General features: G+C 33.8%; 1 protein-coding gene and 3 pseudogenes across 1 annotated transcript; 3 read left to right on the top strand and 1 right to left on the bottom strand.

Moving 5' to 3' along the window:
* Positions 1-17,380: 17,380 nt before the first annotated feature.
* On the top strand, positions 17,381-27,499 carry LOC120194498 (annotated as a pseudogene).
* Positions 27,500-30,845: 3,346 nt separating this feature from the next.
* LOC120194100 lies at positions 30,846-32,794 on the top strand (annotated as a pseudogene).
* A 12,371-nt stretch (positions 32,795-45,165) lies between these two features.
* Positions 45,166-48,830, top strand: LOC120194497 (annotated as a pseudogene).
* Positions 48,831-51,105: 2,275 nt separating this feature from the next.
* LOC120193880 (E3 ubiquitin-protein ligase WAV3-like) lies at positions 51,106-53,952 on the bottom strand. Its single transcript, XM_039196304.1, has 2 exons — positions 53,183-53,952; positions 51,106-53,071 (listed from the first exon to the last, which is right to left on the bottom strand). The coding sequence occupies exons 1-2, from the start codon at positions 53,567-53,569 to the stop codon at positions 51,197-51,199; spliced, it is 2,262 nt and encodes a 753-aa protein (XP_039052235.1). The 5' UTR covers positions 53,570-53,952; the 3' UTR covers positions 51,106-51,196.
* Positions 53,953-72,089: the final 18,137 nt, after the last annotated feature.

Genomic DNA, 72,089 nt, shown 5'->3' with positions numbered 1-72,089 from the left:
AAACAAAGGATGCCAAATGCAAATTCAACCCTTATCGATTAGAGGATAGTGATGGCAAAGAATTTTTTTTAATGCAGCCTAATTTTAATAACAATAATAATTTATATTATTAATAATTTATTATCATAAGGTAAACGATGTCGGTAAAGTTGACTGCAAAATCACACTGTTAGCATTGACTGGAAATAAATAAATAAAAATAAATATTTGATCAACCGAAATCGTGTCGTGGTAAAAACCACTGCCTTAGAAACGAATTCACCCCGATGTGTGTAATCGCTCCAACAGGCAGATCGTTCCTCGAGGTTAACACGGTTGCTCCAAATTTCGTACACCTGGAATCGAAGTGGACTGCTAGTGGTACTGCTCCTTTGATCGCCGGAAAGACTCAGAAGCTTAGAAAGCTTTGAGAGAGTTGAGAGATATTTGAGTGAATTGTGTGATGATTTGAGAAGCCAAATGAGCTCTCTATTTATATGCTAGATATATGAACATTTTCGTCCAACACAAATCAAAAATAAATATAATTTTATTTTTCGAAATTAACTCTGCGTAATTGCTATCTTTAAACAAATAAAATTGTTGAATTAAACAGATGAATCTGGCTCTCAAAGCGTTTAGATACATTGTATAACTCACAGATATTTGTAACTCTTATAGATTAATTTTAGAAAAATGTCATCAATTAAACAACTATTACTCTCTGAAAATATAAAATACTAAACAAATTCTTTTACCATGTATTGCCACGAGCCTCGACCACGGCCACGACCACGACCATGAGCTGAGCTGAGATGAGACGAGACGGATGGGTGGCGGCTGCGACGGCGGTGCACGAAAAGCCTCTCTTATTCTCTATCACTCAACAAGGGACTGGATAATGAAAACCTTAAATACCCAATCCCAATGTATTTCTCACTCTATGTGAGATTGAGCATTACTAACATTCCCCCAATAATGCGAAAGAATTCTTCTGAAACTCAAAAACAATCTTTCCAGAAGAGCAATAGAGAGATTAGTTGCTTGAGCACTAGTAAACGTATCTTGAACTAGTACATAGTGATAATGAGCAATCATTCTCTTAGACAAGTGAAAATACTCTTGAACTTTCTAAGATAAGGGTAAACTCATAACACGCAACTAACCCCTTCATCCACCTGAGTCCTCGATGTGTAAGATATATATATACAAAAGTATATATTTGGCAATCTTAACTCAAGATTCTAGTAAGTGTGCTAGAAAAATGACCCAACGTTTTTCATAGAAGGTGGCTAAACTTTCTCACTTACGTAGGTTATTTCATCAGGTTTATCTCGATATAAACCACCCCTAACGAAGCTATGAAATAAGTAAGAGATTATACAACAACTCAACCTCACATAGGGTATGGTGACTTTATTCAAGTTCATTATAAATGAACTACCCAAACTCTGGGATAAAAAGTCATTAAGAATAAATATTCAACCTTTTTAGTCGATGAAGTCAATATGTCCTTCTCACTAGGACCATCCAAACTTTGGATTTGAATTCATTAAGAGTTTTTCATAAAACTCAACCTTTTCTAGGGGTAAGTTCATCTTGTCATTCTCAATTAGGACTACCCACTCGACTCTGGGTTATGAACTTATTAAGAATATATATTCAACCAAAATCGATAAATTCATCAAATCTTTCTCACTATGACCACCCAAAGCATGGGTTATGAATTTATTAAGAGAAATTAAGCTCAACCTAGGTATGTATATTATTCATCATAGGGATAGATTGATAAATGTACACTATGAGTCTTTCTGTGGTTTTGTTTGACCACATTGAACTTAGATAACTAAGTTGGGTATCCACAACGAATTCCTCAACCAATTGGCTTTAGACCCATCCCCATCGACGAATCTAGGACCAACTTCCGGCTTAACCTTTTGGTAAGTGGATCTGCTCGGTTCCTTTCCAACTTTACATACGCTAATGAGAGTACTTAATTCCTTATAAAGTGTCTAACAGATTCATGCCTTATGCGAATGTGTCTTTTCTTACCATTGTAAGCTTGGTTATTCACCACATATATCGTAGCTTGTGAATCATACAATAAGGAAACAATATGATTTGGTCTTCACCACAACGAAATTTCAGCCTGAGCCACTCGACTTCTTGCACAGCTAAGTCATGAGTTATAAACTCTGACTCCATAGTGGAACGAGCAATACAAGTTTGCTTTGCAGATTTCTATGAGATTGTTGGTCCACCCAAAGTAAAAATGTAAAATCCTCAATATCGGGTTAGTGATTAAAGTGTAAGATTTTAAATTTCAGTGACCAAATTAAATAAATTGAAAAGTTCAAGAATTAATTGAAAGATGTTGGTGTAAGATGGTTTAGTAAATGAAGGAAGAGTCAAAGGGCAAATGAGTTATTGAACAAGGAAAATAATTAAATAATAATTCTTGGGTATTATAATACCCATGTAGAGCATGTTTTGAGGAGATAAGTTTCCAGACTTATCTTCTTCATCTTCTCCAACGTGAAGCCCCAAAATAAGGTGAGTTTAATTTCTTTTGGTTAATTCTTAAAATTAAAGTATGGATTTGGTTAAGGAAGACTTAGAAAGTATGATGGAGATGAAAAGGGTCATAGAAACTTAAAGATTTGTAAGTTATGAAGGATTAAATATAAGAAATGGATAAGTGAAATTTTGAATAATGATGTATAAATGGATTTAGAAGCTGAAATTGACTTGTCATAGGTGTGAATAAGAAGTTGTAAATGTTAAATCAAAGTTTGAATAACATGGGAAATTTGGTATGATTCTTAATTTTAAGAATTTGGATGAACTATAGGAGATTATAAGGTGTTGGAATGCTAGAAATTAGTTATGGTGGTTATAGATGAGTTTGATAGCATTATAAGGATTTTATACATGAAAATTTGGGTGAAGTATGGATGTATTTCGGGTGAAAGTAACCTATTATGGGCATGTGAATTGGTACACTATGAATAGGTATCGATGCACTCAGACCAAATTTTGAAGAACATCTTTAAGGTGCATCGATACACACCGGCATGCATCGATGCATGAAAATTTCAAAGCTATTTTAGGTACCGATGCACTATGAGTGCATCGGTACAATCCTAAAGGAAAAATTAAATATTGATTCATTAAATTCGTTTAAGCTATTAGTATCAAGTTATATGGTTTAGGCTTTTGATAATCGTCTCAGAAATTATATTTATGTAGATATCGAGCCTAAACGAGTTCCGGAACAAGTGACAAGTAAGATTGATCGAGAGAAAGACAGTGAGACATAGGTGAGTGCATATGCATAGCATGAATATAGTAGTATATTCAGTTCTAGACTTGTGATAAGTCTAGATTTAATATCTTGATACATGATTATATTCCATATTATAATACATGACATAAATTCATATTATATGCATTATGTGACGTGAATATGCAGGAAGAGTTATATGAGCTATGTGATAAAGGTATGAAAATGATATGTCTACGAGATATAAATTATGTGAATTGTGAAAGCCCATGTTATGTAGATGATAACTATAGGTATAGTTTGCATGCCAAGAGTAGAGGGTATACGCGGTCCTTCGGAACAATTCTATGTGGTCCTTCGGGACATATATTTATTCTTTGGAACATGTATGAGGTCTTTTGAGACACCTACTTGATCCTTGGTAAATGTATATGATTCTTAAGGAATTTATATATGGTCCTTATGGACAAATCTTATATGGCACTAATGTACAATTCTACGCGGCACTTTGGTGCAAATTTCTACGCGATCATTCGAGACAAAATTCTACGTGGCACTTCGGTGCAAATTTATATGAGTTGTGGTGACAACATAGTGCACAACCTCACAGTACTCACATACCTCAGGTTCTCAGTATTGTATCATGGGCTATTAAATTTATTGATATGAATTTATGAGGGATAATTTAATAAGATCATGGGTAAGATACATGGTTATGTGGCTTACATGGATTGAATATATGATTTCATGATATTGTATTTCATTATGACATTTTCATTATATTTTATTGTCATTATTATTATGCCTCACTAAGTCTATGACTTAGCGTGTAAGCATTTTACACGTAGGTACCGAAAAATAGAAAGATCCATTATAAGCTCAGCAGAACAAAATATCTTCATTTGAAGATCATATCAGAAGTAAATTATACAATATGTATTTTTATGTGATAAATAGGTTGGCATGTAAACAAAGTCTTTAAATTATGTGTGCTCTGATCAAGTTTTGGAATGTTTTAAACGTATTTATGTAAATGGTAAATGTATAATGATGAAAGTTTAATTTTTATGAGTTTTATATAATTTGAGCTGAAGTTACTGTAGCAGTGCATCAATACACTGTAGTAGTGTATCAATACACAATTTATATTCGATATTTTTGTGCATCGGTACACTGTAGCACTATTCATGACATTGTTCATTAATGTTCACAGTACGGTTCATACCGTTTATTATTGTTCATAAAAACGTTTTTGCCTTAAATTTTTATAATGAAACATAATTTAATAGTATATTATTGTATTTTCTTAATATAAGTCAAAACGTTTTGTTATTTTGTAAGAATATTGTTTTAAAAAGTCAATGTGACATCACAGACTCGTATCCGGGTCGGGTACGGGTTGGGGGTGTTACAAAAGACATACATGCTCATATAGCTTACCTCGTCATTGTCAGAAACGCAGTTGGCGTCACAATATCCTTCCAGTACCGTAGGATAGCCAACAAACTCAAGTTTCCAATCCATTGTACCATTAAGATACTTGAGTAAGCGTCTGAGTGCAAACCAATGCTCATTACTTGGATTATGGGTATATCTACTAAGTTTGCTCATAATATAGGCAATATCAGGTCGAGTATAGTTCATTAAGAATATTAGGGTCCCAATCACTTTAGCTTATTCAGTTTGAGAAACACTATTTCATTTATTCTTAAAGGTGTATCCTATGGTCATAAGGAGTTCGAACAGGGAGGATGTAACATCCTAAATCAGGGTCAGTGACTAAATTGCAAATTTTAAAAACTATGTGCTCGATTTTGAAATAAGTTAAAAGTTTATGGATTTAATTGAAGAAAGTTGATGTTGGATTTAATGGTAAAGTTTGGAAATAACAAGGGTATTATGGTCTTTTCTAAGAGAATATTTTTTTTATTCTCTTTTAAGGGATATAAAAACGTGGGAAAGGAGATAATTTCTCCAGAGTCTTCTTCTTTCTCCTCTCCACCGTGAAGCCTTGTATAAGGTAAGTGGGTCTTCAGTTGGTTAATTCTTTCGTTTTAAAGCTTGTTTTGATTCTTGGGATGTTAAGAAAGATTAAGGAAAGCTTTAGGTGGCTTAAAACTCAAAGATTAGCAAGTTATAAGAAATTAAGAAAAATGAGTTTTTAAGTGAATTTTTAAAATAGAAGGAGTTAATAGATTTTGAAGTTTAATTTGACTTGTCAAGGGTTAAATTAAGAGATATGAAGTGATAGAATGAGTTTTAGAACATGTTGGAAATTTAGTGTGATTCTTGAATGCCATGTAAATGATAGAATTTTGAGTTTAAAGAAGTGATTATGGAGTAGAAATAAGTTTAAGTATGTGTATGAAAATTAGGAATATTAAAGGGAGTGAAGTATGAAGTGTTGAGCTGAAAATGAAGTGATTTTCGAGCCAAAAATATGATTTCTGGGCAAGGGGAATCGGTACCCATTCAAGGGGAACCGATACCCCTTCAAACGAACAAAAATTTCCATAATGTCATGAGGGAATCGATACCCCCTCAGTAGGGAACCGATTCCCCTAAAGGAAAAATGTGAATATTGGTTTAATAAGTTTGTTTAAGTTGCTAGTATCCAATTACAAGGTGTAGGTATCTAATGATTGCCTCAAAATGTACATTTATGTAGATTCTGCGCGTAAAGCAATTTCGGAACATTTGGCAAGTAAGATCGATCAAGGGAAAGATAAGAGATTGGAATTGACTAGTGAGGCCAAGGTGAGTGCATACTAGTGATATGTAGTGTTTAATGGAAATAAGACTTGCGATGAGTCTATTTCCTAGAGTAATATGCATGAAGTCATGGATATGATTATGTGTTGTTATAATTATATGTGATTATCTGTATTACATTGATTGTATGTATGCATGACTAAAGATAATGATATGCTTTGTATATGTTATGTGATTTTGAATAGGTAGAAAGGAAACAAATGATGATATAAGAATCTATTATAAGATATATGATATGAAAATATGATAGTGAGCTATGTGAAAGAACTATGAGATATATGAGTTATATAGAAAATATATACGAACAAGATATGACATCTATGTTTATATGAAACAATGCAATGTGATATGAGCTATGTGAGATATGAATATAAAATCATATGAGAAGTGAAAAGAATTACATGAAAATAGACTAAGTGATTACATGTATATGTGAAAGAAGCTATGAGCTTATATGAACATGTGATATGATATGGAATACATGGTTACACATACATGTGGTATGTGACAGAAGAGAAAGAATATGAATAAGTAATGTGAACTGTTATAAATGATAATGCCCATGTTATGTGATATGAGAGCTAGGGGTATAGTGGCATGCCAAGGTTCGAGGGTTTACCTATGTTCTTCGGGACATATGGACTGTTTACCTATGTTCTTCGGGACATATGGACTGTTTACCTATATTCTTCGGGACATACGGACTGTTTACCTATGTTCTTCGGGACATATAGACTGTTTACCTATGTTCTTCGGGACATATGGACTGTTTACCTATGTTCTTCGGGACATATGGACTGATTACCTAGGTTCTTCGGAATCTATGGACTGGTCCTTCGGGACATTGATCGAGCTGTGGTGACAGCATATGTGTGCACAACCTCAATGTACTCACATACCTTAAGTTCTCACTAGTGTACATGGGCTAATAAAGTGATTAAACAAGCATACTGAATGTGATATGTATACGATGAGTTTATAAATGGTTATCATTGATAAGTGGTTTGAAATGTGTTACATGAACCATATGATGTTATGTGCGTTTCTTAATGATAATGATAGAGATTATGATAATGATGGTATATGTTTATGTATGCTTTATGTTTTATGAAATATTATATGTTTTATATGTCTCACTAAGTCATCGACTTAGCGTGTGATTGTTTCACACGTAGGTTTGGAAAGCGAAAAGAAAAGTAAAGAGGAACAAGGCAGGTCAGTTACTTCTTACCGAAGATCAGATCAGAAAAGATCTCTTGAATTAGATGTATTCTGTACATTGAAAATAGTTGGCATGTAATTAATGTTTTTGAATTGTATATGCTCTGATCGGTTTTGTCAAAAATATTTAAGCTCTGAATAGTTCTGGAAATATTCTGAATAAGTTACATGTACAAAAGTTTTAAATTACTCACTATTTTATACGAATAAATTTTTCAAAAGTCAATGTGACACTTCGGACTCGTATCCTGGTCGGATACGGGTTGGGGGTGTTACAGACGACATCAAAACTGTCAAATTTCTTCAACACTTTTTCAATATAGTGTGCTTTGACTCAAAGAAAATCCCTTTTTAGTTTTGGTAACTTTGACTCCTAAGATTACATCGACTTCGCTCAAATCTTTCATCTCAAACTTAGTGGACAAAAAATCTTTTGTTTTGTTAATGGACTCAATATTATTACTGAAAATCAACATTTCATCAACATATAAACTTATGATGATGCAATCAGCACCAAACATCCTCGAATACACCCATGCATCCGAACTATTCACAAAAAAACCAAAACTAAGAATAGTTCTGTTAAATTTCTCATATCATTGTTTAGGAGTTTGCTTGATGCCATAAAGCAACTTTTTAAGTCTTGCATACTTTGTCTTTCATGCCAGCGCCTCGAAACCAGGATATTGCTCTATATAGATATCCTTATTTAAGTCTCCGTTCAGAAATACAATCTTTATATATATTTGATGTACTTGCAACTTGTGAATGGAAGCTAAAGCAAATAATGGTCGAATCGTTGAGATTTTTGTTACGGTAGAGTAGGTATCAAAAAAGTTTATACTGAATTTTTGAGTGAACCATTTGACAACTAGCCTTGCCTTGTACCTCTGAATAGAACCATCTGGCTCCAGTTACTTCCAGAAGACCCATTTGTTTCTGATAGTTCTAAATCCCCTAGGCAAGTCAACTAATTCTCAAGTATGATTAGACATTATCGATTCTATTTCATCATTAATAGTGCTTTTCTAGAAACTAGCATTGATAGATCGTATAGCTTCCTCATAACTCTTAGGATCCTTATTTAACATAAATATTTAAGCTATAAGATTAGAAAGAGAGTTTAAATAATTTATCTCAAAAATAAAGAAGTTATAAAATATGGTCCAAAAGAGATTTCAGTTCTTTATCTTTTAATTTTTCTAGATTTGAATTCAATTTCTTGAGTAGACCTAGCAGGTACACTAGAAGAAGTAGATGGAATATTTTTTTTTTTATTTCTTCATTCAATTTAGGTTTCTTTAAGGGAAAAGAATTTTCCAAGAAAATGATATCTCTCAACTCACAAATTAGTTTTCTTTCTTTTAAGATGGGTCGATATCTCAACATGATATTAAAGCACTTCTAGTTCATGAGAGATTGTTATTATTTTTTTCTTATCCTTTTTTGTTTCAAGGTAATTAAAAAACAATTTTTTATTTATAAAGTAATTTACATCCCTTTTGTTTTATGTCAACAAAAATTTAAAAGTAATAGTAAACTATTGGGATTGCACTTAGCAAAATATAGTGACAATAGTAGATTTACTTTCTACTAATAATGACGTGGTGGAGCAGCTGGACTGGATTTTTGTCAAGCAGCCAAAGTTGACTTGCTCGGGGGAAATATTTTAATAATGCTGGTGCGCCTAAAAAACAACATGGGTGATATTTGGTTGGGGAATTCTGAAACGCTCCTTTTGGTGCGCGTGGGTAAACATCTCCATTTGACCCTTATCAATCTTCATAGTATCAAATGAGAAAGGTCGCTGTTTCGAAGGGGATTGATACATTGAACCTCTCATTATTATAGTCTATAGAAGGCAATATTTTATCTTTTACACGTGCCTTTTTTCCATAAAAACAAAATATAAATAAAAACACTTATAATTTTATAAATTCTTAACTTATTAAAATATAACTCTATCATTCCATGAATTTTTAATTTATAATTTTAAAACAAGTAAATCACAATTTTATTATTTGAAGGGAGGAAAATGTAAATTTATCCTACATATTATCTTATAATTTTTAAGAGACTTGCACATAGTTTTACTATCTTAAGGAGTTTCATATCTGCTGCTCAGTTTGAGGTAAGTCGGTGGCATGGATGATCTCTCAATGGAGCAAAACCACGTAAAAGTTTGTTTCTTTGTAAACCACTCGAGATTTTGAGCGTGCATTTCACAAATATTAACAAAATAACAAGCCCTAAAAAGAGCAGCCGACAGTCAAAATACAAGGTTTTAGGGGATTGATTGTTTTCAACACGAGAGTATTTAGTATTATGTCATCATATGATTAGTTGTTCTTTACATGTAATGTGATCTAAATTTAATAAAATTAACTTTTTAAAATATCGTTTAATTTTTAATTTTTTGGTTGTTTGTAAAATGTAATATGGCAATTGTAATTGACGATAATAATTTTTTTTTAGTTTTGTCAGTATTTTTTTCAGTGTTTGATATAGCAATATAGCATATCATATTAAATTTTTTTAATGTGATAGCTGTAGGTCCTGATTTATGTACCGAGAGGGACAAAATCTAATGATAGATCTTTGGCCTAACATTTTATATTGGACTATACAAGTTTCGTTTTGCTTTTATATAATTAAAGTATCAAGTATGGTATTTTTTTAGATTTTTTTAAAAAAATATAATCTTTGCTTTGTGTTAAATCTAGGGTGCTCTTCTTAAACTTAATACTACTTTATGGGTAAAGTACATGAATGATCTCCTTACTGTAGTATACTACTTTATTAAGTACCTCGCTTATTAAAAGTTACAAAAATGGTCACTAACTATTCATTATGTTCTAAACTCATCATTTTCTGTTAAAAATTGACAGTATTTTGAGCTTAACGTTAACTTGATGACTGTGATATGATAAAATATGATCCAAGAATCTCAAACGACTATCACTTCTCAGTCTTCATGTTAACGTCCAACTTAAACAACCGCCAATTTTTTAACATAAAAGGACGAGATTGGAACATAATAAATAGTCGTGTGACCATTTTGTAACTTTTGATAGTCGAGGAACTCAACAAAGCAACACTATATAGTCGGAGGACTATTTGTAACTTTTAATAGTACATAGACTTAATAAAGTATTACCCTATAATTGGGGGACCATTTGTGTACTTTATGCTTTATTTATTTGAGTTGAGAGGCTTAAAATTATTGATGAAAATAAAATGATTTTGTCGATCATTACCAATTCATCTTTGATTTGGATGGAGAGCCACAGTATGTAGAAGAACAACTATTGACTAATATTTTTGTATTGTAGAGATGGTCATGAGGAAGAAAAAGAAAAGTGGTTGTAAAAGATTTAAACTTTTATTTCAATCGTATTAAGAGATAATTATAGCGGTATTAATGTGTTAGTTAGGCGTATGATCATTATGATTATCTATAGGTTAACATACTAGATAGATCTCATAATCATATTTTAAATTTTGTTCTAACGTAACACATGAGTCTATTAAAGGTATTGTAAGTTTACATTTATAGCATGTAGTCTAGTTAAGGACTTTAATGGCTGCACTTTAATCGATGAAAAAAAAATTGAAATCATTTTCGAACATATAATAGAAATAAAATTTTAAATAAATAAATTTCTAAAAAAATTAAGCTTATATCCTCGTCTGATGTGGTTGAACTCACTACGACTTTATATAATAATTTACTGATTATCAATTTAGTCCATTTAATCAAATATTATAATATGGGTTTGGAAGAAGACTTTATTATATAGGTTGAGGATTTATTAATCTCAAAAATTGCTGTTCAAAGATTTCATATAATATAATAGGGTCATCATCCTGATCTATCTATTCTTACGGCAGATAGTGGATCGATCATGGTGGTCGAGTCCCCAAAACGACGAGTATAAATAGATATAATATGTGTAACACCCTCAACCCGTATCCGACCCAAATAAGAGTTTGGGGTGTCACATTGACTTTTCAAACTAAAATTCAAAGAAAATTTAAGGCTTTCATTAAATAAAACTATTTATTTACATAAATTGACCAAAATAACTAAGTTCGATCAGAGCATATTCAGCTCAATTAATTAGTACATGCCAACTATGATCCAAAATCAATTCTATTGCTTCTAACTTCTTAATTAAACCCTTGACAAGTCAAATTCATCATTGAAACTTCAAAACCTTTTATAATAAAAGTTCATTATAAACCATTAATAGAAATTCATTTCTAATTCTCTCTTTGGTGTTTTAAACTTATATAAGCTTTCCTTAAGCTTATATAACCCCCAAAGACTCAAATCCAACTTAAAACTTTCAAGAAATCAACAGCTAAATCAAATTTACCTTTGCTCTTGGCTTCCACGTGAAGAAGAAGAAGGAAGGAGAAGAGAACTCTGGAGAATTCTCTCCCTTTCCACGTGTATTTATCCTTACCAATCCCATTTTTAATTCATTTCTTGGTCAATTGACCCTTTTGCCCTTTATTTCCTTTAATAATTACTAAATAACCTTCATTATATATATCCAATAATCATTGAACTATTTCATTCTTCTACTTTAGTCACCAAATTCTGAAACTTTACAATTTGGTCACTAACCCGGTATTGCGGATGTTACAATTCTCCCCTCCTTTTTAAGAAAATTCGTCCTTGAATTTTCACTGGACATCTTGATAGAAACATATCTTCTAAAGTTCTCATGTTGCTTCATTTAATTAATCTTTCTTGTCATCATCAGAAACTTACTTTTCAATCCTTTAGCTTTTCAACTTACTTTTTCCTTTATAAATACTGGTCACTAACTCGTATCCGACCCGAATATGAGTTTGGGGTGTCACATTGACTTTTCAAACTTTGACTCTTGACAAAATTCAAAGAAAATTTAAGGCTTTCATTAAAATAAAAACTGTTTATTTACATAAATTGACCAAAATAACCAATTCGATCAGAGCATATTCAGCTCAATTAATTAGTACATGTCAACTATGATCAGATTAACCAAAAACACGACCTTAAATCTTCTTTAAATATGATTCAACATACACTTTTAAAGAATCTATTCACATCACCTTGCACACTTTTCTTACTTCTATATCAAAATTATCATCTACATTCAATATACCCTTTATCGTATCTGATCCTTTAACTCAATCCCTTTCATTTCTTTATTCCATTCTTCCTTTATTTATTCCTTATACACAAATCATATATTTCCTTTCATGTTCACATACTCTTGTCTTATCACCTATACTCATCTCTATGTAACAATCTTCATTGCATCCTCCTAACTTTGATAACCCATTTACTTATATAAAACTTCATTCTTTATCATTTCTTATACTTGTATTTCTTCTTTAAAGTCACTTTTTAAAACATACCAATGTTTATCTCTTTGCCTACATCATATGTATGATCAAAATACATAACCACATCCAGATTCATATCATATTTGATTAACTCAACTTTATCTTTCCTCCAATCTTATAACTCTAGAACCTTTACTCTGACAGCTAGATAATAATTTTTGTTCAATCTAGGGCACAAGCCCTATTCTACCAATCATATACATCCTTTCCAATCGAAATTATCTCAAAATTCACTTACTCAACTTATCAATTTCACCTCTATTCCCATACATCCTGAAATTTCTTTTGCTCAAACTCAACATTCTGACTTCTTGTGTCTTATAATCTGATCATCGATATACACATTCTCAAACTCTTCTTATCAATCCTCAGCTTTACACAAATATCCAAATCCTTATTTCCTTTACTATAACACATTATCATGTTCTAAATATATAATTGTATCCAAATCCATTTCATATTTGGTTATCATATCCTGACAATATCTTATAATCTTATAATTCTAGTACATTTTTATCACGTACTCTGGTTAGCCAACACTAACTCTTTCCATCTTAACTGCAAACTCTTATCATAAACATACTCTTGTTTATGCTCAATACTATCACTTCGTTTCAACTCATAAGCTCTGACTTTATACATCTTATACACTTGTCACTAATGCACTTATCCTTGAGTTCTTCTATAAGTACTCACCACGTCATTCGATCTTTTTAACGTTTTTATGGTGACACTTGTTCACCATATTCTATCTTATCCACATACTAACAAAACTAATCCTTATCGTTTTTCCGATTCAAAACAATAATGATCTTCTTTCACTATTCTAATATGATTTCAACTTTATGAAATCAACCTTTGATCTTATGAGGCACTTCTTGAGGTGTCCGCTCTTCCTCCTGCCTGGCCAGGGCAGGTGAATTGTTACAACCATCAGATTCACCCCCTCGCTTTCTTTGAAATTCTCATAATCAGATTTCTACTATATTAAACTAATCTTATTCTATTAGCAAGACAACATACTCCTTACACTATCAGATCAGATATTTTTTTTACTCTGTGTTGGAATGTATACATTTTATGACACTTTGGACTGTAGTTTATGTCGAGAATCGACTAAACCGTAGCTCTGATACCATTAAATGTAACACCCTCAACCCGTATTCGACCCGAATACGAGTTTGGGGTGTCACATTGACTTTTCAAACTTTGACTCTTGACAAAATTCAAAGAAAATTTAAGGCTTTCATTAAAATAAAAACTGTTTATTTACATAAATTGACCAAAATAACCAATTTCGATTAGAGCATATTCAGCTCAATTAATTAGTACATGCCAACTATGTTCCAAAATCAATTCTATTGCTTCTAACTTCTTAATTAAACCCTTGACAAGTCAAATTCATCCTTGAAACTTCAAAAACCTTTTTATAATAAAAGTTCATTTATAAACCATTAATAGAAATTCCTTTCTAATTCTCTCTCTTTGGTGTTTTAAACTTATATAAGCTTTCCTTAAGCTTATATAACCCCCAAAGACTCAAATCCAACTTAAAACTTTCAAGAAATCAACAACTAAATCAAATTTACCTTTGCTCTTGGCTTCCACGTGAAGAAGAAGAAGAAATGAGAAGAGAACTCTGGAAAATTCTCTCCCTTTCCACGTGTATTTATCCTTACCAATCCATTTTAATTCATTTCTTGGTCAATTGACCCTTTTGCCATTTATTTCCTTTAATAATTACTAAATAACCTTCATCATATATCCAATAATCATTGAATTATTTCATTCTTCTACTTTAGTCACCAAATTCTGAAACTTTATAATTTGGTCACTGGCCCGGTATTGCGGATGTTACAATATTTAACATCTCAACAGGAATATATGCAGAAAATTATATTAGGGATGTAATTTAGAAGTTGTGTTTAAAATTTTATGGGGTACAAAATTATAAAATTTTAGAGAGTGCGAAATAAGAATTAATTTTCGAGAAAACTAAAAGTAAAATTAAATTCTAATTTAGTCTGTCTTTTCTATTTTTTGCTTAGAGTTATAATGGCCGGATAGATAGTTGTTCATATATTTTTTCATGATAAACAATGCCAGCTATTAATTGGCCATGCAATGTTTCCACACGTAGACCTTGATTTGATTTTGGTGGTGGTTCTCACTTCTCTAGACGTCATCCATCCAACTCTGATCTGAAGTACCTTTATTTTCAGTAACCTTTCATATCCCTTCCAAGTTCCATGGTAACATTGTCATCTATCTGTGCATGCAATGTTTTTCACACGTGTTTGTTATTTACGTTGTAAAAAATTATTGTTTAATATCAATAGTTAATATAAAATAAAATAGAAATAAATATTTAAAAAATAAAAGTATTTATATTCATTAGTTTACACTTATACTAAAGTCGATATTACCAACAACCAGTTAGTCTAGTGAGATGAGACACTAGATCCCTTAAGCAAGGTCAGGAGTTCAAACATTGTCGTTTACGAATGAAACAAACTAGATTGGGAGAGTCGCCCTCGCTTCTGTTGTACCCGATCTGGATTAATCGGTCAATAAATCAAATATCAATAATTAATTCAAAAAAGCTGGCATTAACTAGTAATGTAGGGGCATAATCAGGATTGAACTATGAGGGAACAAGTTATTTAACTTCAAAATATATAGTGTCTTTAAAAGTAATTAAACATAAAAAATAAGAGTATTAAAGGTTTAATTTCATTAATTTTATAATTCAAAGGTCTTAAAATATTTAAATCATACAAATTTGGGATTATAGCTTAATTCCATTAATTTTAAAAATAATAATGTCCCAAAAAGTAATTATATCGTAAAACTTTGGAAGGTATAAAGATTTAATTGCAAGGGTTTTAAAACTATTAGTGGCTTAAAAGGATTAGAGCATCAAAGTTGGAGGGGGCAATTGTTCCTCCCACCTATAACATGGATCTCCTTGTACCAATGAGATACAAAAATGGAAGTACAAAAGAAGAGCATGATTTTTTTTTTCTTATGGGGCGTTGAAAAAAATTATTGGTTCATATAAGATTTCATCGAAATTATTTTTTGAAATGAGGTGAACACTACAATATCAAAGAAGACGTCTGTAACACACTGGGTCTTATTGATGGTCCTTCTTAGCATTGGCAATCTAAATTTTTCATTTTTTTTTCCAAACATTCTCTAATTTATATGTTCGCACTTCACAGTAAAATAAAATCATTTATTGGTGGTCCAAAATTTGCCGGTATATATATATATTGAAAAAAAAATTCAGATCCGTCTGGTACACATTAAAACCAAATTAAATAATATTTTTTATTTAAATTATAGAAGTATTCCTTTATTTAAATAAATATGAATACCGAAATTATTTTCAGATTCGAAAATATTATTTATATGATCCAATAACATATAGTGAGTGAAGTATATTTAAAAAAAAATCTTTAGCTGCAAGTTGGTGTCAAAACTCTTTTACTAGTTTGAATCTCCTTCAAAGAGACCTCCGATTTGGCTTTCTGGTTATTGGAAAATGATGACTGATACTCTGACTCTCGAAGTAGCAACAAAGCAAGAAAACGAACGTTTTGATTTTGGATCCCATCCGATAACAGTTGGAGTTAATGAGAAAAAAATTGAAAGTGAAAAAGCACAAATTTCCAAGATGATCATTCAGTATATAATAAATCTTTTGTCCTTTTAAAGCTAAACACCGTTCACCAATTATTACAACTCAAAAATGAGAGTGAGTGGCAAAAGAGATTCATTTCGATTCCTTTTCACTCTTTGCCCTCTCAGACTCACTTCAGCCCATCATTTATTCATATGCCATATAATTTTGGGTAAATTTCAAGTTTAGTATCTAAACTATTAGTTTTGATCTGTTTTGTTACTAAAACTTTTATTTTTTAAAAATCATACCTGAAGTTTAACTGTTGCTTTATTTTTGTTTAATACCCATTTAACGTTTTGAAAAAAAAAAAAGTTTAGGCACTAAAACGAACCAAAACTGATAGTTTATGTACTAAACGCGTTAAATTTTTAATGACGAGTACTAAAATGAAATGAAAATTAAACGTTGGGTATAGTTTTAAAAAATTGAAAGTTTGGGTACAAAAATGGACTAAAATTGTTGGCTTAGGTATTAAATGTGTGGTTTTCCCTATAATTTTTATAATTACCTATATTCTCGACCATTTAAAAATGAATGCTCAATCATCCTACTACAACCGTTGTGCTCGGACCCGTGACCTCTAGGAACAATAATGATTCCTTTAATTATTGGGATAAGTTAGTGTGTGCATAATTACCTATATTCAATCTATTAATTATTTAGTTCGGTCGGGTACTGCGAAAACAAAGATAACTTTCTTAATCATAGTTGGTGTGTCCTTTTATTATAGTTTGATGATCATTTGTAATTTTGCTCTATTTTTAATTTAGTTTGTGGTTCTATGTGTCATTTGAATGATACGTGTTTCGATATATGTTATTCCTTGTGGAATTTTCTAAATGAAATACGATATTAAATTTTAAATATTTTAAAAACAATTAGTTTTGTAATAAGAAACAAACCTATACAAATGAGGTAAGGATTCAATTTTAGTTGTATAGAATAATGAAGAAAATTTACTAAGCCTAAAATAAGAAAAAAGAATTAAATTTTGAATATGGATGAGTCGGAAAGGACTGTGACCGAATTAGTGAGTCATGGACAAAGGCAAAGATGAAAGACGTAAAGAAGAGAAGGCTAATATCATGTTGCCAACGGTATTATATATCAACGGAGAGGTAAAAAAATCATGAAAAGAATGACACGATGCTGATGAAACGACAATCCAAATAGAAATAAATTGAAGCGATCCTTCAAGTAATATTTTTGATTAAACTAAAATAATTATAAAATAATATATCTTCTAAATATTTTTGATCATTTGATAAAAATTTAATTATCTTACTATAATTGTTGATATTCAAACTTGTAACTTTTAAAAATAATAATGATTCATTTAATTATTTACTTGGTGCATCCTTCGAGTAATACTTGGTACTTAAGCATATGCTCTTTTTAACAATCCTAAAGCTAATTAATCCTTGGTCATTGAAAATTGTTTCGTTTTCCCTAAACTAACCATCTGGTTTTGTATTTTTCAAGGCTACTTTCGTCATTTGAAGTTACGTACTAGAATTTCGAAACGGAAATCTTTAGAAATAAAAAGAAAAGTCTTATCAATTTTAAGGGTGTGTTTGATTTACGGAATGTAAGATTATAAGTGGGAATATAAGATTACTGAGAATATTATATTTTGTGTTTGATTGACTTAGCAGGAATATAAGAATACCGTGTTTGGTTAAAGGAAAAAAGATTATTGGAATGTATATTTGACCAAATTGTCTTTATTATATATTTGTTTTTTTAATAAGTTAGAAAATATTTATATATTTTCTTTAAAAAAATTAAATTTATAAAATTTATATATTTTTTTTACAAAATTGAAAATATAAAAGGTTTAATGAAAGGATAAAATTTTATTTTAACCCCTGAACTTCATATAAAATTTTATTTTAACATCTGAATTTCATATAAAATTTTAATTATAATTTTTTTTAAATCTAAAATAGTTTAAGGATAAATTTATAATTTAACATTCGTAAAATTTTTATTATTTAATGACAGAAGAAATATATTTTTTAAAGCAAAAATATTTAATGGCATTTTAGTCTAAAACGTTGGTAATTCAATAATGCCTAAGTAAAGGGGTAATGAAATTCTCGATAATATATCCCAAAAAATCTACTATTGGTAATATTATATTATTGGAAATGAGATTCCCGGACTAACCAAACGAAAAATATAGATTTCATTCCCATGAAAATCTCACATTCTACGTCCAAACAACTACTAAAGGTTATTTCTATTTTTTCTTGTTCTCTTTTTGACACTGTAAACCCGCCAGCCTTAACTGTACACTCTTTTAACTAGAACCGCCACTTCTCTGTATTCAGCAAGGGAATCTCAAAATTTCAACGGCAGCAGAACCCGAAAATCCGGTTTTAGAGAGAGAAACAGAGGCGGTTATAGAGAGACAACGAAATAAGGGGAAAGAGATCCCGAAATTCAAAGGATAGGGATGGACACCCCCGAAGTAAACCGCCAACGACCTGGAGGGAGACCTCCTGGTCCGAGCTAGAATTCGGCTCCGGCAGCTGTTCCGAGTCGCTTCCGTGGCGTGCGGGATACAATTCGGGTGGGCTTTACAGCTCTCGCTCTTGACACCTTACGTTCAAGAGCTAGGCATACCTCACCAGTGGGCCAGCATAATATGGCTTTGCGGGCAGCTTTCGGGCCTCGTGGTACAACCTCTGGTGGGCCACATGAGCGACTGATTCAACAGCCCGTTCAATCGTCGCCGACCTTTTATCGTGGCTGGTGCTGTTTCTATTATCGTTGCCGTTTTGATCATCGGTCACTCTGCTGATGTTGGATGGTTGTGCAGTGATACCGGCGATTCTTGGCCGACAGCTATCGCGGCGTTTGTTTTTTTTGGTTTTGGATTCTTGATGTTGCTAATAACTTGACTAAAGGTCCTTGTAGGGCTCTCCTTGCTGACCTTACTGGTTAGTTACTTTTCCTTTAATTTTTCTGGCTTAGGTGTTTAAATGGGTTAGACGACATTTTTTTCAAGGAATAAGTGAACCTCATCAAAGAATATAAATTATTTTACATTTGGTAATTGGTATTACTGTATCCTTTTATGATCGTGCCTGTAGTGTTTGTCGAAATTTAGTCTTTCACAACAAAACCTTGGTGGGCGGTTGCGCCCCTCCGTATTCTGATACAAATACAATTTTGGCAGTGGTTGTAATAAATATATGGAAGTATGTTTTTTCCTGTCTTAATTTTTTTTGTTCCGAACAGTTAGTTGACTATTTGATTGCTCCAGTTGACTTCAGTTAGTTTCAAAATACAATGCTATTTGTTAGTGATAGGGAAGCGGTCGCGGATTGATGAATGTTGCTCTTGTTGAAGAACCAAACCTAGAAAAGATCTAATACTCGATGAAGAACAATAAGGGATGAATGGGGAAGGTGGCGGCAATAGATAGAGTTCTTTATGGTTTCTTTTTGGTGCTGGAAACAAGATAAGAAATAAGATTAAAACAAAATAAAGAAAAGATAAAGGAATTGCAAATAAAATAAGATAACCAAGAAATCAAAAGATCTCCCTTATGAAGGTGAACGGTAAAGATGATTGATGACGTGGATGGATATGTGGAAAATCGATGGATAATGTCCTATCGAGCCCTCCTAGTCGCAATGAAAAGGCAAACACGATAATATGGCTCTAACCAACCCTCCTAGTCGCGATGAAAAGGCAAATTGGAGTGTGAAGATTAATCTCCCTCACAAGAACTTGAAAGAACTCAAGGAGAATAAGCTTCGAAGGCACAAGGCAATCAGCACTTGCAAAAACGAACTCTCGTTGTATTATTAATCAAAGAAATCTTGAATCACAAAGTTTAATGAAGCCTCCTTTATATAGGGGCTGAGTTCTAAAGGTCCTAAATAACTAATGAATAAAATAATAATAAACTAAACATATCTTAACTCTAATTCCTAATAAAATAATAATAACTAAAGATAATATTTTTAACCCAACCTTAATTCCTAATAAAATAATAAATATAATACTAAAAGATAATACATCATCCTATATTAAGTTATATTACAAATAATCAATAAAAATATTGAAAATTCGTAATATTTACAAAATCCCGTATTAATCCCATATAGGATTTTCTGCATGCATCGTCTTCAGTAAAGTAGCCATATCTTGAGTTCCCGATATCGGATTGATACGATTCAAGAACCGTTGGAAAGATAAGAGACATACGGTCGTATCTCCAAAAGACATCTTGACTAAATAAGATCAGGATCTCATTCAAAAAGTCATAGTAAGTCTGTTTCTGTTCTGATCTTCTTTTCCAATGCTTGGACGAGTGGATCATTTGGAAGAGTTATTACTTCTTCCTTTGATGTGAGCCTTGTGATGCATGTATCATCCTCCCTTTCTTCAAAAAGATTCGACCTCGAATCTGAAACATTAAAGGGAGCAACATTAGAATCGTTTAATGATTCATTCACATTATACTTACCGAATAGATATGCTTTGAATCTTCGAGACTTTGTTCTTCTAATAGGTTCGAGTAGAAACATTAGTCCAAAGAAGCATGTATTATGGACTCTGGCGCATGTATCATTCCCCCACTCCTCAAAAGGATTCGTCCTCGAATCTTTGGACTCCCGTAAATCGTGACTCTTCATTGATATGGCATAGTGATCATGGCTTTCAGGTGGTAACCCGTCATGAGGGTCACCTAATATTATTCGACAACTCTTGGCTATGGAAGATGGTGTGGGCCAGTCTCGTGTTGCTTTTACTATTTCATCATTTACATGGATTTCCTGTGCACGAACTATAAAGCCTGTAGTGTTGTTCAAATCATGTTTCGCCATTAAGATGGCGTCACAACTAAGGCTTTCCTGGATGTAGACTTTTTGTAACAAATCCAACTCTTTGGTTTCTTCGAGATTGTATGTTTGACGAGGTATGATGGAACCTTGAATTAGATTGGTTTGGCATTGATTTCCTCTTTTCAGTGGTATTTCGTTAGATAGATCACCTAACACTTCTCGAAAATCCTGTAAAAGAGATGAAAACACACTAGGCAAATCCTTGTTAATGTTAGAAATCGAAACAATTGATTCCCTAAAGCGAACAAGGATGAAAGGTTGTTTGTAAAGAAGGTTCTCTCTCAATTCTTTTTTGCTCACACATAGATTTTGAGTCACTCTTTTCTTCTCACATTTAGATTCACTCACCTCCTATGGGTCATTATTCTTTTGGATTTTATAACTAGTGACCTCTTTTGCTTTTGCCTCTTTCTCAACTTTTTCTTTTTTTGCTTTCCCTACCTCCTCACAAATTATCATTTGATCTTTAGGGACTGGAAGTATGTCATTCTTTGCTGGTCGTTCTTTCACCTTGTCAGGTTTGTCATCTCTTGGCTTTTTCAGAGAAGATGGAGTAGAAGATGAGAAAGGATTTGAAGGATTACCTTGGTAAGAGGTTGAAGTACCTTGGTAATGTTCACTAAATCGAGATCTCCTTGGATTTGTGCTTCGATTGTCATTGCTTTCTTTAGTGTATCTTCAAGGTTTTCGTACCCTTGTAAATCAAGAAGATCCGTGATGTTTGAGTTTAAGCCGACGACGAATCTTGACACGATGACTTCTTCTTTTTCGGTTATGTTAGCCCTATTGAGTAAAAACTGCATCTCCTTATAGTAATCTTCAACTGAACTTCTACCTTGTCGAAGTCGGTGTAGTCGTTGTTTAACTTCTCGTGTATAATGTGTTGGTAGGAATTGGTTCCTCATGGTTTGTTTGAGGTCGGTCCAAGAAGTGATTGTTTGAATTTGGAAGTTCTGGATCTTTTTCCTTGTTTCCATCTACCAAGTTCGAGCATATCCTTCGACTTGTGTGGTGATGAGATGAACTTGTTTAGCTTGGGGCCAGTCATGGTATGCGAACATGATATCAACTTTTCCTTCCCATTCGATGTACCTGTCTGGATCAGTGTCTCCTTTGAAAGACGGGATCGTGAACTTTGGTTTTGCAAAGAGTTCGGGTGCTTGAAAACGTGGTTGTTCTCGCCCGGGTACCAAAAGTTCAGCATTGTTAGGTCTTGGATTCTGGTTTGGTAGATCCAGTTGTGGTTTTTGTCGTTCTCTCACGATTTCATCAAATCTTTCAAATTGAGTCGTGAGTCGGGTAAGTGTGGCTAAGATAGCCGTAAGTGTCTTGTTGTTATTGTCGCCTATCCTGAAATCATAACACTCAAAAGAAAATTTTAAAGTAAAATAAAAATAAAAGGAATAAAATTCAACAAAGCAAGAAACCTCACAAGTCACTCCAAGAAAGTAACACAACGAGAGGCAAGTAAGCCGATCTTGTACTCTTTAAAACTCACTTTACCAAGTAGTATTCCACAGTTCGTATCGGAGTTTGATTACTAGCAAAGGCGATAAGAAAAAACTTAAAAGTTCTAAGAGGCCAAACAAGGGTTAGACTCCAAGAGAACGAGAATGCAAAGAAGGAAGAAGTATGAAAACTCTTTAGTCCTACTAACACAAGAAAGATAATGTGTTAGATAATGCACAAGAACAATAAAAAGAAAAAAACAAAAGAACTTAAAGCACTAAGAGTCAAAGAAAAAAAAAAGAACCAACCCAGAAACCTAGAAAACGCTGGATCAACTTGAGCAACTTTTTTGAGGGGTTACCGGTGTCCAAAAATTTTGGGGAAATTCTTGAATGTCTTTCGATGCGTCAAGAAAGCACCTGTAAAATTTCAGAACCAAATACCTTCAGTAGTATCCAGTGGACTCTGTTGAACGGTGAGTCCTCAAACAATCTATTTTTCTTGATCGCTTTGTTTGAAGGTGTTCTTGATCTCCAAATATTCTGGTTTTTTGTGAAAATGATCTTCAATATATTAATTTGTAATCTGGAAATTTTCACCACAAAATTACTCCTGTAGAATTTTCAAGAAATTCGACAAGATCCTAGATCGAATCTGCCGATGAAACTTGAAGAATGTATTTGAAGGCTCTAATGAACTCTGATTTAGGTGAATTTTGGACTGGAGATTTATATTAGGATGAATATGATATCTGGAGAAAATCAACCCTAAATACCTTCATTTGCAAATTTTTGAAATTTTGTTTTTTTTTTGCCTTTTTTTGTTTTTTTGTTTTTTGTTTTTGAAAAAAATAGCAAATTAACAAGAATGATTTGAATCTAAATTAAAATTAAATAAAAAGAACCTGAAACGATGAATCTTTTCTAGACTAGCTCCGTTGGGATACCTTGACGGTTTTGTGTGCAAGAACAAGCAAGATTGCTTGCTTCTTTCCAAGAATCGGCCCAAATCTGATACCAATTGATAGGGAAGCGGTGGTGGATTGATGAACGTTGCTCTTGTTGAAGAATCAAACCTAGAAAAGATCTAATACTCGATGAAGAACAATAAGGGATGAATGGGGAAGGTGGCGGCAATAGATAGGGTTCTTTAGGGTTTCTTTTTTATGCTGGAAACAAGATAAGAAATAAGATTAAAACAAGATAAAGAAAAGATAAAGGAATTACAAATAAAAAAAGATAACCAAGAAATCAAAAGATCTCCCTTATGAAGGTGAACGGTAAAGATGATTGATGATGTGGATGAATATGTGGAAAATCGATGGATAATGTCCTATCGAGCCCTCCTAGTCGCAATGAAAAGGCAAACACGATAATATGGCTCTAACCAACCCTCCTTGTCGCGATGAAAAGGCAAATTGGAGTGTGAAGATTAATCTCCCTCACAAGAACTTGAAAGAACTCAAGGAGAATAAGCTTCGAAGGCACAAGGCAATCAGCACTTGCAAAAACGAAATCTCGTTGTATTATTAATCAAAGAAATATTGAATCACAAAGTTTAATGAAGCCTCCTTTATATAGGGGTTGAGTTCTAAAGGTCCTAAATAACTAATGAATAAAATAATAATAAACTAAACATATCTTAACTTTAATTCTTAATAAAATAATAATAACTAAAGATAATATTTTTAACCCAACCTTAATTCCTAATAAAATAATAAATCTAATCCTAAAAGATAATGCATCATCCTATATTAAGTTATATTACAAATAATCAATAAAAATATTGAAAATTCGTAATATTTACAAAATCCCGTATTAATCCCGTATAGGATTTTCTGCATGCACCATCTTCAGTAAAATAGCCATATCTTGAGTTCCCGATATCAGATTGATACTATTCAAGAACCGTTGGAAAGATAAGAGACAGACGGTCGTATCTCTAGAAGACATCTTGACTAAATAAGATCAGGATCCTATTCAAAAAGTCGTCGTAAGTCTGTTTCTGTTCTGATCTTCTTTTCCAATGCTTGGATGAGTGGATCATTTGGAAGAGTTATTACTTCTTCCTTTGATGTGAGCCTTGTGATGCATGTATCAGTTAGTATCGAAATGTTACTGATTTAGGGTTTTGTCAATGGACTTGTTTGTTTCATTTAACTTCAGTTCATTTCCCTCTAGAATGAATAATCTTAAACTTTGATGGGGAAAAAAAAGAAATAAACTTCCGAGCTTGTTCAACAAATGACCATTGTAGGAGATATAACCTCATGTTTATAATTTCTACTGGGATAATCCTTAGAATGTATTTTGTGTGCATGGAGCCAATCTTCTCTGGCAACGAGTTTTCTATAACTTATCCTTCTCACACAACATTTCATGAGAATAATACCTAGAGTTCCGTCATATGGAATGAATAAAAGAAACCTGGTAGTTGTTGCCAATTCACAATTCTAACTGTAAAACCAATGAAGATACTTCCATGTTTACATTTTTGCCATGGGAATTGTAACAAATTAAAATTACAATCATGTTTCCGACTGTTAAATGTATAAATATAAAAACAATGAAACCATCTACAAATTGACATTGTCTTCTGTTTTTCTTATGTCAGAAAATGATCATAGAAGAACCCGAGTGGAAAATGCATACTTCTCATTATTCATGTCCGTTGGCAATATTCTTGGCAATGCAACTGGATCTTACAGTAGTTGATTTAATATTTTTCCATTAACCCGGACAGCTGCCTGTAATGTTGACTGTGCAAATCTCAAATGTGCTTTCTATCTAGACGTTATTTTCATTGCCATAACAACATATTTGAGTGTTTTAGCTTCTAATGAAGTGCATCTAGGTTCAGTTGAGATATCTACAGCCTTTAATGAAGAGGTCCCTGAACACTCAGGTGGCAATGCTGAAGAAGCTTTTCTTTGGGAATTATTTGGAACCTTTAGATATTTCTCAGGGACTATATGGATAATCTTAACTGTTACTGCACTGAATTGGATTGGATGGTTCCCTTTTCTTCTCTTTGATACTGACTGGATGGGTTGAGAGATATATGGTGGTAAGCCAAATGGAGGGTCAAATTATGCTGCTGGAGTCAGAATGGGTGCATTTGGATTGATGTTGAATTCCGTTGTTCTGGGAATTACGTCAGTGCTTTTGGAGAAGCTTTGTAGCAAAAGAGGAGCTGGTTTTGTCTGTGGAGTTTCAAGCATTCTCATGGCCCTGTGCTTTCTCTCAATGCTCATACGATAAAATGCTCATTCAATCGTATGTGACAAATCATATGGGTTATATTGGCCGTGATCTACCCCCGGCTGGCATTGTGATTGCTGCACTACTGATTTTTCTGTTCTGGGCTTTCCATTGGCGGTAAGCTGCTCTCTTTCCTACAGAAAATCATTTGAAGTTTTAATTGAATTTGCAAAGAATAAAGGTATCTTGATTGTAGTTGTTTTCTTCACATGGACTATGTAACCTTTGAGAAAATTATAGTTTAGTCAATCTGAACTTGATCTTCTTGGTTCAAAGCATAAAACATCAACTTGTGGCTGTCCTATTTAGTGTAACTTAATGGTCAATATAATTACCATGAAAGTTGGATCTTAAAATTGGTCCAAACTATTGACTGGACCTGAGGTTAACTTTGTTCTACCAAATGCCCAGTTGATCTTCTTTAAAAATGAAAGAAAAAGTTGGGAGCTTTTGGTATGTGCATTTAACTGATGCATCGTTATTCTATTGCAGATTACTTACAGTGTTCCATATGCCTTGATATCCACACGTATTGAGTCTTTGGGACTTGGTCGAGGTAGTCGATATTTTTATTTTTGTTTCTAATATGTTGCTCTTTTCATACCTTCTGGAAAAGTGGTTAAGGTGCTATTCTCTGTGTTGTTTTTTACAGGATTGTCGATGGGTGTCCTAAATCTTGCTATTGTTATTCCACAGGTATTGCTTGGCACCTGAACTCATTTTATCACATTTTACTTTCTTCCCCCTTTCTTTGGGTTTTTGTGGATGGGTCAAACTTGATTGGTACACTGTTTGACAACATGATCATTTTTGAAAAATTGAAGCTTACTGGATTTTCAGCTTCTCTTAGAAATTTCATTTACGAGGTTTAAACAATTCATTGTTCTTGATGCCATTAAATATTAGGCTGTCTTATGTATTTTGAAATGATCATCTCATTCATTAGTTCGCCCCTTTAAAAATTGAAGTTGACTGGATTTGAGCCTTTCGCGTAACATGGGTTTAAACAGATCATTGTTATTTCACGTTCTCGCAAAGGGTTTATTGGAAAGAACTCTCTCTCTCATGGACACGCACATGCATACTGATGGTCAACCTTTTAGATACTACCAAGCATTCCACTCCGATAATTTAATGGAAGAAGATTCGTTATTTTTTTCACTTTTGTTTAGTTTTGTAAAGCATCCAACCTATAACCAATTGGTAAAAAATGGAGGGGCTCAATTTGAATTTAAGACCCTTGGAAATTCAATATTTAATAGATGATGGATCGATACTTAATTCTTCCCTCTTGCGTAGTTCAAGAAGGGCAGACATGTAGATCTATTAGTCCAATTTTCACTATTTGGTGGTGGAAACTCACCAGCTTTTGCTGTAGCTGCTGTTGCGTCCCTCGTGAGTGGACTGATGGCAATCTTAGCTGTACCTCAAAGTACACCACAGAAGACCAGGGCCCTCCCATGAGGTATTTTGTTGTACCTTATTTTTGTATGCCATCAACATAAATATTAAATTGTTCAGACATCAAGAATTTGTATATAGGCTATTATTACTTTATTGATAAATACAATCTGAGGCTTTGTTTGCCACTACAGAATTTCTTTTTTGACATTTGATGAAATACTATCGGTGTATTACATTGTGAATAGTGAGTTTAAAGCTTTTACATTTTTAAGCTCAAAAACCAGAAACTTAGAACAAGATTGTTTCTAGAGCAATAAGTTTCCGGAATTATTCATTGAGGCAGCCCTTAAAAATGGAAATTATTGAAAATGAAACACCAACAGGGCATTATTTTTCATGTTGATGATGATGGCAACTCAACTATAATGTTAAAAAATATTTGTAGCTTTCAATGAAGTATGTGTTGATAAAAAGAAAGATGTATTGTAGCTTTCATTGCATTCTGGATGAGATATTTATCTCAAAATCAGTGGGGAATTTATTTTTTGGATGAGAAATCTGTCCACATGCTGGTAATGCTGGTGAAAGCGTGGAGTGTGTGATTCGAGAATTAGTCCCGGGGACACTACTACTTCCCCTAGCACCAAAGATAAGTTGCTGCTGATTGGGATATATTCCTTAGAAAGTTAGAAACATAAACTTTTCTATTTTTTTCTACAAAGAATTTTATTGGGTGAAGGGAAACATTGCAATTGCCCATTAATGGTTCAATCATGATATATTGGAATATCGTGCATTGTTTTGTGCCAAATTTTGTTGAATGAAGGTGGTGAATTGTGCTCTGTGGCCAACAGTATGTGAGTTGTGCTGATTGAAAATCTTGGATAGAGACCTGATATTTTTCTTTTTCCTTGGAAGAAAAGCTCGTTCGATTGATTTTTATGAAATGGTGCTTCTCTTTATGATTATTCTGTTTTATTAAATTTTAACATATATTTCTCCCCTTGTTGCTTGCTTGCCATCCACATTGGAATAAGTTTGTGTTTTATTGCACTTTTATCAGTGTCCATGAAAAGATTGTTTTGCTTTCAATGCTCCCCCATAACCTGAGAACATAAGCATTATGAAGATACCGACGAACAATAATAGCATGGCCGAGAATTGCAACCTTAGTAGCCTTTCTGGTAATATTGTTAGAAGTTGTACCCCTCATTGTGCCTGAAATGCATGGGCTTTGGTGCCATTTCTTCATTATCGTCACTGACATAAAATCATTTGGATGGAACGTTAGAAATAGGAAAACATCATTAATAAATAGTTTTGTAATATTTATGACTCTTCCCCGTACAAAACAAAACTAAAAATCAAACCATTTGCATTGTTCATTTCTTTATTATTTCTGTTCATTCAAGCTCCATCAAGCTGAATTTATTGGTATATGAAGGTAATTGATACATGCACTTAAGGCATCAATTCGATCTTTTTTTCTTTGCTTTTTCTTATTAAAGACTAAGCAAGTAAGCATCAACCTTTTTTAAAAAAGAAATTATGGGGGAATCTATGAATTTGATGGAGTTTCTAGACAATAAGTATATAACAATCTCTGAAAGGTCTTGTCACTGTTGCACATCTTTTTCCTTGAATGGAACTTGCATACATTTGGGGTATTGTACGAAAGCTCTTGTTGATGATATATGCCAATGGAAATTCTGCCCCTACTCCACTTCAACAACAACTTGGTATAAAAGTGAAATGTTTCTTTTTCTTTTTCCTTTTTTCCTTTTTCTGGTTAAACGCTAGAAAACGAATACCATCGTTGTCATTCCAGAACATCATGTCAATTCCTATTTTTACAACATATGACCCCCACTTCCCCATTACAAATGCTAAATTCGAAACTGGGTTCACATTTTTTTTTGTTTAGAACATTTGTTCGATTGGAGTTTTGATGACACATTTCTTTCATCTACAGCAACATATCTTGCAGGAGACGTATGGAGTCTGATAATAGTAAAAACTGATTCTCGAAGCTGCCCAGTATAGTATGCAACATGAGAAAAAGGAGGGAGTTAAGCTGCCTGGCTTGATTGAGCGACTTTATTAATGAGAAGAAATAGATGACAAATGGTTGGAAATGGAGAACGTTACTGTGTACTAGTGTCCCCTTTCTTCCAGCTGCTGCTTCTCCATACGGCCATATCTACTACTGTCATATATCCATTAACACACTTGGTGGTCCCCATCATCAAACAATACCCACCTACACACACCCATGAAGATAACCTTTTTTAAACAACAAAGAACCCATTCTCTCTCTTCCTCCCCCTTTATTTTGGTTGTAAAATAAAAATGAGCCACAGGATACGACACTTTGGTCTCTCGAAAGTTGAAACCCCTATATCCCCACATGTTGTTTAACATCTGCTTGAGAGCTCTTAATTAGTTTCCCATAAACTGAGCATGGTTTTATTCCCCTATTTGGACCAAACACGGCCTGTCCTCCGGATATGAAGATCAGCAAACTGCACTCAAAAGCTGTGTGTCCAGACTGACGGGCCGCTGTAGTTATATAAACTTTAAGAGGCTCAATTTTAGTAATATTTTATTGCGAGAGGATAATTTATGAGAGGGTAAGATCTTAGCATATCTCTTGATGGAGAAATAACAAGCATTTCTTTCTCTTTTTTTCCCACTGTATTTTTTTTAATCACCGATGGAGCTGCAGCGAACTTATCTGCCATATATGTAAGAGAAAGAAACTCCGCCACAAATTCATATTAAAGTTTATTTTTATTTGGTTCAATGCCAATCCGTTTATCTACTTAACCCCTCATTCATTAATTGGCATTTCCCTCAGAAACGAATGAAAGTGAAGAGATAAAAGGCACAACAAGTGGGACCAGAATACGCAGATGTCGGCCAAAAACTTGTTACCTTTCATATTGAACAACCAGTCTCAAGGGGATCAATGTTCGGTTTCCCGCTGGTGCTTGGTATGGGTTTCTATCACATGGGCTGTGCGAGATAGGAACATGTTACATGCATGGCTGCCTTAGAACATGCAAAACAAATCTATCTCCCTACAAAATTACATATCGTAACTAATTAATATATATTATGCTGATATGCTTCTGCCATTTCTGATTGACGGCAAAAGAACAAAGGGTATACACAATCAGCTTCTAATAATATAATATTAGTATTGTTTATAAACAAAAAGATGAGAAATCGAAGTGTTGCTATCTTTGTCTCAAAGTATACTTTCCGCTTCACTTGTTGAACATATAAGGAGAATTCCGATTCGAAGTGACTAACCTTCACGCTCGGTTATAGAGATAGAGGGAGAAAAAAAAAGCTAAAGAAAGGATAGGATGGGCGGCCAACTTCTAAAGCATTGGCTTCGGTATTTTGTGAAATCGACACGTTCCGAGAACCTAAACCGTAGGCCCCAATGGCCTGTGTATAAATATCGGCATTCATTCCATCTCCAAACCCCAAATATTAAGCACAATCAACATAATAAGCACAGACAGCATTGGCGACGTTCTTTACCATTGCAGTCAATTCTCATTTTAACTTATCCATTGCTTTTCGTTTCTTTCCCTTTCTCCATAAATTTAAGATAGCAGCTAACTTCTAGCTATGTATAACCCAAAGCCAGCTTCTCCTACATCCTCCTTTCTTCCTCCTACAAAATCCCTTTTCAACAAAACTGTGGATCTTCCCATTCCCAATGATGATGGTGATGAACTCCGTAGATTGCCTACTCTCTCTGAGGTATAAAATCTGCTTAAATTCTAGACAATGGTCCTTTTATTTATTTTATCAATATATATCATCTAGTTCTAATGTTGTATGTATCACAGGCTCTGGAAGAGATAAAAGCCATAGGGAAGATCTCAGGCCCGACGGCGATCAGTAGTTTACTTCTATATTCGAGAGCGATGATCTCCATGCTCTTTCTTGGCTATCTTGGTGAGCTCGAGTTGGCTGGTGGCTCTCTTGCTATTGGTGTTGCAAACATTACAGGCTACTCTGTAATCTCTGGTTTAGCCATGGGAATGGAGCCCATTTGTGGACAAGCTTATGGTGCCAAACAATGGAAAATCCTGGGGTTAACACTGCAGAGGACGGTGCTTCTCCTCCTCTCGGCTTCTATCCCAATCTCTTTCATGTGGGCCTACATGAAAACTATTCTTCTCTGGTGTGGTCAAGACCAAAAATATCATCCGCGGCTCATACATTTATTCTTTTCTCCATTCCCGACCTTTATTTTCTCTCGCTTCTTCACCCTCTTCGAATCTACCTCAGGACTCAAAGCATTATGTTGCCCGTGACTTACTGCTCCGCCATCTCTGTGGTTCTCCACGTCCCGTTGAATTACCTTCTGGTTTTCCATTTCAAGCTTGGTGTAGCAGGGGTGGCTGTATCCATGGTGTGGACTAATTTCAACGTCTTCCTCTTCCTCTCTTCGTTCCTTTACTTCTCGGGTGTGTATAAAGATTCTTGGGTAACTCCGAGCACCGATTGTCTTAAAGGATGGTCGTCTCTGCTTGCTCTTGCTGTGCCTACTTGTGCCTCGGTTTGCCTCGAATGGTGGTGGTACGAGTTCATGATATTGATGTGCGGTTTACTTGTTAACCCCAAGGCTACCATTGCTTCTATGGGGATCCTTATTCAAACTACCTCTCTAGTCTATTGCTTCCCTTCGGCTTTAAGCGTCGGAGTTTCCACAAGAGTCGGGAACGAACTCGGTGCAAACCGGCCCGGAAAAGCTCGTATTTCCATGATCGTCTCCCTCGTTTGTGCTGTATCGATAGGCCTCTTGGCGATGTTGTTCACGACCTTGATGAGACACCAATGGGGAAAGCTTTTCACCAAGGATACCGAAATCCTCGAGCTTACAGCCGTCGCATTGCCGGTCGCCGGGCTGTGTGAGCTCGGGAATTGCCCTCAGACAACCGGTTGCGGGGTGTTGAGGGGTAGCGCAAGGCCGACCACCGGAGCCAACATAAACTTGGGGTCGTTCTACCTGGTGGGGATGCCGGTGGCGATCCTAATGGGATTCGTGATCAAAATGGGGTTTGCCGGACTCTGGCTTGGGTTGCTTGCGGCTCAAGCATCATGCGCTTCGCTAATGCTAGTAGTTCTATGGAAAACAGATTGGAGGGTTGAAGTGGATAGAGCAAGAGTGCTGACACAAACAAGTAACAACAAACCAGTTCCTCCATTGCTGATTTCAGCTAATCATAAGGAAACCAACAAGAAGAAGAACAAGGGTGACCTTGAAGATATCATATTGTGCATCAACGATGAGCTTGTGAAGTTGGCTTCACATGAAACCCGACCTCTCTTATCTACCTCATGAGCATTACTCAGACTTTGCCACTTTTGCTTCACCATCTCATCAAATACTTCTACCCCACATTATAGCTTGTTTTTACTACCCTTTCCCACCCTTATTTCTACTGTACAAGACTGCCTTTCATCTTTTTTTTTCTTGTTCAACTTTTCATTTCAACTTTTCCCTAATATATATACACACACACATTAAATCATGGATAATTTTATTGAATAAAGTGAATATAAAAAAGTCCAGAAAATAGAAAAATTTTAAAAACCATTTTATAAGAATATAAAGAAAACATATTTACCATTTTATTAAAAATAAAAGAATTATTGCTTAAAATAATACAACAAATCAAATATGAAAAAGAGAACACAACAATGATCATAGTAAAGTATGGGTGGCTTGACCAAAGATTAATGTCACCACTCTTCTAGACAAAGGAAGAAAAAGAAATCTACACGATAATAAATCCTATTCATATATGTTTTGCGGTTTATATTAAAATTCAATAATTATTATAATACATAAAGGATTAATCATATGACAAGTGACTGAGGAAAGAGACTAAGTTATTATAATAAATAAAGCTATGAGTGTTTTAAAGATGCGGGGAAAAGAGATTCTGTCTGGCTTTCTAATTGTTCCCTTCCTTTTTAAGACTGTAAAACCCATAGTTTGAGCACTTTCTAAATAAGGAAAGCTAACAAAGTAGCAAATATATTAATCATAATTTATATGAAAAAAATAAGATAAAGACTGAGAATGTTAATATATGAACTTTAAATAATACTTTATTAATTAAAAAAGTCTAAACTTTTATAGTATTATTTTCTTCTTCTTTAAACCTTGAAAGCTTTCATTGCTTGATGGAAAATATGCACTGGTGGTATTTATTAAATGCAGAAATCATTTATTATAAGGGGGAAAAATGGGTATATTTATTAAATTAATGGTGCGTTTGGTTCACAGAATGTAAGATTACTAGTGAGAATAAAAGATTATCAGGGAATAAGACTACTGGGAATGTTGTATTTTGTGTTTGGTTGGTTTAGCAGGAATGTAAGATTACCTTGTTTGGTTAAAGGAATAAAAGATTATTAGAATGTATATTTGATCAAATTTTCTTTATTATATATTTGCTTTTGTAACAAGTTGAATTCTACTATAATATTACTATAAGATATTAATATATTTTCTTTAAAAAATTTAAATTCATAAATTTTATATAATGTTTTTTTACAAAATTGAAAGTATAAAAATGTTTAATGAAAAGGTAAAATTTTATTTTAACTCCTGGACTTCATATAAAATTTTAATTATAGATTTTTTTGTAAATCTAAAATATTTTAAGGATAAATTTGTAATTTAACATTCGTAGGATTATTATTATTAAATGACAGAAGAATGATATTTTTGAAAAAAAATTAAGGGTATTTTAATCCAAAATGTCGATAATCCAACAATACCTAAGGGAATGGAGATAATGACATTCTCGGTAATATACCTAAAAAATCTACTGTTGGCAATAAAACATTACCGGAAATAAGATTATCGGCCAATCAAATGAGAAAATATGGATTCTAATCCCTGATAACCTCACATTTCTCAAACCAAACACGCCCTAAAGGTACAATTTTAATTCAAGACACTTTGGAAATCGATACATAAAGAAAATTAGTAGATATCTATCTTTTTCTTCCTATTTAATTAGTATAAATTAAAACTATTACTGATCCCCACACAAAAAAAAAACGCTACACTTTTTTATTTGAATTAATCGAAGGGCTCACAGTGGTTCCATGTTTATGATGGGATTTATACATGTGATGGGACACATAAAAAAAGTGAATGAAAATACATAAAAAGAATGGAGTAATAATTTGGAGGAAGTCTGCGAGTGTTTAGGGGGGGCTGCTTCTGCTTCAACGGAAGAAACAAAATCTACCTATTATTATCTGTCTACTACTCACACGACAAACTTCTCCAGCTGCTTTAGGCTGTTTCCACCACCACCACCGTCGCCGTTACCACCACCACCGCCACTACCCACCTGTTTTACAATTCTAACACACCCGAAGTACAAAATTAAAGCGAATACTCAATAAATGGGTTTTATTCAACCTTTTTATTCCATAAACAAGTGCATGCAACAGTACAGATAAAATAAAAATGAAGATAATAATAAAAATAGAGAATAGTCGCGTAAAGTGCTCCGTTTTGAGTGGTGTCTCCGACCTCTGGTATGTTTTAATTATTATTTTTTTTATTCTCCCCGTTTCAATATTTTTTCATGACTAATATGGATCGATCCATATCGTACACATAATTTTAATAAGTGAATCTCTCAGCGATGATTTTCTAGATAAACAAGGATTTAAACTCGAGACTTTACTTCAGCGATATCAGATTGCTTACCACTTGAACTAACCATATTTATATGTATTAATTTTAATGCACGTTTAATAGATGTAATTTTGCATGTTTATATTTTTAATTAATCTTTAAACAAATTTATATTTAAGATTAAGAATCGATGTATGGGTAATGGTAACTTTACACATTCTCGATTGTTATGCCTGTGGCTTGTAATTTTACAAGCCTACAAGTTGAAAAGTCAACAAGTGTTGGTCAAAATTGGTAGCCATTAAAGAATTCAAGTTCAAATTTGTTACTACTAAAGAATTCAAGTTTGATTTGTTACAAGTTGATTCAAGTTGGCAAGTTGTCAATTTGTGTAAATTGAAAAATTCATCTTTGGTCCCTAAACTATTAGGTTATTTGTAGGTTGGTCCTTGAAGCTCAACTATAAATAAGCCTAACCATACTCATTTGTAATCCATCCCAAAAACCATCTCTTCCATTTGTTTTTCTCCAATCTATCACTTTGTAATTTTTGGGAATTCTAAGGAATTTTATTTGTTGTAATATTTTGTTGATAGTGAAGTTATCATCCGTTAGTGATTTCCGAGGAGTAGATGATATTTCATTGAACCTCGTAAATTTGGGTGTTCTCTCCATTATTATTTATTATTGAGTTTTTCCATTGTGTTTCAATATTCAATAGTTTGATGGGTTTTTTCGCTGTGCAATTTGGTAGTTTTGATTTTGACATTTTAGATCAATTTTGAAAGTACGTTCATACGGGAAGTAATATGGTTTCTCTAACAATTGGTATCAGAGCTTTAGTTGAGGTTATCTTAGTGGTCTCGTTACTAAAAATATCAAGTTTGTGTTATTAAATAGTGTTTGTTGACATTGAAATGATAAAATATAGATCAGTTGAGACATCAAGCTTTTCATACAGACCGATGAGAAGAGTGATGTCAAATGCAAACTTCTCGATAGAGTTGTTCCATGGATCAAATCATTTCAATATGTGGCAAAACAAGGTGTTAGACAATTTATTCTAACAAGGTCTAGACATTACTATTGAGGAAGAAGAGCTTGCAAATGTGGAGGAGAAAGAATGAGGAACAATCAATCGTTTGATGTGCATCACGATTCGATCTTAACTTTCAAGGGAGTAAAAATGTGGCTACAATAATGCGACTTCTACAAGTAATTTGTGGAAAGAATTTGAGGGAAAATCCTAAAGAAAAGCTCTCAGAAGTTTCTCTATATGAAGAAAAGATTATTCAGGTTTGATTATCAACTATACACCAGTATGAATGAACACATCACTGCCTTCAATGAACTAGTGGTAGATTTATTGGTCATGGATGAAACCTTCAAAGATGAAGATTTGGCTTTAATGTTACTGTCATCTCTTCCAGATAATTTGAGCAACTTAAGAAAATGTTACTTCATGGTAAGGATAAAGTTACCCTTAAAGATGTAATTGATGTTTTATATAGTTATGAGCTCATGAAGAAAACCAAGAAGAAGAATAAGTATGAAGCAATTGAGGCCATGATGGTAAGAGGTCGCTAAAAAAGTCAAAAGCCAAAGAGGGAAGGGAGATCAAAGTCAAAGTCCAAACTGAGAAAAGATTAATGTGCTTTTTGTCATGAGAAAGGTCATTGAAAGAAAGATTATTCGAAGTTGAAGAAGAAAAGAAAAGCTGCTTTAGATACATGTGTTATAGAGCATGATGCCAATTACTCTAAAATATCATTGGTTGCTTCATCGTCATCATTCCATTCAGATGAATGGATATTTAGATTCGATTGTACCTATCATATGTCCCCTACTCAAGAGTAGTTCTCCAGTTTAGTATAATTAAATACATGAGTTGTTTATATGGGCAACGACAATGCATGTAAAATTATTGGGATATATTTAATTCGATTAAAGAATCAAGATGGATCAACTGAAGTTCTGACTGATGTCTGGTATGAGCCCAGTTTGAAAAAAAATCTTATCTCGTTGGAAGCCTTGGAATCTAAAGGCTCAGTTATCACTATGAGAGATGGAGTTTTAAAAGTAACATCTAGCGCACTTGTTATGATGAAGGGCATCAGGAAAAATAATTTGTATTACTACCAAGACAGTACGATTTATGATATCTAATGTTGGGTTAGGCAAGACATTTTAGGCTGAGGTTGTGACATATGCTGACCATCTCATCAATTGTATGTCGACATTAACGATAGGAGAAAAAACTCCATTGGAGGTATGGTTTGAAAAAACCTGCAACAAATTATGATTCCTTACATGTATTTGGATTCACTGCTTATTATCATGTGAATGAATCAAAGCTTGATCCAAGAGCAAAAAAGACTCTTTATGAGAATCACCCATTGAGTGAAGGGATTCTTCCTTTCAGTGTGTAGACACAAAGAAGATAATCTGTAGCAGAGATGTCACATTTAATGAATCTGACATAGTAAAGAAGGTAACAAATAGAGTTATTCAAATAAGTAGTACTCAACAGCAGGTAGAACATACTCTAAAATAGGTAGAGTTTCAAAAGATTTTGATCCAGAAATTGATATATCTGGTTCTTTAACTCCAATAAAAAATCAGAAGATAAAGAGGTTCAAACCCAAAACCTATTGTAGTTACAAGGCCAATGAGAGATTTGTAGACCTGTTCAATTTGATGATATGGTGTTATATGTTCTTTCAATTGTTGATGATGATATCTCTATCACTTACCAAGAAGTAATACAAAGCTTGAAATGTGACAAGTGGAAAAATGTCATAGATGAAAAAAAATGTAATATCTCCAAAATAGTAACACTTGTGAAAGGTAAAAGTGTAATTGGATGTAAGTGGATATTTGCATAAAATATGGATCTCCTAGTAAGAAAGATGTTCGCTACAAGGCAAAGTTGCTCAAAATGAGGGAATCGACCACAATGAAGTATTTGCCCTGTTGTGAAGCATTCCCCCATTAGAATATTGTTGGCCTTGATAGCATAGTTGAATTTGGAGGTAGCTCAACTTGATATAAAGACAACTTTCTTGCACAGTAATTTGGAATAAGAGATCTATATGACTCAGCCAGAATGATACAAAGATGGTGGTTGTGAGAAACATGTTTGTAAGTTGAACAAATCGTTATATAGATTGAAGCAATCTCCAAGGAAGTGGTACAAGTGATTTGATAACTTTATGATGAGGCATGAGTACACCAGCAACAAATACGCTTATTGTGTGTATTTGCAAAAGCTACAAGATGGATATTTCATTTATCTTTTTTTGTATATTGATGATATGTTGATCTATTCGAAGAGTCAAAATGAGATAGAAAAATTAAAGAATCGGTTGAATCAAGAGTTTGAGATGAAAGATCTAGGTGAGCTAAAAAGATTCTTGGTATGGAGATAAATGGAGACAGACAGAAAAATAAACTTTGTTTGACTCAAAAGCATTATCTAAAAAAGGTATTACAATATTTTGGCATGAATAAAAAACCAAACATATAAGTATCTCATTTGTTTCTCATTGAAACTTAGTTCTCAGTTATCTCCTAAAATTAATGAATAATGAGAATATATCACAAAAATTACATATGCTAATGTAGTGGGAGCTTGATGTATTCGATGGTGTGTATGTGTCCTGACATTTCACAAGCAGTTTGAATCTATGAGCAAGTACATGCATGATCTTTGAGAAGGACATTGGTAAGCTGTGAAATAAATTCTACGGTATCTCCAACAAATCGTAGATATTGGTTTAGTTTTTGTTTAAGATGAAGCACTTGGCCAGTTTATGGTTGAATATGTTGATTTCAACTATGGTGGTGATTTGGATAAGTGTCGATCAACAACTATGTGTTTATTTACTCTTGCTAAAACTTCAGTGAGTTGGAAGTCTACTTTACATTCTACGGTGGCTTTGTCTACTACATAGGCAGAGTACATGACATTTTCAGAGGTTGTGAAAGTAGCAATTTGGCTTAATGGGTTGATAGAGGACTTGAGAGTTGTTTAAAGTCACATTAGTTTTTATTGTAATAGTCAGAGCGTTATTCACTTAGAGAAAAATCAAGTATACTATTCAAGGACTAAGTATATTGACGTAAGATATCACTTTGTACGTGAGGTCTTTGAAGAAGGAAATATCCTACTTTAGAAGATTATTGCAACAAGCAATGCTACAGATATGATGACCAAGGTGGTAACAATATTCAAGTTCAATTATTATTTGAACTTGATTAATATCTTGAAAGTTTGAGCGTCTTCGGGTGTACGATACTTGTGAGCGCAATTAGAGGTACTACATAAAGATAGCTTCGTTAGATTTAGGGAGGTAAAGAAGTTGAGTAGGCTTGACAATTTCAAGTCAAAGTGGAGATTTGTTATGTGTGTGCCTTGTAATTTTACAAGCTTAGATGTTGGAAAGTCAACAAGTGTTGGTAAAAATTGGTAGTCATCAAAGAATTCAAGTTCAAATTTGTTACCACTAAAAAATTCAAGTTTGATTTTGCTACCACCAAGAATTCAAGTTGACAAGTGACTATGATGAATACCAAATGTTACAAGTTGACAAGGTTGCAATATGTCAATTTTCTACATGGAAAAATTTAACTTTGGTCCCTAAACTATTAGGTTACATGTAGATTGGTCTTTGAAGCTCAACTATAAATAGATCTAACCATATTCATTTGTAATCCATCCCAAAAACCATCTCTCCCATTTGTTTTTCTCCATTCTCCAACTTTGTAATATTTTAGGGATTATAAGGAATTCTATTTGTTGTAATATTTTGTTGATAGTGAAGTTATCATTCGTTTGTGGTGCCTGAGGAGTAGACGATATTTCGTTGAACCTCGTAAATTCGGTATGTTCTCTCCATAAATTAGTTATTATTGGGTTTGTCTTTCAATATTCAATAGTTTTACGAGTTTCTCCGTTGTGCAATTTTAGTAGTTTTGATCTTGACATTTTAAATTAATTTTGAAATTACGTTCCAGTGAAAAATAATTCGGTTTCCCTAACATCAATAAATTAAATGATAATACCTTATCATAAAATTTAAAACCGATTTCATTAATAACATATCATCATAAAATTATTTTAGCTATAGTATTGAGAATCTAAATATCAAATAAAAAAATTCTTTTAAAGGCATTTAAGTTTTAGTATTCTAAAATTTACTAAAAAAATAAGATAAACTTTCTTATGTTGAATTAAACGATTAACATAATTTTGAGAAAATTAAGAAGTAAATAATCAATTATTTCAAAAAAATAAAAATGGATTACTCAGTATTCAATCGTTTGTAAAAGTTAATAGGCATTTAATGGATAAATTTATATCGTTTTCTTATGCTTATAACTCTTGCTCTACCGTTTACGCCACCTTTCTTTTGCTCCCCTTATCTATTACACACATATATACAGCATGCAAATGCAACTGAGTTAAGGAATTATCTTTAAAACGTGCGCCACTCGGTGAACTGGGTTATAGATGTTGCACTGCATTTTATTTATTTACTATGAAAACTTTTTTTTCTCTATATATCTTCAAAAAGTTGTAGCTTTTGGAGTTTTTGATCGTACAAAGTAATACTCGTAAATCTTCCTCATCAACTTAATATTATGTTAATTTAAGTACACAACATGTCATCATCATAAAATTACTTCAATTAAAATATATTAAGTAAAATGGTAATTAATAAAAAAACTTTATATTTTTCAGGTAAAAATTTATAAATAAATAAAAAATCATGGTAAATATTTTTTTTCTCATTTAAGAATTGAATTGGATTTTAAGTATAATTGAAAACAATATAAATATTAAACATAGGAGAGTCCTGAAAAGAATCTCAACAAATCCTTTAGAAGTAAAAAAAAATACGTAAATAATAAGGTGTGGGGAATCAGTTCATAATGCCACCCACTATGGGTATATCTATCGTTCCATCATTTTGTTCCAGCAAATATTCCAAACTTTAAATCGAATATATTTAAGCCACTTGTCAATATAAGCAATTTTAAAAGTCTTATTGCTCAAGTGGTTCCAGCAAAACGAGACACGTGTCTATCATCTCAACCCACTTTGTGTATTGAATTTGGGAGTCCACCAATGGCATCATATTGTGCGCCACGAGAATCCCATTTCACCAATTAAAAATAAATCTCAAACAAGACAACTCTAACACAGAGAGACCCAAAATTTAATCAAAACCGCCCCAATTGCTTGAAAAGAGTGGAGTCGAGGGTTAATGCGCTAAAGAAAGTGCAAAAGGATTTCTATTTTTAAAGTCATATTATGAGTATATAAACAGATTGATTAGGCCGCACAAGCACTTAATTTCCTAAAACTGGTAAAGGTATAAGGGCCATTTAGCCTATTTCCGCCCTGTTAAATGTCTTTTCAAAGGTGAATCGCTCACCATCATCCTCTTTGCGCGGAGTAGTTGGCCCTTATCTTTCTTTCTTTTTTCTCGGTGAAGTGAAAGGGAATGAAGCGAAGCTAAGCTATGCAGCAGTGGCCACTCTCCATTATCTTTTAAATCATAACAAGTGTTTCCAGGGCCTTTGAAAAAAACCCTACTACTCTGACTATTTTTTAATAAAAAAAGCCTTCAAAATAAGGGTCTTCTCCTCAATGATCCACGTTATTGAATATTGATATATGCTTTTTCATTTGCCAGTTTTTGCCTATATTGTCAAAGCTGCACTTGTATATTCCTAAAGCGATAATAATTTTGCATCGTCTTGTCCTGATACATCCCCCCGTGCAGCCGTTTGCAACACCACCTTGGGATTGCATGCATAACCCTTTATCTAAGGATACGAGTGGGAGATATATGAAAAAATTTAGAAATACAAAAATATAAAATTTCAAGAGATATAAAATTAGATTATCAATAAAAAATAAAAAATAAAAATCTTCAAGTGTATGACGGCACTCAATTCATCCGTCTATGCATTGTCGTGATATTCCTTGTTGATAGTTGATATAGACAAATGCAAAACCAGTACATGCCAGTCAATCAAGTTGGAAACATGAACAAGTTTTTGACTTAAGATATGGCTTTTTTATTCGGAAACATGGATTTCAAATGTTATTTTTGGAGCGTCGGTTATTAATTTGGCACTATATCCAAGTGTAACGTGCTTTACCTATTGTTCTGAGTTTTTTTAGAGAAAGTGTAAAAGGTACATATAGGGATGGGGCGGGGGATTATTTTATAGTGAACGAAATGGCCAGTCTTGCAAGCGATAAAAAATATGCCGTGCTGACCAATGAACGAAGTTAGAAAAAAAAGTAGCCCTAGGCCTAGCTAGCTATGGCTATTTCGGATCATGTCAATTATATACTTCTCCTTCAGACATGCCAGTCCAGTGGCATTTGGATGGTCACCGAACAACTTCGAAAAGGCAGCAGCAGTGAGATGTTATAGTAATGGCTTTTTCCGTATATATTTTCAACCTGCGATACGTCTACACCATATGTATATTATGTTAAAATCAATTAATTTTGTATGCGAAAGTAATTAACACATAAAAATCTTGATAGGGTAATTAAATCAATCAAATTAAGCTCATGACATAATTATTAAAAATTACAGTAAAAAAATAATAAAAACTTATTTGATGATTTCATTATGATAGTTGAATATCATAAAAGGAAGAAATAATAAATGTTATCTAATCTCTATATTGTATAATTCTCAATTCGCCTTGCGATAATATCAAAACTTGTTTGATTCTTGGTGAAATGACCATAACCCTAAAATATAGAATGTTATTGTTTTATTTTTAAGAGAGAGAAAGAGAGAGACTTGAAAAAAAGTTTTTAAAAAAACTGACTTCATTATGTTTTAAAAAAAAACAGTCAGTTCAGTCAGATTGCTTATTAGATTCGATTATGTTAATTTTCTTAGACTATGCAGCTGCTGCTGTGGTATACACAAATCCAACAACCTGGTATGGATGCTAATTAGTGTCGAAGTTTTTAACCTCGTTATTATTAATTAACTTCATTGAAACCTGCGAACATAGTTTCACGGTTTAATTAGTTCTGTCGGGAGCCGTGTTCGGAGCTTATGGAAGAAGTTGTCAGAACATAATTTATAGTTTCAAAATGCGTCAAAAAACAAGCTGGTTCCAGGTGGTTTTCCAAATACCGAGGCCCTGGTTTTTCTTGGACAGTGTTGCAAAAACCAGAGCTCATATCTATGAGCGCCGTGCAAAGAGTCTTGGAATGCACTACAACCTTGTGCCAAAAACAAAAAGGGAACCAACATTTTCAAGCTAAAGCTTTCCTTTATTAGTATTGGGGAAACCCTAATCTCACACCAAGCAAGAAACCTCCCCAGTCGAACCAGTTTGAGCACCTGCACGACTCTGATTACTTGTTAATTGGACATCTGTTTTTGCTTTTGTAAAACACAAAACTGCAGGTACATTGTCTTGAGCAATGGATTTTTAAGACAAACCAGATTGAAACCTAATTAAAATCATATATTATATGGGCATATCCTTTAGTAACAAGGCAAGATTGTCGGAATAGATTTAGATATGCCACAAATCCTTCAAGTTCGTTTGAGTTTTTTAAAACCATTTGCCTCCCGTTGGTTGGAACATTCTCCAACTTGTGCCTAACGTCGATTTTCCTTTTACTTTCTTCTTTCCTTCTCTACTTAATTATTGTTTTCTTAATATCATATTATCTCAATCTGACGTGAGAAAACTTTAAAAATATTTATATTTAACTTCTAATTAACTTAAAACGAATATTACCCACATTAGAAACATCGTAATTCGAATTTAAAAGTTTTAGGTACGGTATTTTAAAAGATATTTTAATCAACCAAAATACACGTATCTTTAATATCATATAATAGTTCTCTATCAAGTGAAAAACCTAGATTATTGTGTTACATTTGTGGTTGCATAGGTGGTTTACCATTCAAGATGCATACATAACTCAGTTCTATATATACGCCTTTGTTAATAATGCATTCATCAATATGCATGTTGTCATTTGAAATGTGGGTCATGTTTGATGAATAAACATGATCATTCATGTAAAAATTTATGTGTTAATCAGAGTTAAAGTTGGAAGAGTGAACTGAAATTTAATTTATACTAGCAAAACAAAGCAGACACGTAGATCATCTTGAAGTGAAATCTTGGAAACCCTATGGGCAGGGTTTTAAAAAACGGTCCGCGACTGCGATTTCGGCCGCGATATAGTGGTTTCGTCGCCGTCCGAGTTACCCGCGACGGCCACAATCACGGTAAATCCGAAATAACCAAAAACGCGACCGCGATTTGAAACCCTGCCTATGGGTGATTCCCCATCTTATCTCTTTTCTTCGTTATATAAATATTTATTCCCTCTGTGAAAAAAAGAAGCGTTTAATGGACAGAATAGGTCCACGGTGTGAATCTGTGAATCTTTAGTTAGCATTAGCTAGACGACGATAACATAAATGTAGACACATTCCAGTGATCCGATAAACAATGATGTTTTTATACTCATCTTTTGATTTTTTTTTCTTTTGGCTTGCAAGGAATAGAGTATAAGACTGTAAATGATCATGTTACTTAATTTTATTTAAATTTGATTCGAATCTTTAATATTAAATTACATATTACTTGAAATTTGATTTCAAAACCATTTATTTACAACTAATTAATAAATAATATAATATTATATTATTTTAATAAAATAAATAGAAACAATGAGAATATATATTTATGTTTACCCTTAGAGGAAAATTTAATTCTTCAATGTTATTCTTAAATAGTTCAAAAAATTATCAGTAAAGTATCAAAAAAAAATATTTTCAACGTCATAATTGATAATTAACACCGTTAATCAATTAACAATCGATTTTTTATGAATATAATAACATCATTTTTAGAAAAATAAATTTTTAAATGACTTTAATTTAAAATTATGTTCTACGTATATAAAATATTACGAGATTATCAACCTCTATGAAACCTTATATCTCAAGCTTATAAAAAATTGGGATTCTAATTTTAATGTTTCCATCTTTTTTTTTATATTCCAAGTTACAACCTTTAAGGAAGTTTAAATATATATATATGTATATATATATTATTACTTGATTAATGAAAAATCAATCATGAAACCACATGGTTTTGACAAATTGCAAATAGAAAATGAGAAGGAAATTAAATTCCCAAAGGATTTAGACTTTGGAGGCATAGGAGTGTGGGGGGAGGGGGCCCTACAAAAGGACGAACATCAAAGGCAAAGAAGTTAGCAAGGGTGTGTTTCATCAGCCAATCAAATTTCGGAAAACAAAATCAGAATCCTCTCACTCTTTCATTCCCCCAATCCTAACACTTTTATATCATAGGCTAATCACTCTATTTCCCCACTTTTTATCCTTTTTGTTTTTTACCCAAACTCGGATCTTGAATTGACACGACCCGTCAACTCTGATTTTCTGGCTATAGTTTCATACCCGCAAGTTCTGGGGCACAAAATACACCATTTAAGCTAGCACTCTGCTTCTCCCTTTTATATGGGTTTTCGGGCCGTGAGCTTTCGATTTTCTTTATCAAAACCAAGGAGGTTTCTTCGGCTCTTTCCGGTGCTAAATGGGAGCGTTTGTTGGTCAATGCTTGTTCATCGCCCTCGGCATCCTCTTTGCGGGATTATTCTCTTTCTCAGCAGCAAATGAAGTCTTTCTCCAAGCCTAATCGTGGAAAGAAAGGTTTGGCGCAGAGGATTGGTGGAGTTAGATGTGAAGTTGCTCAATCTGAAGCCTTCAGCGAAGGCGAAAGAATCGATCCCTCCAAGGTTGCTGCGCTCTCCGCTCTTGAGCAGCTCAAGATTTCCGCAGCTGACAGTACGTGTACCTTTAATCAGGGCGTGGCTAGGTTATTAGAGTCTATGTGTAAATTTTTGTAAAGGAGATCTCGAATTATTTTTTTGAAATAATAAATGATTAATTTTATTATTTTAAAAATCTGATAGATATATTCTATTTCGACATCCCGTGTAAATTTAAAATTGTTTTTCTCAAAAATAATTTTGTTTGTTAACGAGATTCGAATTTAAAATCAACAAAGTTATAGGCTCAATGATCTAACTACTGTTCTATACTTTTTTTTTGCTTCTTAATGACAACAAATTATAAATATACTCTAGTTCGGGATTCCTATTTTTTGAGGCACTGCACATACTCACCCACGCCGCTGCCTTTAATTTCTGCTAAGTTTCCCCTTTTCCTTCGCGTGTTTTGGCTAAATTTTGTGTTACTCAATTTTAGATCTCATTGTGAATTGCAATTTGATGAATTGTTGCTTAATGTGATTGTTGAAAAGTTTCATTTTTTTGGAACAGACATGTTTGACCAGTCCACAATCTTTAGATATTTAGAGCGTCAATTAACTGGGAATGGTAATTTAGATTAAAAAAAACCACGAAATAACTATTATTGCAAAAGAATTATCGCTTTATTTCTACCTACTACACATGCATTTGCTTACCTGTTGCTTTTGTTGGTTGATGCGAAAAACAAAATCGAACTTCGAGCTATGGCTTGAAATATGGAACCTATACTTTGCTTTTGTGTACCTTCCCATTGTATCAATAAAACCATCATCAATCTCCTTTCTGTGAAGTTTTTGTTTTGAATAAGAGGGCTTAAAGCTATGTTACTAGGACGGTGTGCATGGTCAAAGATGGGTACATGTCTGAAACATATGTTTTAATTTTTTTTCAAAATTTTCATGTATTTAGAGGGTGATCATATCCCTATTCCCATGTCTTAGTATGTACCGGACACGAGTTCTTCAAGAAAAATGAAGACTTGGAGCAACATAGAAGGAAAATGTTTCCATGACCATATTATTAATACTGATAGTTGCTTGCATGGGCTTCCCTCTTTTGTCAGCTCTCTTAAATCGGCATAAATTGATGCCTTTAATGTCTGGAAACTTCTAGATGTTAAGAACAAACATTTAGATATGGACCCATTTTATCTTCAATTAAATTCACATTATTTGAGGCCTTTTTTCAGGTATTTCAATCAAATGTATCTTACATAATCCTTTTTTGCAGAATATACGTGTTAATTTTCCGCACAATCTTATTATTGGTCCATGCCAGGATATACAAAGGAAAGGAGCAGCATTGTGGTTATAGGGCTTAGTATTCACACTGCACCTGTGGAGATGCGTGAGAAACTTGCCATTCCAGAAGCAGAATAGCCACGAGCCATTGGAGAATTATGTGGTTTGAATCATATAGAAGAGGCTGCTGTTCTTAGCACCTGCAACAGGATGGATGGAAATATATGTTGTGGCCCTATCGCAGCATCGTGGTGTCAAGGAAGTAACTGAATGGATGTCAAAGGTACAATATTTTTTTGATGGAAAATGTATAATATTGTGGACTCAATAGTTTGTGATATTTAACTCTATGGAAACTTTAGTTCTGGTAGTACTTTAAGTAAATGCAAATTGGTTGCAGACTAGTGGTATCCCAGTTTCAGAGATTTGTGAGCACCGGTTTTTGTTGTACAACAAGGATGCTACACAGCACATCTTTGAAGTATCTGCTGGTCTTGATTCTCTTGTTCTTGGAGAAGGTCAAATTCTTTCACAAGTTAAACAAGTTGTCAAAGTTGGGCAAGGTGTTGTGGGCTTCGGAAGGACCGTTAGTGGGCTTTTCTACCATGCAATTACTGTTCGGAAACAGGTTAGAACAGAGAATAACATTGCTGCCGGGGCTGTTTCTGTTAGGTCTGCTGCTGTTGAATTGGCTTTGATGAAGCTGCCTGAGTCTTCACATGCTGCTGCTCGAATGTTAGTTGTTGGAGCAGGAAAGATGGGAAAGCTTGTGATCAAGCACTTGGTGGTAAAAGCCAAAAGGTTGAACCAAGATGTTGTTAATAGAAGCGAGGAGAAAGTCGCAGCAATCCGTGAGATTATTTACAGACCCCTTACAGACATGCTTGCTTGTTCAGCTGAAGCTGATGTGATCTTTACTAGTACTACATCAGAAACCCCATTGTTTTTGAAAGAACATGTCAAGGACCTCCCTCCTGTCAGCTCTGAAGTTGGTGGTTCAAGGCTCTTTGTTGATATCTCCGTTCCACGAAATGTGGGATCATGTGTCTCAGATGTTGAAGGCGCACGACTGTACAATGTCGATGACCTGAAGGAAGTTGTAGCTGCTAATAAAGAGGAGCGACTACGAAAAGCAATGGAAACTCAGGCCATTATTGCTGAGGAATCAAAACAGTTTGAAGCGTGGAGAGATTCACTTGAAACCGTTCCAGCCATCAAGAAGTTGAGAGCCTATGCAGAAAGAATTCTAGCTGCAGAGTTAGAGAAATGCTTATGGAAGATGGGGGAAGATATCCCAAAGAAGACAAGGAAGGCAGTGGACGATCTCAGCCGTGGAATTGTGAATAAACTTCTCCATGGTCCAATGCAGCACCTGAGATGTGATGGTAGTGACAGTCGAACTCTAAGTGAGACCCTCAAGAACATGCATGCACTTAACAGAATGTTCGGCCTCGAGACAGGTATATCTCTTTTAGTACAGAAAATTCGAGCCAAGGTGGAACAATATCCAACTTCCCAATCAATTACACTTCCTCATGGTCAAATAAGAGGGTTACTTCCTCACTGTGTTATGAGTTTTCATCTGCTGTAGTCGTCGATTCGAGGTTCTTGTTGGTTAATTTCAATTCATTAATGTGTAATTTAGACTCTATTGTGTTTGGATCTCATTTGGCTTCACACTCCGACCACATGCTTGTTGGTCGTCTTTCGGCTTTGTAGTGTGCAAAGTGTGTATAATATCTATTTGAACAATATCAATCAATGTAACTAATCGCTACTTATTTTAATATAGAACTGGAATTTTCTGCAGATGTATTTGTTCAGATTTTTCTCAAGTAAACTGCACTGTTGATATGACCCAAAAAGGGAAATGCAAACGATAGGTATAGTTAGTTTGTGAATGATTTATTTTAGCGAATAGAGGTGGGATGCTAAATAGCCATCGATGGAATCACTCCAAAACACCTTATTTGGGCTTAATAAAGACTGAGAAGAAGGCTCATATTGTTCATAATCCGTTTGAGAAGGATGATCAGGAACCAAGCTGAGCTGCAAGTTGTCGCAGCAGAGGACAAATGAACATTGTGTGGAGGGTTGGATGCAAACAGGTACCTCCGTGGCAGATAATTTCGTCACCATTGAATTCCTTCAAAAATCAAATGGAAGAAGACACAACAAAAACAAGGGTGCCCCCCACCCAACACACACAAACCCACGCAGAAAGATGTCTACTGGCTCATATATTGTTCTCGCCCTTTTGAGTCACAGTGACAACAGTAGGATTCCAAAAGGAATCCCTAACTGTACAGTAAACCCCAAACACATTAAGGTCCATGAAAAAACACATGCTTCATCAATATGAGATTATGCCTAAACACTCCCAGCTATTGCTTTTCACCAATAATGCTGACAGAGACTTCACAGTAGGACCGTTTATTTTTGTCATTCAGCATCAAATGATATTATCACCAAACACAAACCAGCTATGGCTTGGAATCCAAGGACAACCGAGTGAGAAAAGTGAGAAGACGTGTAGGACTTTTGTAACCACCGGTTGCCCTTGACTGCCATTATAAAACCTGCAATATTTTTGGGTCCATTATGTTTTTTATTCTTTTTTCGAACAAGATAAGAGTAGATAAGAGTAGTATTCTGTCATTAGTTGGCTAATAACACTAATTGCGCTGCTAAAAAGACTTGCAAGCTAAGGCAAACTTGTGATGGTTTGCCATTTTTGGTTGAAATTGCATGAACACCACTGGATCATGCTCAAATAGTATGATGTATACTCCTTCGATACAAGCCATTTAATTTGATAATTAGATGGTGGTAAATATGTCTGACTATACATTGGATTAGGATTGTATTATTTCACGGTTGGTTTTAGCCTTGCCCTGTTAAATCATTGAGGTTAGGAGTTTTGGGATTTTCCTGCAAGAATCCTTTATAAATTGAGATTCGAAAAGGGGGCTAAAAGAAAAAAACATGAAAATCTTTTTGGGTCCATACAAAAGGGTTTGAAAGAGTTAGTTCCCTTTGAAAAACACTAACCTAAAGAGCTCTCCTTTCAAAGCTAAAAAGCCTAAACACTAGTTGGTCTTCAACGAGTGTTTTCCCCCCATCCATGGAAAGAAAAAGAAAACCCATTTTTCCCCTTAGTTCTAAAATTCATCTTTCCCATTAAAATACATGAAGGGGAAAAAGAAACCAATGTACTTTATAACAATAACAAGTAACACCCATGTTCCTAAAGCAAAGGCAAACGTGGACCTTCCCTTCCTCAGGAGCTGCCCACATGACTTGGTGTTAAGCTAAGGCAAAGCAAAGGAAAGCCTCGAGTAAATAGAACCTACATTATCACATCCACATCTCTCTCTCATCATTTTGTGATTGGAGTGTGTGGATAGAGGACTTGTTTTATATAAAATATAGTTTTGAGGATCATCATAATGTGTGTTTGTGTGTGTGTGTCTCTCTCTCTCTTTTTTTTACTTTTTACAGATGATTCATTTCCAAGCTGTGTTGTGTAAATGTATAGTTATCACATGGCATTAGGAACCTCCGGATGTCAGAAAAAAATGGGCATAGGTTAAGTCCATCTTTTATATGTCGCAAGTCGGAATAAAAAAGAAAGAACGAAGGTTGAGTCAGTTGTGGTTAATTGAACGGCAAAACAGAAAATAAGACCAAAATGATTCATTCATCCTTGTCATTTCCAAGTCAAAGACTTCCCGAAAGGATTACTTTTGAAACTATAAAAAGAAGAATAAAAAAGGATTAAAATCTCAATTGTACTAACATTTACAACATTTTAAGCTGATAATGATGAATCAACAAAAATCCCTGCACTTCCAATACCTTCTCCCCCATCAACCAAATGCATGAATTTTAGTATTATAGTTCATGTCACAACGCGCAGCACCGCCTGCTACCACCGCCGTGCCCCCACCCCCAATAATATAACTAGAATGCTCAAATACAATTTTATAAAATTAATAATTAAAAGGGGAAAAAACTAAAATCTAGCATTTTCGAAGCCGTGTAGATCGCCGACTCTAGTCAACGATTTCTTCACGATTGCAACTTAGCCAACTTCTCAGCCGCTCTCCAAGCAGATGACGGCGTAAGTGGCTCGCCGTTTTCATCCATTACCACAGGCAACGTCTCCCTTTCTCTATCTCTTTCTCCTTCATTTACCCTTCGCCGTTGGATTTCCATAATCTGCTGTTTCCTCCAGTGCAATTCCGCCAACTCAGCTTCCAAACACCTGACATATTCCTCAGCTGACAATGAATTCGACTTCATCAACAGGGCTCGAGCCGAGCCCAACAAATGGTAAGCGCTCCTTAAGTCGTTACTGCACTCGATCAGCCTTCTCACTTCGGCTACGGCTCGAGTCGTGATGAAGAAGAATCGTAACCGTTCGATTTTGGTTGCCGATGATCGAACGTCATTGGGCCGAGGCACGAGAAGCGCTTGATCTCTGCCGTATACGACTTCTTGTGTGCCTGGATCCTTGCAAAGACAGCGAACGCACATCACATGATTGGATCCAACCGCTGAAGTCGGAACTTTCAGTTCCACGAGTAATTCCCTTTCTTCTTCGGCGTATAAATCGCCGAGGCGCACGGAGCTGGAAGTTAAAACAGTAGGTTTTCCACTACATGAATAAACGGCTGTTATTTCAGCTGGTGCTGATCCGGATGCGAAGCTGAGCTGGATTCTCAAATCTTGGAGCACAACGCTCAGTAACCCACCAACGCATTTAGCAAACGCATCCTCAGCTGGGTCGTGACTATACCCGCCGCTTTGCCCGAAGCCGAACGCGTGAACTGGGATTTCAATGTGAGCGAAACGGGTGGACGATGCGTGACTTGAATGATGCCGTCGACTGGAAGCATTGGATTTGACTCTTTCATCCTGACCGTCGGATAACAGCATAATGCTAGCAACTGGATTTCTCTCCCTCCGATCCTCGAGCACTTTGGTTGCTTTTCTCAACGCATCGCCAACGCTAGTTCCTTGACCGCAGGCGAGACGGTCAATAATACGTCGAGCAGCCTTTTGACCCTGAGGAGTCATTCTCCGCAGAGGCAATAACCGTTTGGGAGTAGCCGAGAAAGCCACGATTGAAAGCCTATCACCCGAGCCGAGCGAGGAAATGACTAAACGCATGGCGCGTTTCAACATCTGGAGTTTAGCACCAGTCATGCTTCCACTCACATCAAGGACTGTAACCAAATCGATAGGCGCACGATGCGAAAGGTCCAAATGCGACGTCGAACCGCTACTAATCCTCGAAGAAGCTAACATTTTTGCAGGGGGAGGTGGAGCCTTGATTTTTAAAGCCACCGCGTAAGTTTCGTATCCACGGCCCACCGAAATGACCGCCGCTTCGGGAGATAATCTTGCCTGGACATTCCTCAAATGAAGACCGTTGAATGGGAGAACGTCATCAGATTTGACGGTGGATGAAGAGTTGGGATTGACGAAGAACCCCTGGAACTCCTCGACGTCGTCATATTCTTCTTGTTCGATGTTTTCATCAGCTTCTGGAATTGGAATAAAACGAGCACCGGCGGTTGGGGAAAGCAATGGCTCATCGTCGTCGTAGGGTCTTAAATCAGATGTCCTGGCTTTGGGTTTCGGTTTAGGTTCCGGCGGGTGAACAGTTCTGGGTGAACAATATCCCATGATCTTTTTATCTTCAATTCTGGGAGTGGTGTTTTCAATCAGAACGGTGTCATCCGGAGGAGTTGAGTTTCTGTGAATGGAGAGAAGAGGAACATCTTTCCAGGTGGTATTACAAACAGGACAAATGAGGGAATCAAGTTTACGAACATGAGCAGCTATGCATGGGAAATGAAAGGCATGTGCACATTCAGCTGTGTAAATGGCTGTTCCTTGACCTGTCCTCACGCTGTTCAAACATATCGCACAACTACTCTGCAAAATTCAAATACAAAAAATTAAAGCTTTAGTTTATCATACGCCAGCAAACATTCAATATTTAGCTAGACTTTGACAGTTAAATTTACGAATTTTGATATAACTTACTCTGAACTTGAAGCTGTTGCGGAAAAAAGAAAGCTTGAGAGGGGAACGGGGAGAGGAAGGATTGGAGGAGAGAATTGGTTTAGGACTTTTTGTGGCTGCTCTAGGGGTGGATTTGAATTGGAGGGTGGGGCTTTCGCTCGTGGAAGACGGTTCAACGGTAGTCCGGCAACGGAGACGGGGGCTAGAAACTGGTTGAGATTGAAAGCGAGGAGTCGAAGGGTTACTTCCGGTAGAAAAAAAGCTTAGCTTGGCACAGTTTCTGGGACTAGGAATAGGATTAGGACTAGGACTAGGACAGGTACTCTGTTGCTGCTGCTTGTCTAAAACACTGTTTTCTGCTTCTCTAGGGATTGTCGTGCAAAAAGCTCTCCTCCAACCAATGGTCATTTTTCAATGCACTCCAAAAGCAGGAAAAAAAATACTTTAAGCTCAGAAGAAAGGCACTCTGCTTTTCGTTTTCCTTTGCTTTTTGGTTTCTCGCTTCTCTTTTATGTTTTATCTCTAACTCCCCCTTTGTTTATCTTTTTCCATTAGATACAGAAAAAGAAGATGAAAAAAATGGCTTTGTTCTGATCGATCTGAGTTTGCGACAAAGGGCAAAAGGGTAGGATTCTAAGCTTACGAACAGCAGGGGATCGAATGCGACAAAGTATTGGGATTCAGCTCCTTTTCTTTCTATTTCCTTTTTCTGCACTGTGATGCTGCAAAAGAGAAGGCTTGAGATCTACTGCTCCTTCTCTCTCTATATATCCTTTTTTTCTCTCTCTCTTTGTTTGTTAAAATCCAGAGGTAAACTTTGCTTCCACTGAATATATATCCAACCTAAATTATAAATGGTAATAAAATGAAATTTTAACCTGTTTAACCGGCACGTGCTGGGTTTATTTTTTCATGTTACCCGTCAAGGCGTCAACGATCACCTCTTCACTTTCTGGGTTGGGGGGGAACACTTTGGCTTTGGGGTTTATCTATTATTTATGCATGATTCATATATACGGTAAATATGAGGGACATTATATTATATTGTTACACCTTATTATTTGCTTGTTCGCATCTCATCATACTTTCACCGTCCCTTTTTCGACCAATCTTAGCCGTTGAATAATTGAGTTATAGAAAAATTAGTGTGTTTAATAGTAATTTAACATAAGATAATATATGGTTAAATTCTCTTCATTATTTAACATTAAATGATCAAACATCTATATATATATATATGCTCAAATTTAATATTTTAAAGAATAATAATAATTAACCTAATTTTCTTTCAATATTTTTGTGTCGTCTTCTTTTTTATCTTTGATCGTTGTTTAACTGGCGGCGGGCATCAATCTTAATGTTGGTTGCCGACTACCGCAGAATATTAATTCTCTTATTTTTTTTATATTATACATTTATGTTTTTTATTGAGTCTTTTTAATTTTGAACAAACATTTGTGTCCTTGTGACATAAATTTTCTCTTTTCTTGTGCTACTATCCTCACATTTTTGTATACTTTTTTTTGCAAACCTTTGTGGTCATTTTGGTTATCGTACAAAAATCATCACGACATTTATTTTTTTGATTGGTTAATCGGTGGTCATGTATAGTTAGATCCCCTCTTTTGGTAAAAAGGTTGTTTGCTGATATAATCAGAATTATGTAGCGAAGCAGCCTGTCAGGTTATTTGGTTCGCTCTTTACTCCTTTATCATTCCGTCAAACATCTCATTCGACAGAGACAATGAGATTATATAAAAGTTATTGGGTTTTGATATTAGTCTTCATTTTCAATGGAATGTTTTAATTTTCTTCGTATTTTTAGGTTAATTATTTATTTTTGTTTGAATATTTTAGTAATTATTGTCTCTAAATTTATCTCTTTTTTATGATATAATGTAATTTTATTTCATTCCATTATTAATAAAATCTAATTTTAATTGTTAAATAATAATAATAATAATTTTTAATCACTTATATAGATTGTTTCGTAGAATAACAAAAATAAAAATCTAATTTCATACTCCTTTGTTCTATAACATATGTTCATTATTAAATAATTTTTTAGGCTTTAATTAATTATTATTTATAATTTATAATTGCTAAAAATATATTTTAAAATTTTTAATTAAATATTTTTTGAGTATATATTTTATAAAATTTAATTATTTAAAATAATAATGATTGAAATTTTAAAATCAAAATTTTTAAAAAGACAATAAGAATTATTTTCTATGGGACGGATAGAAAAACAAATCTATCGTGTCCGAAAAATAGAGAAAGTAAAAAGTAAAAACCGGAACTTGGACACGTTAAAGGAGCGAAGAAGATAATAATGATGATATGATCTTTTGATCTAACCAACTACCACATCGTTATTGGATCAAGTGGCATTTTAAGAGTGAATAAAATCTGGGTGGTAAAAATTGAAGAAGGATGACGTCAAACGCCAATAGCAGCAAATCTCGGAAACATTTACTACGGTATCAAAGTGGACAGTGAAACACATTTATTGCAACTGAAAAGGGAATCAGAAAAACCATAGAGAATGAAGAGAAGTGGCTCAGATACCCACGTGCTGCCCTTCTTCCGTTTGAATCGAAGGTATAGGTGTCAGAGGTTCGGAGACCACGGCCTATAAGGTCCCCCATGGCTCCTCTAGGGTGTGTCCACTCCATGGTATTTACATCTGATTTTATTCATTAAACTATTATTTTTAAAATTATATATAACATTATATATATATAATGGCTTCATTAAACTAACAGAATTATCAATGTGTTATTTATTAAAAAAAACTAATGATAATGTGATATTATCATGCGCTAATACATTATTATCATCGTTAATTTTTAAACGATGAATGATCAAAATAAAATATAATATAATATTTAATACTATTTTAAAATAAAAATATTAAATGATTAAAATTAAAAAGTACAATTAAGATATCAAATGTATAATTTACTCTAATTTCCGTTATAACTTTCTTTTTTTTATTTCAATTTATCTCATTAAGATTCCATCTAAAAAATAATTTTTATCGGTGTTTTTTCCTGAAAAATCACCGGTGACCGGTATATTTACCGATCTAACATCGGTCAGACTATATTTTTTGATCTAACACCCTTAGCAGTAAAGCGTGCCCCCTGTATCGCTCTATATGTTGATTTGGCGTCACGTGGGCTAAGGCGCGCTCCCTGAAGCGCGCCCCCTGAAGCACGCCTTATGCTGACATGGATACACATGGATAAAGCGCGGGGTAGGTGTGTAATTACACTTAAGGCGCGAGACAGGGGCCGCGCCTTCCCTGTGAATCTGACACGCGTCAGGAAGGCGCCTCCTGCGGTGCGCACAACTACCCCGACTTCAATACCCCCAAACCTTCATATAAATACATCCATCCTCAATCACTTTCATCATACCAAATTCTCTCAAATTCTCGCAACTTCTCTCAAATACTCTTATAATCTCTTCTAAGGTATATTTTATTATATTTTTTATATTTTTTATTTAATTTATTTAAGTATTTAATTTATTTAATATTTTACTTATTTAATTTTTTTGCAGATATAAAATGGCAGACGATCTACTTCTCTTGGATGCAAATCATATATCTCGACACTTTGTTGATACGGTAACATTTTAACGTTTCAATTTAATTTAAATTATTAGTAATAATTTATTGATTTATTTAATGCATGATTATTAGATTAAGAATTAATTTTTGTAATTATTTAATTTTAGGATAATGATCGTGTATTAGATTATTTTATTAGGAATCTTAAGTTAGTGATACATAGACGTGTCTTGCCGTATTTAGTAGAGGCTGGATTCGGTTATATAGGTAGATATCAGGGTCACTGTAAGATAGAGCTAGACCTGATTTCTACTTTAGTAGAGCGGTGGAGGCCGGAGACCCACACATTCCATCTTCCGTGCGGAGAATGCACAATTACACTTGAGGATGTTTCTATGCACATGGGGCTTCCGGTGGATGGATATGTGATATCGGGGATCGCCATGGTTCTTGGACTGCTTTGTGTCGGGATAATCTAGGACGTGTCCCGAAAAATTTTAACGGTGGTCGGATACCGTTAAATTGGTTAGATGCTAATTTTCGTGATTTGAGCGTGGACGCGTCTGAGGATGAAGTTAAAATGTATGCACGGGCATGCATACTGCAGCTGATAGGAGGGTTGTTAATGACGGATAAATCGCGCAATCAAGTTCACTGCATGTGGTTGCGACACCTTGGCGACTTTTATCTGCCCGAATCACTCAGTTGAGCTCAACATTTTTGTCTTTCTTGTACAGAGAGATGTGTCGAGCCATTGACTACAGGCGTAATGCTATTGGCGGATGTCTCCTGCTGCTGCAGTCTTGGGCATGGTATCGATTTCCCTTTTTATGTCCCGTTGTCAAGAACCCATTCGTATTTCCGCTACTACTGAGGTAATTGTAAAACTGATTTTGTATATTAATAATTTTATACAGTGAATAAGAAATTATTTTTCTTGAATAGATGGTCTACTGATAGGAAAAATCATCAGGAGCTACCTGATGATTTAGAAAAATTAGGGTGTTAATCAATCAGAATGCTGGCACACAAGTATGAATTTTAATGCTTAAAAATCAATTTTAGATTATAGTTATATAATTAGATTATTATTTTGATAAAAATTATATATATTTGTTTTAGTTTGAATGGGTGTCATATTCTACTGATGATTTGAGGGCGGTGATCCCACCTAAGTTTATGGGCCCATCAAATGTTTGGAGTGCGAAGGTCCCCTTGATCTGTTATGCGACCATTGAGTGGCACTCCACTGATCGTGTGCTCTGACAATTTGGTTGTTTTCAACCAATTCCGGAAGCACCTCGCAATATGGACGAGTTGCATAGCACAGATAGACGTGGTAAGATAGATACAGATTGGCTGGTGAGGCATCATGCGTGGGTCGTGTTATGGGATGATTGACATCGGCGCCTTCCCCGTAGAGAGCCCATTTTACTTGACCTCTTGATGGTTGCTGACGGTTATTACGAGTGGTTCAACAGAAACGAGAAACTGTTTCTGCTTCCCGAGGATGCACGAGGGCAGACCTTTCCGCGACGTCAACAGAGACGTTCACCGACACAACACCATCATCCCCCGACTCGTGGACGGAGAGCAGATGCTTCCAGTTCATCCTCAACTGCACCAGCAGGACCTTCACAGCATCCACCGCAGCCATATATGATGCCACCACTGCCTTTCCATTACCAGAGGTTGTCGCATTCATTCCCTTACTCGATGCCGTCACAGATGACCCCTCCTGGAGGCTGTTATGGGTCTATGTTTGCATATCTGAATTGGGGTTCATATGCTAGATATTTGGCGAGTTCAGCCTCATCACCCATGGCCGCAACACAGACACCTCCTGTACAGTTTTCACACTCAGTGATGTCTGGGTTTTATGAGTTTTCCCAATTTTCACAGGCCGATGGGATAGTCAGTCATACACCTCCAGGGTCCTTATCCTATGGAGGTGCTTCATCGTCATCAGCTCCTCATATACCTACTCAAGACGACGATGACGACGACGATGGTGATGACAGCGAGGAGTCACAATCAGTGACACGAAGAAATCCTCCTCGAGACCGACAGCCACCGCCCTACGGAACACATTCGCGTCGCATGTATCGATAGATTTTGTTTTTTTATTATATTTGTATTTAGTTTATTGAACTTTTTGATTGTAATTTTTTATTATTTCTCATTTAATACTTACTTTATTTTGTTAAATTTTTGGACTTTTTTTAATGTATTTCAGTTAATTTTGTTTATTATCATTTAATATCAGTTATTGTAATTTGATTATTATTTACTATTTAATACTTATTATAAGTTTATTGTATTTAAAATTATTTTGAAATACCAAATTGTTATCAGTTTGATAAAATTTAATGATTGTGTTCGATAACTTTCTTAAGTTTGTCACTTATTATCTCTTTTATTATAATCACATATAACGCAAACGTCCAATCTCGTATTATTGTATCGTTTTTTAAATCTTCATCAGCGATTATCGAATGTCATTAACTTGAAGTAAATGCAAATTAAAGTACAAGAATTATTATTTGATAAACAAATACATCATTTCCTCATCAATTGTTACTTGATGGCAACAGAAGTGGACATGTTTTTTTAGTGTGTCACGGGTTTCTACAATGTCCACATCTTCTGTCTTGTCTAGATCTTTCTCGAATATCCATATCGCAATGAATTCGATTGGGTTTTGGACGACCACGCTCTCTCAATAAACTTGGATTTGGTACAATCGGAAGCCAATCTTGAACCTCATCAGGGTCTTTGTCATTACCTATGGGGGAAACTCAAATTCGTATACCTTAAAAACTTCAGATAGTAGGTATACGGGATCCACAAAATGATTATAGTCATTACCTGCGAAAGACACTCGCGTCACAACTGAAACAATGTTGATTAAATAAATAATATATGAACAAAAATATAACAGAATAAAATTTTTACACATAAACGTAAATAATTTAAATAATATGATTTTATATTATTACATGTACCGCAAAACTATTTCGACGTATATTCTCTTTTTCTAATTTTACAAACACATAAATTAATTGACAACAATTAATATAATATTTTTTTCAAATAATCATAATAAACAATAAATATAATAAAAAAATTTATCACAAAATTATCTTATAAATAAAAATCGAACAAACTTCTGAATAAAATATAAGAAAATTGTCAGAATTATTGACTCATTGACGGAATTGTTGTATTAATTTATAAGTTGAGAGGAGATATGTGAGGAGATATGAGGAACTTAATCGAGGAGAAGGGTATTTATAGCCGGTAAAAGTTACAAGGCGCGGTGCATAATTATATCAATTAAAGGTATGGCGCGACCCATGCCCCGCGCTATATATAAATCAGAATTAAAGGTAAAGCGCGGCCCTGTCCCGCGTTATACCCCTACGTGGCGTAAGGCGCACCCCAGGGGCCGCGCTTTACACACGTGTATCTTTGTCAACATAAGGCGCGCTTATGGGGGCGCGTCTTACCTCACGTGACGTCAAATCAACATATAGCGCGGTGCAGAGGGCGCGCTTTACTGCTAAGTGTGTTAGATCAAAAAATATAATCTGACTAGTGTTAGATCGATAAATATATCGATCACCGATAATTTTTTTTGAAAAACGCCTTGGCGGTGATTGTTTTAGTTTTAGGTCTGGAATCATGAGTGTGCATTTAATTTAAGATACGATTAAACGTGGTTCTTGTACTTTTAATTGATATCGTCATCGTGTATGAAGCACGAGAACGCATAGGCTGTCTACTCCATATCTATGCAGAGCCTCAATTCCTCATCTACGTCAATAGTTGGGGAATAAATCTGTAGAATTAAAACGATTCTGACTGCTTGATGAATACGAAAAGAGAAGATAAAATTGAACCACGGATTTGGTTCCTTCCCAAAAACAGCATCACCCTCACAGTCTCGAACCACATTTGATTTTTATCGGATATTTAATCATCCCGTAATCGTGTTTTTAATAGTAAATCAGACTGATTTGATTCTTCCATGCAACTGACGACCGCAATTGGTCAAATAACTGCGGCAGTTTTTCCCATCTGTTAAGTCTTAGTTTAACGCCGTTACCTAAACTTAGCCCCCCTTACTTCGTGGGGTTGTTTTTGTACCATGGGGACCGGTTAGGTGATACTACCAATCTTAACCTAATCATCATTTTAATTACTATTTTAATCAAAGTTAGGCAAAGTTTTTCTCTTTCTTTACTGCCCTCGTTTTATTCTCATACTCAAAGTCAACACTGCGTGTGAAAAATAAAGGACGATACTAAAAAAAATTCTCATGCTTTATACTGCCTTTCAATAATGTCTTATTTTTTTAACAACGGTAACTTTAAAGTTATATTTTTTTCTTCCATATTTAATTAAAAAGTGTTTAAATTAAAATAAACTACATTCATTATAAATGTGATACTATTCAGAATATATATAGGTTTATATATAATGATATATAAGTTTTTTTTTTGCCTTCAGTTCCAAAACTTAGCTCTGACTAATATGTATCAACCCGGATCACACACCTGGTTTTCAGCGGAGATTTTCTGCATACACAAGTACTCGAACCTGAGACATTACTTAAGTGATATCAAGCAGCTTACCACTTGAATCAACCCGGTTAGTAATATATAATTTTTTTTGTTTCTTCTAAAAATTGTAAACAAATTACTCAATTAAAATGTAAATATAAGTGTTGTTGTTTGTTGATTTTTCAAATAAGACTCTTTGAATGAGACAATTTGTTGGGCTCGATGAAGCTCAATCAATCAACCGATATATGCAAATAGGGGGTGAATTGACTTTTTGAAATTTAAGGAGTAAGAGTATAAAGATAGGAAAAATTGCACAATTATTTATAATGGTTCAACTTCTTTAAAGAAGTCTACATCCACTATCTAAGCTGTTCACATAGGATTTTCCAACAAATATACTAATTTGTTCTTTTTTTTCAAGGATCGAGAGTAACCTTTACAACTCCCTATTTTTTTCACTTGGCTAAACTATAGTCAAACCCCATTTACAAAGGATAAGAGATGTAAACAATAAAACCCTTACAAGTTAGGTGTTTACAAAGTTTAAGCTAACTAAAACACTAATATTTACAAGAGAAATAAAGAATGAAAAGTTTTTCTCTTGTGTTTGATTGCTTGGATAGGTGTTGGCATACTTCTTCAAGTGTCCTTTGAGTTTTTTTTATATGTTGGAATGAGTTACTAACCGTTTCTAGCCGTTGGGATGATTTGGAGCCGTTGGAAGCTGAAAAATCTGTAATTCTATACAGCGGTTTCAAAACCTTTAAAGGGGTTTCAAAACCTTCATTTAAAATTTTGATAGTTTGAACAGGGGGTTTCGAAACATGTAGGCCATATTTACATTCCGCCTTAGGGGTTTCGAAAGCAAGCCCAAAATTGTATGTTTCACCTTTTAAAAACTTAGAATTATTTTTGCAATATTTGAACAAATTCAATTTGGTCCAAAAATATTTTTGCCCTATTTGTTATATCAAAATATTAGTTCTACACAATTTTAAAAATCAAAAGAGACAAATTTAGTGGGATGAAGGGAGTATATATTTTTTGGGTCGAGCCAGGTCGGATAGAGGATATATAATTTTTGGATAGGAGTAAGTTCGTGCGGAGGATGTATATTTTCGGGTCGCGTTGAGTGGACCAAAAACACGACCGTAACCATACCCGTTGCCATTGTTACTTGTGGGTTGGCCATTCAAATAATTTTGAAAAATATATTAATCCTTCTCTCCCATAAATTATATTTTATTGACTTTTAAAAAATAAAAAAACAAAAAAACTTATCATTATTTTAAAAATAATATATTTTAAAATATTTAAAACAATTAAATTTTATATAATATATATTTAAAAGCAACTTGATTGAAATATTTAAAATATATATTTTTATCAATAAAATATTTTAAACATTAATCATTCAAAATAAAAAAAAATAAGAAAAAAAATTAGTAAAGGATAGAATTAATAAAACAGAGGGAGCATAAAATATAATAATGAATTAATTAAAAGTATTATGAATGATAGTCGAGTGTATATATGTTGATAAAAGCTAAAAGGTCAACGGTTCTGAGCACATGATTTGATTTGTACAAAACATTATTTAATACTATTTTCCTTAAATCTAATAAAAAATATAAAAACATTTTAATATTTTTAAGTACATCTATCAATATGTCTGATTTGAATTTAAATAAAAGAGTAAGACAAAATTTGAAGTTATAGTTAGCTATCATTATTTATTCATTTTCCAGGGTCTAATGTGTATATCACATGGTATTCTAATGAAATATGCTAATTATTTGTTTTAGCGGTTAACATAAAACCAAAAGAAGCTTAATGATTGACCCAGATCCGCTCTTGCTTTCAATTTTCTTCTCGGGCTCTTAATTTATTTATATAATTAGCTTTACTTCTCAACCATAAATAAATACAGTATAATCATTGAAGGGGGTGGACTTTGAACAAGAGAAATGCATCCGAGTTTATGAACTTCTCCCATCAAAGGTTTTCTATATATTTAAAAAAGAGAGAGTGCAAATTAGATTAATATTTCTAATCATGGAAGGTATAATAATAAAACAATTAGGGTTGAACAAACTAACATGATCAAAGCTCCCACAGATCCTCTTAACCAACACCAATACAAAATTAGAGATATATATTTTAAATAGGGATGGGCATGGGACCTGAACTCGACCCGATCGGGTTGGTTTTTTTTTAAATCGGGTTCGGGTCGGGTCAGATTTTTTTAAGTGCGATGTTCGGGTCGGGTCGGATTTAGGGTGAAAATACCAGACCCGACCCAAAAAAATATAATTTTATCTTATATATTTAGAAATAATTACAATAATATCCCTCTATATATAATTTTTTCAATTAAGTCACTGTTTTTATTGAATAAAAATAATATTTTTATTGAATAAAATAATATTTTTATTATTATTTCGTGTCAGGTCGGGTCGGTCGGGTTTATAAGTTATATGTCGGGTCGGATGAAATTTTATTTTGGTTGGATCGGTTCGGGTCTCGTGTGGAGGATCATTTGTTCTCGGGTCGAGTCGGGTGGACCAAAAACTCGACCCGACCTGACCCATGCCCATCCCTAATTTTAAATAGAGAAAATAACCTCAGTGACCGAAAATCCCTTATAATATACGATTTTAACCAACTTTTTTTGGATTTGCCAAAATGACCAACAAAATCGTAATATGATCTCTAAATCGCAACGCGATCTCCAATATCGCAAATAAGTTTTCAGATTCGCAACGCGAATTTGAAAAATCGCAATGCGATTCTGACTATTGCAATGCGATTCTGACTATCGCAATGCGATAGTCCAAATTCGCGTTGCGATAGTACTGTTCACCGTTGCAATAGCACTGTTCACCGTTGCGATATCACTGTTCACCGTTGCGATAGCACTGTTCACATTGTGAATTTGCGATAGTATTGTTGTTTCCTGTTTAGAAGGATGCAAAAAAGCTTCAAACTTGAGATTTTTTTGTTTGAATTCTCTTTATAAGGTTTTATGATAGAATATAATTTTTAAAAAAATAAAAATAAATTTTATAGTGTTTATTTATGATAAACTATAAATTTTAAATAATATAAAATTAAATAAATATAAATTCTAAATTATTTATGATAGAATAGAATATAATTATTTATTTATATTTAATCTCTTAATTTTCTTTCTTTTAATTCCCAGATTCTTCAGCTGCATCTAAAGGTACTAATTGTACCTTGTATTTCTTCCCTCAAATGCCAAGTTTTTCTATTCATGTTAATGGCATTTTCTTAAACTCTGTCTTAATGGTTTCAGCAACTAGCAGTGCTATCGCAAAAAAAATCATTATTGTTTCCTGTCCAGAAGGATGCAAAAAAGCTTCAAATTTGAGATTTTTTTGTTTGAATTCTCTTTATAAGGTTTTATGATAGAATATAATTATTTTTTAAAAAAAAATTATAATGTTTATTTATGATAAACTATAAATTTTAAATAATATAAAATTAAATAAATATAAATTCTAAATTATTTATGATAGAATAAAATAAAATTAAATAAAATCTCAAGTTTAAAGTTTTTTTGCATGACAGGAAATAACAAAAAAAATATAAAATGTGAACAGTGCTATCGTAACGGTGAACAGTACTATCGCAATGATTTTGGATTATCACAACGCGAATTCGGACGATCGCAACGCGAATTTGGACTATCGCATTGCGATAGTCAGAATCGCATTGCGATTTTCCAAATTCGCGTTGTGAATCTGAAAACTTATTTGCGATACTGGAGACCGCGTTGCGATTTAGAGACCGTATTACGATTTTGTTAGTCATTTTGGCAAATCCAAAAAAAATGATTAAAATCGTATATTATAAGGGATTTTCGATTACTGAGGTTATTTTCTCTTTTAAATATCATATACCTACTTTCTTAACATCTACCTATGCTATGATTAATAATAACGAAAATAAGAAATTAAATTAAAACATAAAAAAGGGAAAACAATTGTATAATTCAAACCAAATACATATCACGTGACCAGATTGGACAACCCATATGGAAAAGATCACATCATTCGCTAAGTTGAGGGTGGTTGCTTATAAATTTTATAACTCAATTACTAATATTTATATTAAATCCATCTCAATGAATTAAGTAATGCTTCTGATTAAAAAATATGTATTTAGAGCACATGTATTTGATCACCCATCTTCAATGACTTGCCAACCATCATTAAATATTTTTCTCTGATTAAATCATAATCTACACCCAAAAACCAAATTACTAATAACCGTGGTTGACCCAAGTTTCAGTGAGCATCTTCAAAGAGATAAAGAGAAGCGATATAATGTAATGAAAAATAACATAAATAGTTTACTTAATATGAATCACATGAGAGATGTGTACGTAAAATCATTGACCAAATCCTGTAGCCACACATATTTGACAATACTACTAAGGGTGCGTTTGGTTCACGGAATGTAAGATTACCAGTGGGAATAAAAGATTACCAGGGAATAGGATTACTGGGAATGTTGTATTTTGTGTTTGGTTGGTTTAGCAGTAATGTAAGATTACCGTGTTTGGTTAAAGGAATAAAATATTATTGGAATGTATATTTGAGCAAATTGTCCTTATTATATATTTGTATAATATTACAAATTGTAAAATATTTATATATTTTCTTTAAAAAATTAAATTCATAATATTTATATTTTTTTTATAAAATTAAAAATATAAAAAAGGTTTAATGAAAGGATAAAACTTTTTTTAACCCCTGAACTTTATATAAAATTTTAATTATAATTTTTTTTGTAAATCTAAAATAATTTAAGGATAAATTTCTAATTTAACCTTCGTAGAATTTTATTATTCAATGACAGAAGAATGATATTTTTGAAAAAAATTAAAAATTTAAGGGCATTTTAGTCCAAAACGCTGATAATGTTACAATACCTAAGGAAAGGGAGGTATGACATTCCGGTAATATACCCCAAAAATCTACTATTGGTAATAAAACATTACTGGGAATGAGATTCCCGGCCAACTAAACATGGGATTGTGGGATTCCCAACATCATTCATTTTTTCTTCTATTTATGTTTCGCTCACTAATTTTGATATTATTTTATTATTTGTCACTTCATCGTTAATTATTTAATGACGTTATGACAAGGCATATATGTTTTTAAAATTAAAAAAAATTAAAGCTTTCTTTTAAATTTGTAAAAAATACTAACAATAGGAAGATGGAGGAGATGAATAATATCTCGATTCTATGACTATTGAATGACGATGATCGTAGATCAAAAACATTTTCCTTCAAAATTTTGGTTGACGTTTCAAGAATTTTTTTAAAAAAAATCTAAAACGATAAAATGATAGGGATGATGAGTCTAATTCATCGGTGTTTGGATTGGTATAAGAAGATATAAAAAAACGAAGGCGTTGATGGAAACTTGAGATGGGGATGGAATTCTAAGGGTTTTGAAGTGTTGGGTAAATGGTGAAATGATTGAGATGACTATCACGTCAATTAAAAAATAACTCACATGACCTAATTTCCTTTTAATATTTTTATGTCTTCTTCTTTCTTTTTGATATTTATTTAATCGACGGTGGCATTAATCTTAATGTTGATTGTCGGTAACTGAAAATATTAGTTCTCTTATTTTTTTTATATTATGTTTATATGTTTTTTTCTTGAATCTTTTTAATTTTGAATAAACATCTTTATCATTATGACATGATTTTTTCGCATATATTTGAGGTCGTTTTGGTTCTTGCAATAATATTTCATATGAATATATAAATATATATGGAATGTGATGGCAAATGTGGTGCGTTGGCGACGGCGTGGCCTTGTCATAAGCGTTGGCAACTACCCTACTACCATCACAAAGATCACTATAAACAAATGAGATTTGGCATCAACAACAAGTGAAAGGGATGGTATTGAAATTGTGATTCCAGGTATCCAAGGTTTTCAAAATATCCGATTTGGTGGACGCCACAACTGATTAACTCGATTCATTTAAGAATAGGGGATTTTAATGTTTATTTCATGAATAAAAGTAGGGAGTTCAATTATTTATCTGTTTATTTGCTTGTTTGAAATCAAAAATCAAAACCTGTATTTCCTCCTTGAGCTGTTTGATTATTGAGATTGTGTCATTAAACTACCAGGATCTGGTGCTGGATGTATATGTTTTTAACTCGATTCTTTTATGTTTGTTATTTATTTTATTGATGGTATTTATTTTAAAATGTCCGTTCTCATATTAATAATTTATGTTATGAATACATATGCGTCTACCTTAAAATATATTTCTAGATCTGTTATATATATATCTATATTATCTATCTATTTTCACTAATCGAACAATTCTAAATCGGTGTAGAATTAAAATATTTTTTTTATAAAAAAATTGGCTTGATCAACCAAGACAACGGATCAAGTTTAAAATGCAGACATATACGGTGGAATTGCAGTGATGTGTCCAAGTGTGATGGGAAGAAAGAAAGCAGATAATTTGGAGTAAGAAAAGGTTAGCTTGCAGCTGAAAATCAAGACTAGTTTTCATATTATCTCTGCACAGCCCTTTATTTTATCTTCGGTGGCCCTTTTGGCATTTGCCCAACTTAGAATACACTTTCCCGTGCATGCTTTGAAGATCAATTCAAAAGCCGATAAGCTAGCTAGTATTTTAAGCATTTGTTTTTCAATGCTGTTTTCATAACTCATGATCATCATCTAGATGTCAAAAAGTTGGACCAAAACCAAGAAAATTATGCCCCGGTTATTGGGTTTGTAAAGTTATGAGGACAGGTAGGTGGATATCACTTTTTGTTATTATATAAAAACGTAAGATAATCTAAATTATCATTGCCTTTAACTGATGAAGACTTTTGAAATTCCCCTTTGAAGAAAAAACAAGCGTTCATCGTTCTCAAACCAGCTTTGGTACCTACTTCTCAAACCAAGTGAAATAACGGCACGCATGCAAACACGGAAAGCAACTCTCCTTGTGTCATGGTCTAAAAGATGAGTTCGAAATTCCACGACAGTGATACACATTACAACTTAAATCGGGCATATAAGCACTTACATCATTTTCGAACCACGAGATTCCTTTTACAGCTAAGAAGCTGCAAATATTGAATGAACACGCAACTAAAATACCACTAGGGTTTAGTTCGTCGTTTTACTTTTTTCCTTCCAAATTCCATTGAATCTTAGCTACAACTTTATTATTTTGCTTTTTGGTTTCATTATTTACTATTATTTCTCTTGTGCTTGCGTTTCCAATCTTCTAACAGTAACCCTTGAAAACTACATCAACAATTACTAGAACAAGCCATGCGGGGGTTGTTTTTAATCGACTTTAACAATAGTTTTTTCAATCAGGTTTCAGACTCTCAGTAATGTCATGCAAAACTGGTAATTAAGCTCAATAACCCCATGTTCTTGTGAATGGACACCGTGAACATATTGGTATGGGTGCTTATTTTCGGATCTTTGTCTAGCTATATTTATGTATGATGATAGCACTGTGTCCTTGTACAGGATTTCATGTCTAAAGGTTGCAATCCAAAACTAAATGATAGGCCTTGAAATTGAAAGCAGTGTTACTAAATCCATGTATATTTATTTAAGTCTGTCACAACTTAAAATATGAACCTTTATCTTATTCAATTCTATCTACCTTTACTGGCATAAAATTGGTGTCATTGCCAGTTTGCCATCCTCTCTCTCTGTCATCTGCTGATATTTGCATGAGGATGGCAATGGCCAGGGATTTCTTATATTTATATTATTTTACAACTGGATTCATAAAGACATAATGCAATCATTTTATTCATGTGATTTTCGAACCGATATGCATTACACAATGATGAATTATTAGAAGTAAATTGCATGGATTTAAGGATATTTTCAGCAACTGGATCAATCATGTGTATCTATACAGTACCAAGTGCTTAAATATTATATGATAAAAGTGCAAAACATGCCTACAATTACTCTGAAAAGTTAGTGGGTGAGAAAAGTGAAAGGCTGATAAAGAAAATATAAGAAATGGGCCCTAAGAATACAATGTTCAAATGATGTGGAAATCTCAGCTGCATCCATGGTAGGGTAGTTGAAGACAAGTTACATTTTGTTCTGTAAGGTTTTACGGAGTTTGTATTTATGCAAGACAAATTGCAGTATCATTGGCATCCCACCGTCAAAAAAGGGATTTCATATTCCAACAGTCAAGTCCTGCAATGAGTGAGAACTTTTACTAAAGATAATCAAATCTTCAAACACCCTTTAACAAGATATCCAAATTTGTGCAGTTGCAGAGAGAAATGGCGAAAAGAAAAGCAAAAGGATAGGAATAAAACAATCCAGCAGTACAACTTAGTGTGTAAAATCAGAATTTCATATTTTATATTCAAAGCTAAGTTAATGTGAAGGGAAGATAGCTTCAGAGAAATGCAACTTCAAAATTGTTTGAAAGGGTGTGGCCAGCCAGTTCGGATTAGATGTTTGGAATTGACAAAGTCTGAGCAGACTTGTCATCCGACTTAGTTAGCTCAACAATTTATACAATAGTGAAAGGAGCATTGGAACTTTGGCTTGTAATTAGTACAAGTTTTTTTTCCATCCAAATTCATGAACCTTTTCGTTAACCAAGTTTATTTAGTACAAAAAATTCAAGCAGATTTATCTCTTAATAATTATCACTTTGACAAACCCTCAGGACCCCAGCCAGCAACAGCAACAAGAAGCCAAGCCACAAAAGCAGACACAATTTCTTTTTACCATTACCATTATTGTAAACATCTTGGATAAAGACAAGCTTCATTATCTTATCAAAATCTTTTGGATTTCCCATCTCTTTCTATTTGCTCTGTGCATCAGTTCACAACCACCTATGAAAATATATTTTTGCATTTTCCAGAATCTTTGCTTTGCTTCACTTCAACACCTCAATTAATGGATATAATCACATCTGACCACCCTTTTCCTTGTTTATGTAAAAATGCCCTCATTTCAAAATCCTTATATCATCCACGTTCACATGCTGAAGCTTTTGCAAACAGTGGCTGAGCCACCTTATAGATCACTTGACCCCCAAGTAGAGATGAGGCAAATGCTTGCAAAAAAAAAATGGTTATGCAGAATAAGAACATAGAAAGAAGCAGCACACTGGATAATTCTCTATTTTTGCCACTTGGTTAGAAAATGTAGAAACATACACTAGTACTACCCATACTAGCTCATGCCTTGACGGTCGGTTGAAGGATAATAAACACGTAAAACTAGTTAGCAAGTCCAATAGCAACAGAGCTCTTCATGATCCTCACCCTTCTCCAGGTATCAGTAAACATCCTGAAATAAATCATAAACTTTGAATCGTGCTGCAGTGAACTGCCATTAGTTTATTTTTTATGCTTGGCAAAATTTGATTTTTATTAAAGAAAAATGCTCATTCAAGATCACCATATGTCTCGTTAAAAAACTCCTCCAATTAGAAGAGGAAAAAGATTACAATATGTTCATCAAGGTTACATAAGAAACACCTACAAAGACTTGTCTCACAACACTAAGCCAAAGCATAACCCATTAAAACGCTTCTTAACACCTTAAATAGCAGTCAGCCTTACAAATTAGCAAAAACCAGAATGCACTATGCAGCTAACAAATTCTTTTCTATAATCAATCCTTCAGATGGACACACACCGAATTTATTTAAGTAGAGAATAGAGCGAAAACAATAATAAACTGAATGTACCAAATTGTTCCAAGTCAGATTGATGCAGAGACAAAATATAACTCACTGAATTTGAACATGCACGGCTAGATTGGGAAAAATAATTGCAGGTCCAAAGAAATGAATTTTAGTTTTTCTTATCTACAGATAGCAATAGCATACATGTTCTGGCCAATGCAATTGTTTTACCTTTCCATTTCCGGCTGATGGTCAGTTAAACAAAGGGAAGACAAATTAATGGTCAGACCAAATTACATAGATGCATCATTTATGCACAATTTTATCTGCAGAGATAATGATCAGGGTTCTTCTCCATCTTTGAAGGGCTCATACAAAACCTTAGAGATAATGAAATTTATGGCAAAAACCATGCACACGTACTTGGTAGCAGCCTAGCAGGTGCTCCACTGTTACAAAAGAAAACAATTAATTAAACTTTGATTTTTTTATATTTAATTTAACTCTTAAATCAAAAATTGAGTAAAAAAATCACCGAATCATGAAATTAAATCAATTAATCCTTTTGATTAATTTTGACTGCTAAATGTTAACAATTTTTTCCTAATTATTCTTATCGTATGACATACTTCAATTCTATCCCATGAAGTTTATATATTTTAAAAGAAAATTACTTAAAAATTATTAAAATATAAATTTATGAAGAATGTAGCACGGTAACACCGTGACAAGACATGAAAGGCCAAATGATCTGAAAATTTATTAGATTTAACCATTAACATTGGTAAAATAAAAGATAAAATCATGAAATTTCAAAAACATAAGAATTTAATTGAATGTATAAAGAATTTTTTAATTCAAGAAGTTCTTATACCCTTAAACCTAATTAAAATTAGAGAATTAAATTAAATTAAATATACCATATTTAGTAATTGAGATTCAATTCTATCCAATCAAATTTGATTTTATTTTAATCAAAACCGGAAAACTTAAGAGCACAGGTGTTCACAATCATGCAAAAAATGGAATTTCATCAAAGCTAACAGCTGAATGAATAA

This window comes from Hibiscus syriacus, unplaced genomic scaffold, assembly GCF_006381635.1.
Source record: "Hibiscus syriacus cultivar Baekdansim isolate YM2019G1 unplaced genomic scaffold, ASM638163v2 tig00116997_pilon, whole genome shotgun sequence".
NCBI lineage: Eukaryota > Viridiplantae > Streptophyta > Magnoliopsida > Malvales > Malvaceae > Hibiscus > Hibiscus syriacus.
This window is presented reverse-complemented; position numbering and strand designations above follow the sequence as displayed.

Excerpts from the sequence above, each read along its gene's own strand:
- LOC120193880 (XM_039196304.1), bottom strand. The coding sequence starts at position 53,569 with ATGACCATTGGTTGGAGGAGAGCTTTTTGCACGACAATCCCTAGAGAA. Across the intron at positions 53,072-53,182 it reads GCAACAGCTTCAAGTTCAGA|AGTAGTTGTGCGATATGTTT; the intron begins GTAAGTTATATC and ends TGAATTTTGCAG.